This window comes from Rhipicephalus sanguineus, chromosome 9 (genome assembly GCF_013339695.2).
Source record: "Rhipicephalus sanguineus isolate Rsan-2018 chromosome 9, BIME_Rsan_1.4, whole genome shotgun sequence".
Lineage (NCBI taxonomy): Eukaryota > Metazoa > Arthropoda > Arachnida > Ixodida > Ixodidae > Rhipicephalus > Rhipicephalus sanguineus.
Window position 1 is genome coordinate 86,000,500 of NC_051184.2, and position 72,089 is coordinate 86,072,588.

Here is a 72,089-nt window from a genome sequence, read left to right on the forward strand (position 1 = left end):
ATTTCTTATATAGAAATTGTCAAATAGTGTTATTTGTATTTTCGAATTCCTTAACCAACACTACCCAATAGTTTAGACAGTTACTAGGCCGTCACGTGCACGCTCTTTCTGTCGCGAGTGGTTCAGGTGGCGTGAAGTGCGGAGGTGGTCTCGGCGGTAAGCGAAAAATGGGAGGGGACACAATGCCAACTGCAAAGTGCTTGGGGCGCGAGTTCCACGATTGCCTGCCTGCAGATGACAGGATGACCGCGGAGGACATGGCAGAGGCAACGCTTCGTAGGAGAGCGTACGAAGAGAATAATCTCGGAGGCTTCGTGGGGACGGCACTTAACTGGTTTGACTTACACACATGTCCTCAAATCGTGGTCTAATGAAACCAACAGACAATGCAGCTAAGGAAGGTGTGATTGGCATTACTCGCATGTTTTACTTTTAGCATAGTAATTATGACATAAGTACAGCTGCTCAATTAGTGCCGTGTGTTGCGAGAGTGAGCAACTGGGCGTGTAGGTATTGCATGACTCGATATATAAGGCGCATAGAAGACACGGACGGAAAGGTACGTGATTGATCCGCTGTACCTCCAGTGGTATAGGGCATCGGACGCGTTATCCGACGGCTGTAGTTTCGGTTCCTACCTGCCGCAAGTTGATTTTTCATCCACTTTAATTCCTATTAATTTATGTCATAATTACTCTAAATCGTCCGCTAAACGTTCCTTAGCTTCTTTGTCGGTTGGTTTCATTACGCTGTATCTAACAGAGGAAACGAGCCCTTGACCAATCCCCCCTCTTCCGTTCAAAACCTGGTCAGTCGGCTTTGGTCAGAAGAATGCAAGGATGCACAATATCTTGGTCGCGTATGCAAACAGTGGTGGACGTATTCCCTGCTTCTGAAGTGTTGCCTCCTATGCATGAAACGCCGCATTCAACTTCGAAACTATCTGCGTACTTCTGTGCTCAGGGGAACAGTGGACTCTTGCTAAGGCATTGCGCAAGTCTGGTAAAATTTTCCTCGAATTTTTCTTCTTTCTCGCACCGCATTTGTAGACCCCCTTGGATGTCTCCGAGTGACCCTTTGCCATCGATTCACCGGCCAGATGGCGCGGATCTGCACCCGAGTGCCGGAGAGCAAGGCGCCACCAAGGGAGACGCGGTCGAGGCGTCGAAGGTGCGCTTGAAGTCATGTATATCTTTCTGAGTTAACGTACGAGAAGGCGTTCGCGTGTAGGCCTTCTTTTTTTTTTTCTTGAGGCGAAAACCTTAAGTGGCTGTGTTGGCGGTCCCGTCCCCGGGACGTTGCGGGGCCTGAACTTAGTAGCGTCTGCTGTAGTTCATATATAGCTAAAGTTGTATTGGTTGGCGCAGAGACTAAGACAAGGACCAAGGACCACAAGGCTCGTACAGTTGTGAGTGAGCGCTTGTCCTCATCTTGTGTTGCTTCTCCTTGGCTTTTCGCTAACCAATTCAACTTCAGCAAGACGTTATAAATTCTCGTAAGGTCCCAAGGTCTTTAGAAGCCGGCCTCTTGTTTCCGTTTCTCTTCTTTCCCCTCCTCTCTCCCTCAATAACGCTGCGCCATACTCCCTTACAGATTGTAGCAATATGCAGCTTTCTTATACAATATATATCCTCTATATGCCACCAGGGCCACGAGTGGCGCTGGCAGACATCTCATGGTTACACACACATAAATACCCAAGAAAGTGGACGAGGGAGGGAATGGCTGCCGCCGTAGCTTAGTGGCAGAGCATCGCTCACGCTGTGCGACAGTTGTGGGTTCCATCCTCAACGGAGGCAACTTGCTTTTTCGTCCATTTAACTTCTCCTACGCCTCAATAAGAAAACTACAAATAACGCCAGTTACGCATTCCTCGGCATTATTTTTTGTGGCCTTAATATGAGGAGGTCCCTCGTACAGCGTTCTTGAACATCTTCCCTTGTATTGCTAGCCCGGCTGTGTATCTTAAGTCATTCCTCTCTAAACTGAAACTTACCGATGTATTGCCAGTAATCGATCATTAAATTGGGTGGCTATTGGCTGGCCTCAATACTAGATTATGACTATGGGGCCATACAGTTTAAGTGCCGCAGGTTGGCCAGGTTGTTAATTAAAGATTCGAGAGAAGCGCTTAAAAAACGTGGGTAAAAGACAAGCGCTAGCTTCAAACCACGTTTTTCTCAGAACATACCTGAATGTATACTGACTCTAGTCACAAAGACCTCGCGCATCACGCGCACAATGACAGAACTAAAGAACGCTACACCATGAAGAGATATCCAAAGACACCACAGCGCAAATGGATCTTGTCCTGTCTACGTGTCTTTCTTTTAAGCCGAGGTCCTCATCAAACACGAAAATTTACCTTCGGCGTCGGCGTCCACACGAGTGTTGTAACAAGATCATCACGTGATAACGTTATCATACGTCATGATGACTTCACAGACCACCAGAAGTCGTGACATCATTACGACGTCATCGTGACGCCACTATGACGCCACACCACATGATATCGTAGCTTGGTCAAAGGTCGGCCGATCACAGAGGCAGTGCAAAACAAAGAGGCGCAGAAAGCTTGCAGTGCCCCTGATCTTCTAGGCAGTGCGAAACCACGTTAGGAGCAGGAAGCTTTCGGAGGGGGGCGAGTGAGGATTAATACATCGACTCAGAAGGAAACGAAGATGGCTTTCACCTTCGATTCTCCTAGGTGAATACATAAGGGAACCAGTGAGTTTTCTGCCTCCGTTTTTCACGCGCTTCTCATCTTTAACTGTGCACACAATTATATTCATTCTGGCGGGATCGGCGATGGTAGGCTTGAAACGTGAATCGCGACGAGTGTCGCCCACGGTAAACGGTGTATTCTGATTGACCATCAGATGTCGATGGCGGACCATCACACATCGGTGGCTGCGGAGGGGCACTCGACCGCCGTGAACCCGGCATTTCCTTCGGGTGCCACCTCGGGAGCAACTTCGGTCGAGCCCGGCACGGCGGCCGCCTCGGCAGCCCATGCCGAAGGAACGGAACAGCCAGCGCACGAAGAAGCGGGGTCCCCTAAGGCGGCTGCACCTGCCGGAGCGGTGGAGGTAAGCTCCAACATGGCTTCTAAAAATGGGGTAAGAGCAGGGCTTAAAGTCAGGGGGGGGGGGGGACATGGGGGCCCGGCCCCCTCTCTATTTTTTACGGAGGGGCCCGCCCCCCCCCTTCGGCAGGTCAGCTCTAGCTCTGCAGCACCCATTCGATAAGCGCTGGAGCTTTTTTTTTTACCAGTAGTAATTTGTATGGGGAAATGATAACTCCCCAATTTTCTGAATAATGATTTAATCGCGATTATTCGGTTGACGTGGTTTCAGGAAAACACAAAAAATACGTATTGTCGAAGAGATGAATGCAGTTCCCCGAGACACTGCACACCACAGGTTACCACCCGGTTCGAATAAGCTCCTTGGCACAGCATGCTGTTTCACGAAGCACCTGAGCGTGGAGCTACCTCATCGTGAATCAGTGAATGTTGAACCTCAGTAGGTTGCCAGTCAATTTTCATTCCTTTAGTTGTGCATTACGAGCCTGGTATAATGCCCAAGACATGCATGTGGCCTACTTTTTTATGCAAGTAGGTGTGAAAGAAATATAGCGTTGTCTTGCCTGGGGTTCTCAATGCAGTGAGTCAACTAATGTATGTTCTGCGTTGCAGCTAGAATTATCAGCTTTCAGCTTATATATTTAAGGTATGAGGCCAAGTGTCGGAAATTTTTTTTTTAAAAGCTATAAGCACTAGAGACTATTAGTCTACATTATAAAGCACACCTCTTTAGCACATATGAACATTATAAAGCAAGTACTATTTTTTGTTATTTTTCATAATTGAAAATTTTATTAAAAATGGACCTTACGCGAACACTCCTAACTAAAGTTCCTCTCAATAAAAAACCTAATTTTTTGTAGGGACATAAAAGAAGATTTGTTCAGTGCAATGAACCAAAACAAATGAGATCAGATGAATATTAAATACATAGTGAATAAATAACCAAGAAATTATGCACTAGCACTAGGGGCACTTTCGTATAACAGCTGTGTGCGTTTGGCCAGCGCTTCGTTAGCTGGGCGTGCGAATTTCAGTTCCTTGTGGGCGTGCGTGCGATGGGTGACAAGTGGTGTTGCGTTGTGGGCTGCACACGATTCCCCGTACCTTGACAGTCACGAAACACTCGCACTTGACGATTACCCCGCGTCTTTATATTAGAGTGTTTTAGCTAGCAGGGCCGGTTTACCGCACGGAAAGTGCGGTAATACAGTAGCGGTTCTGAAGAGTGCACACGCGTGAACATTATCGTGCGGAAACACTTTCCGTCACGTGTACGGGGTGCACCATGACCGGGCCTATCGGTATACGGTGAGCTTCGCGTCGTGCGAAAGGTGGTTCGTACTTGGCTGATATTAAATTCCTTCGGCCCTACCAACGCGATGTTGAACGCTGCTATTGCCAAACTTATGCACTCTTCCCATAGCAATATTAAGAAGCTTTAGTTGGCCCCCAAACTTCTCAGCAATAGCATTTTACCCGATCGCGGCCCCACAAACTTTATGAAACCGTTAAGCGCACGAAGACGGGAACAAGAAGGCGAAATGGCGTGCCTGTCCCGCCAGGGCGTAGTATGATAGCTGCGAAAGCGGCGAAGAGCAGACGCTCAGGGGAAATGTGGCTCCGTCACAATAGCCGCACCATATCTTGTCTTCTTGTTCCTGTCTTCGTGCGCTTAACGGTTTCATAATGTCAATGTACCAACTAGCTCGGGCCCAGCCTCTGACCCACAAACTTGAGCTGCCTGGACAAGTGCCGCCATCTGGCGGTAGAATGCGCAACCAGGCAAGCAAATAACTAAACAGGTATGTTCTACTTCATCGTAGGGGAATGGCGATTCTAGTTGGCCTCCGAATGCGTCCGAATCGCAGCTGTCATTTTCCGACAGCTCCGAGGAGCTTGTGCACGTAGCACGATCAGTCACAAATATGGTACGGCTATTGCGACAGGGTCATATTTCCCCTGAGCGGCTGCTCTTCGCCGCTTTCGCAGCTTTCATACTACGCCCTGTCGGGACCGGCATGCCTTGCACGATTTCCGATTTTTGCCGACTTATACGTCACGCGAAGACACTACTGCTCGGTTGGGTTTCGGTTTCCGTGTAGCGCTTTTTTGCTTATTTAAAATTATTGTCCAGTTTGTGGGGGTGCTATATCACCCCTGTAAAGGCGACTGCCGTAGCTTAGGCGCGGCCGCTGTGTTGTCACGCACGTGCTTGGCGTAAGCGGAGACGTTCGTCCAAGGTCAGGGATGCTCTGGCTGTAACCCGAGTTTAGCGCGGTGGCGCCGGCATCGCCGCCGCGGAGAATTTAGGCCGGCGCATAGAAACAGGAGTGAGTCTCTTATGGGGTGTGGCGGCGCGCGCGGATGGACGACGGCCACGGTGAGTTCCGGGGGGGACGGTACCGCGGCTCGCTTCCCTCGGGCCCTCGTGGTGAGTCGTGCATCTGCGGCGCCGCCTCAGCATTTGTATTGTATTATGTTGTCTTATGTATGTCTTATGTTATATTGTATTGTTTGTCTTATATTGGCTTGAGTGTGCGTGTTGTTTACCCAGTATTCATTTTTAGCGTGTTACGTGTTACTAATTCGGCCGGCGAGCTCGCCGTATATGTAAAGAAGTGATTAATAACTGTCCACGTTTGTCGCCCGACCGCGTGAACTGTGTCCGTGTGTTCCGAGAGCGGCGGCGGTTATATCGCTCAGACCCCACAAGTTTTCCGAGTATTTCTGCTATCGGACTCGTGACAGGAGCGTCTCAAGAACATAAAACCACCATAACTTTGAAAGGGTAAAAAAATCGCCGGAGTTGGCCTTTAAGCTCAATGACATGATGTGCCTGTCAGTCATCAAATTTGCTTTGTATGACACTGTCATTTCAATAATGGCAACATAAGCACATTTGATATTTTGAAGCAAGTTGGCATATCAAGCCTGGCCTCTGCACTGCAAAAGCTTGCCTCACAAATGATTGGCATCGCATCGCGAAAGCATCTCGTCACAGCACTGATGCTGCAGAGCGAGCTAGAAAAAAAATGGCGAGGTGCCGCTCGAGCAAAGGCAGACGAGAGCAAGGTCCAGGATGGAACTAGCTACAAATATCGAGGATTTTAGCGCTCCTGATCACCTTGTGTAAGCGCTGCACCTGTTTCAAATCTTTTTTGTTGATTTTCTCAGAACTTATATTTTTGGCACTTCTACGTACGTGAACGGTCATAACGTTTTTGCTAAAAAAGATTTTTCAGTGAAACATAGCGCACTTCCTTATCACATTAGTAGGTGTGCAATGAACTTTATTAAGCAAAATCGTGCCACAAGGTTTATTATAGCTGCCTATAGGCAGGAAATGGGATTTGCAAAGTTCGAGAGCGTCTTCACAAACACCCATTGCATTATTTGCAATAAAGAGTCTGACGTGTACCATTCTACAAGCTTCAAAAAAGCCCTCGAAATACAAAAGAAAACACGCGACCAGTGCATACGTATGTATGCACTTTAAAGCGCGAGACAGACGGTACGATTTTCCATGCGATGTGCCGGCCGACGCGGCGGTGGGGGAGAGGGAATGGTGGCTGTCCGATGCTATGAAAGGTCACCATTCCGGTTTCCCCACCGACGTCGCATCGCATGGAAAACCGTCTGTCTCGCCCTTAAGGCCGAGGCAGACGGTACAATTTTCCATCCGATGCGACGTCCGACGCGGTGGCGCGGCAGCCGGAATGGTGACCTTTCATCGCATCGGACCGCGACCATTCCGGCTGGCGCACCGCCGCGTCGGACGTCTCATCGGATGGAAAATTGTACCGTCTGCCTCGGCTCGGCCTTTACTCCGCTCGTACTGGACGGATTCTTAAAACTTTGGCGGTAGGCGATCCTCGAGGCAATATGCTCTTTTAATGAAGCCATTAGACCAGTGGTTCTCAAATGCGGGTCCACGAAGCCCATGCTTGAAAAAAAAGCGCGTTTTTTGAAGGCATTGGATGTTCCTTGGCCCCTTCTGAATTGTATAAGGTACACCGCATAATAGGCGTGCATTACGGCGGAGCTGAATTATCTTTCCCCTTCTCCATGAGAAGGCTGTAAAGCTTTTGTTGCAGTTTTCTACGACCTACGCATGCGAGCATACTTTTTCTAGGCTTGCGTATCTGAAGAGCAAACATAGCTAGAAACGGATTCAATTCGGCTGCAGACCGCACAACTTATTGACAAGCTGTTTAGATGGAATTGACGTGGCACTTTAGTTTGACCATTCTTTGCCAGGGAGGAATAAAATGCACCTATTGCAGACTGAATGTTGTGTTTATTTATGACCCCTCCCCCTTTCTTTTCTCACTGCAAGGGGCCCCTCATCATTTCTTTCGGTCCACAAGGGGTCCCCGAAACATCCATGGCTGAGAACCACTGCATCAGAGGATTAGTTGGAAAAATGTTGCAGGGCCCCTTTAAGAAATACTAGTGTATAAGATCGCACAATATTTATTTTAAAAACACCAATGGCTAAAAAAAGGAGGACGGATATATTTATAGTGTTACAATCTTTGCTCCTGTAATACTACGTGTAACTGCGCGCCTGTACCTGTAACACTGCGCGCAGCCACCGCGCGAGGCCTCGCGGCAGCGCCAATACGTGGCAAAACCCATGGCTGTCAGTTTAAGCGAAAGGTAATCGGTGAATACCTCTGGAAAAGTATGGGCTTTATCAAGGAAACCATGCTGCTTGTAGAAAAAAAAAAAGGTTATAATTGGCTGAAGTGCAATTCCTCTAAACCTACTTATCAGGAGCGAAATGTGCGCGCTTCCTGCTCTTCCTCCTCGCACGTCGAGGACAAGCGCTGGGAGAGACTGAGAGACGAGCAGACGAAGGCAGCGTAGCCAAGGAAAGAGCGAAACGGCCAAGGGACGCGTTTCGATTATGCAACGCGTGTAACTCCACTAGCGTTTGTTGTGGACTCGCGAACAACTGCGACTTCACAACTAAATTTCGACCTCTGGCTCGTTTAGGGGCCCTTTAAACCTTCACCTGGTCGCGTGGAAACGCAGCGGCGAGACTCCGAGCGAACGCAGCTCGGAGCCTCTCTGCAGCGGACCATGTTGCGTGACGTCAGGCCGGCCACTAACGCGCTCCGGCAGCTCAATTATTGCGACGCGATGGACGACCTTGGGAGTCATGCGAGTGTTAGAGATTTCGCTCTATAACTAGCGATACGCGAAGAAACCCGCTGGTTTTTGTTATGAGAAGACAAGTCCCCCGGTCTGGCGCTCGGTGTCGTGTCTACACTCATTTGCGAGAAAATGTACTCTCGTTTCCGCTCTCTTCTTTGACCCCCCTTCTCCTTTTCCCCAACGAAGCTGCGCCGTGCTTCCTTGTGGATTGAACAAGTAAGCGTATTTCCTTTCGTCGAACATCTACTACAATATATAGCGTGCACACTTTCAGAGGCCGCAATGCTGTCGCGCGACATTACCTGATGAGAAGTAATATTGTGGGTGCTCGGTAACGAATGCGCGTGATGAGGCGTATCTATCTATCTATCTATCTATCTATCTATCTATCTATCTATCTATCTATCTATCTATCTATCTATCTATCTATCTATCTATCTATCTATCTATCTATCTATCTATCTATCTATCTATCTATCTATCTATCTATCTATCTAGTCTGTCTGTCTGTCTGTCTGTCTGTCTGTCTGTCTGTCTGTCTGTCTGTCTGTCTGTCTGTCTGTCTGTCTGTCTGTCTGTCTGTCTATCTATCTATCTATCTATCTATCTATCTATCTATCTATCTATCTATCTATCTATCTATCTATCTATCTATCTATCTATCTATCTATCTATCTATCTATCTATCTATCTATCTATGCAGAAGCCCTGTCTGGACGGTTCAGTGGGCCACGTAATGGCAGCGCACTGCGCCCTCACGTCGCTCTCGGTTACGGCGAGCGTGGTGATCTTCGACTACGCCATGGGCGTCGACCACGAGCGTACTTCTTCGGCCACCCTCGCGCTGCTCTGCTATGGCGCCGGGGACCTCGTCGGCCGCATGTTCTACGAGTCCCTTCTCGGCACCGGCGAACACCGGAAGGTAGACTCTCTCGGCTGCGTGTTCTTGGGGCACTCGCAGAAAAGCGCCGAGGAGAAAGCATAACACGTCTGAGGAGACTATTTGCGTGAAACAACAGTAATGCCGAATTAGATGTAACGATTTTCGTAGCTCGCCCGAACCGGTTGGCCTCTAGCGGTCAGGACAATGGCGAGCCCGGCTGCGTATTTGTTAAGTTTACGACTGCTTGGCGGTTGTGTTGAGCTACGCAGCGGTCAGGGCTGGGCAAAGATACTTTGAAATTGTATCGCGATACGATACAAGATACTCAGGCAAGAAGTATTGGAGATACAGATACAAGATACTGCCGCAATAATTGTATCGGATACGATACTTTGCAATTGTATCTTAAGATACTTCGATACATTCTCTAATTTGTTATTATAGATCCATATAATGTATAGCAGCGAACGCCTATGCACGAAAATGTCTTCTTGAAAATTTGCTGTGTCCTATTTTGTTTCACTTTAATGAAATGTCTGTCAATATCTAAAAGTCTTGCCCTTCTTGCTCAAAGTACATCAGTTTCCTTCCAAAACAATTTATTGCGATTTGCTTTAGCTTCTTCACAGGACAACTCTTTATACAGTTCGCTGACAGCGATTCTTGCTTGTCATTTTTACAATTAATGGGAGTCGCTGCTCAGCTTGCCGACCAGCTAGCGGGTTGCCATATAATCACAATAACTTCTGTAAGAAGCCTTCGCACGATGGCGCAAATACCGGTGTGGACTTTTGCCTTGTCCGTAAAAGACAGTTTGCACAATACCGTATATCCGGACAGGTGTACAGCAGCAACAACGCTGGTAGCGACTTTTTTTTTTTGGGGGGGGGGGGGGGGGGGGGGACGCATAGTGTATGATAGGGGTTTGAGACCTTTCGCTAGCGGCCCCGCCCGTACACAAGACCATCTTCGTCCCATTTGCTTTTATTTTCTAGATAGGTATGTTCGTGAGCTACACAGACATGACTGGTCTCAAGCTTTCCTTTCGTGAGGAACATGTGGTCACCATGTGCTGAAACATAACCGTGGAACAAAAACTCTATATTTCAGAATCGGCGTCCAGATATCAGTCATTCTGTACATCGGTATCGATGTTTCTCGAATTCTGACTCCAAGTCCCCTTCAGAAATGACCTATATATGAGATATGGGAAAGGCTTCCTTTCGAATGGCAACGTCATTTTGTTCAAACTGTCTCCCACCATCTTCACTGTCCCGGCGCTTCGAACTAAATTTCGTGACTGTGGCCCGCTGGCTATAAGCTGAGTTTGATACCCCTGGGGTATACGTAGATGACGTAGAAGAGCAATGAATTTTCATATTCTACTTATCTGCTGGCGTAAATGATTCTTTGTTGATATCTCACTAACGTGCAATCTTTTAGCAATTTTTCTTCAACGAGAAAACATGTGCAACACAGAGACGTCTCAGACGTATTGTATAGTTGCACAAATCGTCGGAGGACACCGCCGTTATTCGCGCTATTGCCGCTTATAGATCCCATTAGATGGCGATTAGTAATACGAAAAATATTTAAGAAGGCCTAAAACAGGAAAACTAATATAAGTAAAATAAGTAAAATAGAGAGGTGGTTCTGTATCAAACATTCACATTGAATGAGTACAGAAACACAATACAGACGGCGCCCTTCATAGCAATGAGCATGAAGTATCGTCAACTTACCTATCAAGACAATAGAAAATTCAGTGCCTATGGAAAATTGCCTGAAACGGCTCGTTGGGACGCTCATGAGTAAAACGGAGCATTCAGTAAAACAACGTTTCACGAATCCCCTTCCTAACATCTTTAAGATGGCTCCTAATGATTTCTATTATTATAATGCAAATTCAGCTTCGCTATTTTCCTAAGCGATAAGTAGAATGCTTTGTACTGTAACTCAAGGGACTCCTACATAATTATATATTTGTTTTCAAAATCGCATTGGCAACGTGTAAATGGGTAAACAGTAGTAGAAATATAAAGCAGACAGAAGAATAAAGCAGAGATCTTATTTTGGGAATGCATTACAAAAGACATACTGCAGTTACCAGACCAGAAAAACAGTACAGAGACGTAGGTAATGTATTGGATGCAAAATGACAGCATTAAAGCACGTGTGCTAATCATCAAGTTATGATTTCATAAATTCTTTGAATAATTGTAGCAGGAAGTGAAAAATACGGTACGCCAAGATATTTTCTTTTAGGCAAACGCTTGATCTATTAGATCTAGCATCAGTACTATTGGTGCTATAGTTGTTTGCGTATCTTATTTACATATAAGTTAATTCATTGTATGTAAGTCAAGCTTTACATCCATGAGATCCTTCAAATCGCTGATATGCAAAATCCACGAGACACAAAGCGACCCCATTCTTGCACGCATCACATTTCGTTACGGAGGAAGACGCAAGAGAATCTTCAATAACGACACTGTAGCAACATCAGAATTTGCGCGATAGACGCTGCACGCAGTGGAGTACGCGGCGCAGGACAGTGGCTAAGAGCAAGTGTCACGGCACTGGCGCAACTAAAAAGAAAAGAAGTCGAAAAAACAAAAGAAGTCGACAAAAATTGGGGGACGCTTAAGCTTCGCCTTTAAGAGTTGAACGCGATAACGATATTCCGTTCCTAGTGTGCGGTTCGAACACTACGAGTGTTTAACAGAATGCGCGCACTAAGGTGTGTGCCTTATGTAATGGGTAGCATGCTTTAAACCAGGAGCAATTATGCGCGCGAAACTTTTTCGAAGTTGCGATGCACACACTACGTGGTCTTAAGGGAATACGCGCAGTAATGTGTCTGCCTTTTGTAATGGGTGGCTGTCTTTAAACCACGAAGTCTTTAGGATATTGACATGGTGTGACGCCCGATGTCAATGTACGCTTGTACCACGCAATATTACTGCGATATTACATCTCGTACTGTGACACCTGTATACAGGACGCGTATTTTTCTGTAGCGTGAAAGTTACTTTCAGTGCAGCTCCAAGCAGAGGCGTGGCTGTGTGGTATAACACCTGCTTGCCACGCAGACCACCTGCGCTCGATTCTCACTCGGACCCAACATTTTTATTATTTATTTTATTTGCAGCTTTTTCGATTTTTCGGTCACGGACAAGATGATGATTTTTCGCTCACAACCAACGGCCCCGACGCCGACGGCGGAATTTCTGCGATACGAGCTCTTTAACGCTATCGCGTTAAAACAAAAGTTACGTGGGCTGGGCGTAGACGTCCGCGTGCTTGTCTTCCTCATCTTCTGCCCTCACTGGAGGACTCTGACGGAAAAATAAAATTGCCTCACAGCCCTTAGACTTGTTCAGATGGTTTAGTGGCACCAGTGCCAGCTTGAGAAGCGGAGCTTGGCCAGTGATTATTGTTTCGCACGGTTGTGTTGCGATAGAAGTATCTTGTATCTTAAGATACACGATACATTATCGAATGTATCGGAAATACAGATACAGATACTCATCTTTCGAGACGTCTCGCGATACAGATACAAGATACCCATAGAGTATCTAAGATAGTATCTAAGATACATGTATCTTCGATACTGCCCAGCACTGGCAGCGGTGTGAAATATCTGCAGAGTCACGATCATTTCCAAAATGCGACTTTAGTAAAGTAAAGGCTCATTCACACCGGCGACTAGCAATGGTCGCGCGACCGTTTGCGACTGGAAGTCAAAAAGCGACTCAAAGCGACCGATGTTCACACCTGCGTGCGACTTATAACTGTCGCCATATAGAATTCACGTCTGCTCGTATACAGCTTGCATTGCCGTTGCCCCGTAAAATAGGCTGACGTCCTGTTTCTGCGCATCTGATTGGCTCAGAGGTTTGCGACTGTAGTCGCGCGACTGAAAAATCGAGCAGCGAGCGACTGAGCCAAAGCAGTCGCTTTGCGACCAAAACGGCCATTTGCGACCGTTTGCGACCAGTCGCTTTGCGACTAACTTAGTCGCGCGACCGTTGCTAGTCGCCGGTGTGAACGAGCCTTAATTCGCGCGCGTAATCAGCACGTGCAGGATGTGGAGGTACTTCGCAAGGTGCGATTTAGTGACCATAGAATGATAAGGTCTCGAATTCACCTAAACACTAGAAAGGAACGGAAGAAACGGGTACTCAAAAAAGGCAGAAGTTCAGGGGAAGATGGAAGTTTGAATACATCAAAAATTCTTGAACACGGGGTGACGCTGGGAACCAACGTTACGACAAGCTGCCTTGAAGAAGGTAAGACTGCCTGTCCAAACGTTGGCTCCAGCGGTACCCCGTGTTCAAGAAAGTTTCATGGTACTCAAGAAAACAATCAATTAGTTAGCGCCAATTGGGTAAGTATAATAAATCAGGATCTCGCTCCGGAACAGATACTCGGCTCTAACCGAGGAAGCCAACCTTAGCGTTCTCTCAGTGAACGATAGTATGACAAGTATTATTACGGAATGTGTGATAAATTCAGAGCTGTGGTTGTTGGACAGGACCCTGGCAAACTCTCCCAGGAGACGAGATACTTCAATAAGAACCTTCAAAGCATGAAAGCCTCGAACCCAACAGACAGAAAGAACTGACAGAGCTTGCGAAGTTAATCAACAAACATAAGTTAGCCGATAAGAACTTGGAAACGAACATGCTCTAAGGAAACCAACATACTCTAAAGAACGGATGAAGTCTCAAAGTGGTGAAGAAAAACGCTGGACACAGGCAAAAGCCAGATGTATGCACTAAGGGAATGGGCAATGTCACTACTAATATGGATAAGGTAGTTAAGGTAGCTGAAGAGTTCAGCTCTGCAGATCTGTACAGTGGCCGGGAAAAACAGGATGATAATGTGAGAAGTGAGCCTACAGAAATAGATATCCGATCAGTAACGACGTAAGCAAAGGAAGTAAAGAAAGCCTGGATGGGAATGCACAGTGGCAAGGCCACTGGTGAGCGTCGGGTAACCTAAGATCTGTTGAAGGACGGTGGAGAGATTGTGCTAGGAAAACTGGCCACCCTGTGTACTAAGTCTCTTGACTGTGAGCGTACCGGAATCTTTGAAGAATGTTAACATCATCTTAATCCATAGGAAAAGGGACTTGAAAAATTACAGGCCGATCAGCTTACTGTCTGTTGCGTGCAAGCTATTTTACAAGCTTAATCGCCAGCAGACTTCAGGCCACATTAGAATTCGATAAAGTAAAGTAAAGGACCAAGCAGGATTTCGTACAGGCTATTCGAAAATAGATTATATAAGATAAAATGAGACATTTTCACAGCCTAAACCTGGGAAGTATGGATGCTACGCAAATGAGTTCGCTTTCGACGTTCGAACACTGCTATCGGTGATGTTTCAAATATAATGTAATGAGTCTGAAGCTCCAAGTGTAGACGTCTGTTCCCCAGTGTTATCCTGCAAATTTACACATGCAAACCACAGCTTCTGTGGTTTCGCATTATGACCGTCTTAAACAGCAGTATGACGTATGTATGCGAGGCATATGTAAACATCCAAATCAGGATAGCCACTAGGGCCAGTGAAGGCGTTCTTTTAACGCAATTTAAACATTCCAAAGCATAGGGTGGCGTATGAGCTTGCACAAATCCTTGCACCCAATGTTGTTCCTACCTCTCACTTACGTGCAGGTAATGGCGCTGCAGGCATTCCTACAGGGTGGCGTCCTTTTTATCATGGCGGTTACCCACGAAGCCTTTCTGCTGGCACCGATCGGCTTCGGCCTCGGCGGGATCAGCAGCAGCCTGGACATGCTGCCGGTGCCGGTGCTGCAACGATACATCGAGCCGGATGCCGTGGAACGCCAGCTGGGAATAAGCAGGGCCGCTTCCGGTATTGGGTGCCTGCTCGGGCCGGTGTTAGTCAGTGAGTCAGTCTTCATATAGCATCTATTACGTATACGTTCCTAACGTTACGTTAATAAGAAACAGGAAGCCACCGGTGTGCACGAGAGAGCAAACAGGGCAAACTTATATTGTATACTTGACAACGTGAAAAAAAGTTAGTTTCGCCGCAAAGCTGAAGCAATGAATGCGATAGCAACAAAGTGGAATGTTATACGAAGTATAGGTAGCAGCTAATACTTTTGGGTCTGATCTCGCATGACTCTACAAAACTCTGGGATACGGGAATACGGCCGCTCCAGGGAGAGAAATGGTTTTCGTCTTGTCTGTCGTCTCAACGCGAAGTATGCGGTGAGAGCACAGTACGTACGAGGGTATACGAGCCGTCTGCTGATGCCTGTCGAGATAGAGCGTGCGACCGCACCCTTTTGATGAAAGGGCGCAGTTGCTGCTCGAGCGACGCAGACCCCCACCCCCCCCCCCCCACCCCTCCACGGGCAGCCCTTCATGCTCCTTCGCCCGACGAAAGGCGCGCATGGCGTTTCCTTTCTGCCCGAAAACCCATCGACGGCAGACCTCGCACGCGGGCCTACGTTATAGCATGTACCCGTGCGTCGTCGAAGATTGCCGGCTCGTTTCTTCTCTGCTTGAGCCGCGTTCGTCCCCAGCACTGGCGGGCTTTCACTCGCGCATTGAACATAAACTAGGCAGGGAGATGCTTCAATTTGGACTTGATATGGAACATGACGGCGACGACAAAAACCTTCCGAGCGTGTTCACGTAATTGCTTTCGCTATAATACATTATATGGGGTTTTACATACCAAAACTAAATATCATTATGAGCGACGCAGTAGTGGAGAGCTCCGGAAATTTCTACTATCTGGTGTTCTTTAACCTGCACTGACATCGCGCATACACGGGCCTCTACCATTCTTCCTTCACCGAAATGCGACCGCCGCGGCCGGGATCGAACCCGCGACCTTCGGGTCAGCAGCCGAGCACCGTAACCACTGATCCACCATGGCGGACTGCTTTCGCTAAAAAAAATGAAATTTCATATATTACATCGAAAAAGGTCATGCAAACATCAAGCCATATAATACATCAGCAGGACAATACCGATGCACACATCAGCAAAGCGACAATACCAGTGCCAAGGTAATGGAAATACATTCAAAGACGGGCGAGAGTTAAGCAGGGCGACTGAAACCAGGAAGTTCACCAGTTCACCGGTTCCTCATCGATTTCACTCGCGGAAGCCGGGGTTATAGGTCTTCGTCCTGGAATCTTTGCTTGTCACTGATAATGTGTTGCTTGACAGCACGCTATTGGGCTCGTAAATAGTTTTCGTTAAAAAGACGGTAAAAATGTTACGCATATTTCTGTGGAGTTGTAGCACCACTTGGCAAATGAGGCGTGGCATGATCCAGCACTCGCGACTGCTTACAGGAGGTAGTGCTCCTTCTTCGACGCGTTGCCAATCTATACTGTGGGAGGGACGCGCGCTGAATGATGAGAAATGTGCATAGGTCGGCAAAAAATGTAGAGTTCACTTAGACTCACTCATGGAATACATTTTGCCCTAAAGCTCACTCAGACTCAGGCTCACCAAAATTTTCCTTAACCGGACTCACTCTGACACAGACTCATTGAAATCTTTCTCAACCGGACTCACTCGGACTCAAACTCACCTAAATATTACTCACTCGGACTCACTGAGACTCAGACTCACGGCTCGAACTGAGTCTGAGAGGGTCGACTCACGAGTCCGTTAGCGTATGATTAGCTTTTTCGATCAGGATGTCAACGCACTTAAACGCCAATATCTCGCATAACCGGTGCTCTACGGTACGCATTTTGATCTCGTACGTTCACATATGAGTTATCAGTGATTACAATTCACTGACATTTTTATTGAAAGATATGGCTCACACGAGATATTTTATGAAGATTTTCTTTTGAAAAATTTTGTGGGGGGGTCGAGGCACGCCTATGATCAGTAAATATTGAGCTTGCCTATGAACGCTAGTGCGTTGAAGTATCTGTAAATAGAAGTATCAACGTGAGCCATCATAAGGCTGATAGTAAAGCTGAAGTTGAGTAGTTATAACAATAGGTCGGCAAAAAAATTTGGAGCTCACTCAGACTCACCCAAAAAATATATTTTATGCTCAGGGCTCCCTCGGAATCACTCACCAATATTTTCCTCAACCGGACTCACTCGGACTCAGCCTCACTAAAATTTGTCTCGACCAAACACACTCAGACTCAAACTCACCAGAATATTACTCACCCGGACTCACTCAGACTCAGACTCCCGGCTCAATCTGAGTCTGAGAAAGTCTGAGCGAGTCGACTCATCACCGACCTATGGCAATGGGTGACACGTACGCTTCTGGGTATAGCTCTGCGGTGTCATTCAATTACTTTAGCAAACTAGTTTCCTTTTGACGGTATGGGCCTGGCTCTGTAAACATATAGATAAGCTTTCTTTAGAGTGGTAGCTTTCATTAACTGCTTCGTCCCCACTGGACGAATGTTGTGCTGTCGACTAAACACCATTGGACACGGGGAAAGTGCCTTGGTAGACATATTGGCTCCCGCATGGCTTCGTAGAAAACTTCGGGTTGCTGCATCTTCAACGCTACGTTCTGCGATATTGGTGCATGTGCCGAATCTCTGACATACCCTCCAAAACGGATGCGGCAACATGACACAAGAATGACGGAATCGCAATAGGATATCCTTGTACCGCTTTTCGATTTGACAATGAGGTAGGTATCGGGATGGGAACTGACTGTGTCTACCTGATGCACTCGTGAGGTTCTGCAATTCGTAGATTGCATGGGAGTATTAAACAGGTCACCCAAAACGACTATACTGGACTTTGCGAATCGTCTTTGGTTTTGTCGTAATTCCTCTTTTTTGTTGATGAACATATCACATTCAACGTGTATTGCTATGATTCCTTCATATTTACCGGTGACAATAGCGTCAGCGTGCATTCTGCCGAAGACTTGGGGAATATCGTATGAGCAAGTCCACCATGCAAGCTTCTTCATAGTTGTGAGAAACCACGAGGACAGCGGGTTAAAGGACGCCGCCTATGTCAACTAGTTGTTCATAGGCGTTCATTCACGTCAGCGTTCTGACCGTCTCCTCGAGACGTATAAACAGCGTAAGTTAATCTCGTGTAAAACCTCATTCTACTGATACAACACAAGGCCGGTTTCGTGCCTTCTCCATTCACAAGCTGCACCGTCAACATGGCCCTTACGCTGTCCATGGCTTACAATAACCAGGACTATTACAAATGTTACGTATAAGCCCGTAAGGTACAGAAAAGCGCATGAAGAGAAAGAAATTTTCATGCACCCATTGGCAGCTCGGAGCCATAAAAATGTCGATGCAGGATTATCTGAACGCACTCGTTCTATTTCAAAGAAGGCTCTTCCAGGTCTGGGAATAGAACCCTGAGCCAACGCCTTTACGGTGCTGTCTCTGCCAAGGGAGCCAGCCGAGGATGCTAGCAGATCCCACGACGGAGGCAATTACTCGACAGCTCGAAGCCGGGATACCGCGCGTGGTTTCCATTGCAGCTTTCCGTTATACAAGTCCGCCGATTCCAATTTTCTTACAGTTAGCCAGAAAGAGCCTTCATGCAGGCGTTTCTAGCTGTGTAAAACTCCACGCACTTATTAGCTAGTGGTGTATTTCAAGCGAAGTCGTGATGAAAAATCCTTGAACAAGAACTTTCCGCTGGAGCCAACGTTCCACAAGTGGTCTTGTGTTGTCGTTGAAGCCAACGTTTCGACAAGCGGTATTGCATCCTTCAAGGCTTTCTAGAGGACAGGACCACTTGTCGAGACAATGGCTTTTGCGACAACACCTCTTCAAGGGTTTTTCATCTCTTCAAGCCTCTATCATCTGAACGCCTGCTTTGTTTGGATTTCCACCAAAGTAAGCCGTGCATTACAAGGGTGGTCCTTTTGAATCGACAGTGATATTTCGTGACGAAATGGATTCATACGTGGTCCTCTTCATCGTGTCCGGGCTCCTGTCGGTTATCGCCGGCGCACTCTGGCTTCCTGGGCTCAAGAGGGAGATGGACGAGGCCCACAGCAAAACTGCCGCCCCAGTCACCCCGGAGGCGACTGCAGGCGCTAAACCGGTAAGCGCTCATAGTCTTACTGGTTCTATTTTTGGGCACAGTTCGCCAAAAATAGAGCCTGCATAGAACGGCCACCTCACAAAGAAGTGTACTGGTTTGGGCTAGTTGGAAATAATTCATGGTAAGGTTAATTGCACACCACTTAAAGAACGAGCTGTGACTGTGTCTGTGCATTCTTGTCCCTGTTCTTTATGTGGTGCACAATTTAATCTGATCACACAAAGGTGATGAATGCGCGTGTGCCTGTGAGATACCACTGGCACATACAGCTAACGTAGCAGATGCGGATAACGTACCACCCAACGCACGAGCATCACCAAGAGCCCTATGGGGTTAAGCGGTAATGTGTTAAGTGGGAACGTGCTAAGCGGGAATCTTCTTCACAGAGCGAGTAACGACAGAAGCGCTATAGCGTAGCAGGCTTTACCATGTGCTGAAGAACGGATGGGGCCAACGCATCCAGCTGATAAACGCGGGTTGCTAGCGCTTCTGGCCTTTGCGATTGAGTCCGGCATTCGCTGCCAGATCTGAAAATCAGTGACGCAAGCAGCCGCAAAGATCTACATTGGCCTATATTAGTGCATTAAAGGGAAATCTGGCGCTAGTGTCTACGGGAGTTGCAACGCATGACACTTCAGCCAGCGTTGGAACGGCGGGCAGTACGTGAATTTGCCTAAGCTTCTTTCTTGCGGCACCATGTTACCTGCAGCCGCTTTGTCGCAAGACGAAGTTCCGCAAAATTTCAGCTGTCCCACTCTACTATCTTGACCCTCTTAGACTGACCAATCCAAATGAGCTCACGAGGTACACAACGAGCCATTCTTTTATCCGAAACTGAAGTCAATACACAATGAACAAAGCCACAAGTGCCTTCGGAGCCGCAAGCAGGAAGAATACACAAATACATGTACTGCCCACCATTCCCACTGTGGCTTCGCGGTCGCAGCGCCACAGTTCCCTCTCGTAAATATTGTAGAAAACGCTATGGCCAAAACAACTACAACTGCCAATAAATGCTTTTCTTCGCGTTTCGTGAAGCCACCTTACGTCTTCCACGCAGTGCGTAACCAAAATTTGCTATCTTTCCTGCCTGGTCAGTAACCCGTATCATAATTGTACATGTTTTACATCGCAAAACTAAGGTATGGTCATGAGGGACGCCGTTCTGGAGGGCTTCGGAAATTTTTGACCAACGGGGGTTTCTTTCACGTCCACCTAAATCTTGAGTAGACAGGCCACCAGCATTTCGCCTCTGTGAAATGCGGCCACAGCGGCCGGGATTCGATTGCGCGACCTTTGGACCAGCAGACTAGCACCATAACCCATAGACCACCGTGCCGGGTGTTCAGTAGAAAGAGAGGGAAGCAAATCGGGTGATCAGTAACCTTTAGACAAAACTCGGCGTCTGCTTCATATACAAATTTCACGAGTTTCTTGTACCGGTTTGAGTTGTCGTTCCATTTCATTTGCCTGCATCAGGAGAGTGGTGAGCCGGCAGCAGCCGCCGAACATTCGCCTCCCTTGCCTGGAGCCCTTCAACCTGCCGCAGGCGATGTTACCGGAGGACAGTCTGGCTCCCCGGAACATGCACAAGCCCCGGGTGCGGCGGCGGTGGCTACGGGAGTGGCCGCCTCGCCACCGGCTCCTGAAGGTGGCGGCGCCCCGCCACATGCTCCAGCTTAGGACGCGGCTGGACTCGCGTCTCAGCGCCTGCGGAATTTTTCTGTTTTTCTTTCTTTCATCGATACGCACACATACGTAGCCTACACGTGCGCCTGCGCAGTATGGGTTGTAAATATAAGATGCACGACTATAGACTGGATAATGTCACTCTCGCAGTCGCTTTGAGAGCAGGAATGCGAAATCTCGACATTTAATATCACCTTATCGCACGGCCAGCACAGCATGCGTAGGTTTAGCATCGTCACAGTATATAGCGAGCCAACATAGTTGGCAAGCATGAGATAAGGACAGGCCGTACGTAAACCATTTATAATTCCTTCATGCAGCGCACAACTGAGGGCGCACCGACGGGGGGGGGGGGGGTTAGTGCGTTGTAACCCCCCCCTGAGGCCGACCTAACCCCCCCCCTCCTTCGTAACTGCCCCAATGTCCTCGTCGCCGAGGGCCCAACGGACACCTTCAAGGGCCCTGTTGACGTTGTAATTTCAATTCAGGATGTGGCTTGAGGTCGATTTTTTCTGATTGACTACAGAAATGTGCTGTATTCACTCACCTGCCTACAAACTGAATGAGTGTAAATCGCATGGTTTGTGGCTCTGCGTTCAAATCTAGTGACGCAGCTTTGGACGAAAAAGATGTTTTCACGGGCTGTCAGTCGGGCCCCTTTTTTTTTCTTGCCCCTTTTAAATCCGAAGCATTTCTTAGCGAACCTCAGGCACTTTGGCCGTTTCTATCTATCTATCTATCTATCCATCTATCTAGCCGCCTACGTCTGGGCGCTCTCCTGGTCGTCTCCATAACTTGTAATATACCAAAATTGGCCTAGCAGGGGATCAGTGTATGACGAACACGATTCACTGGCCATGACATGAATAACCAAAATACCCGTCGTGTACGTCATGAAACCCTTTCTCTCAGTCACGTGTGGCACATACGCGTAAATCAGAGGTAATGTTATGCGGGTATGTGCCACAGGTGATACCGAGTCTCAGCCAACACAGTAACCGCGAACACACACATTGACACGCAAGGAAAGTGATAATAATAATAATTGTTGGCGTGTTACGTGCGAAAACCACGATATGATCTGAGAGACACCGTAGCGAATGGCCCCGGAAATTTGGACCATTGGGTATTTAACGTGTACCGAGATCGCACAGAACACTGGCATCTAGCATTTTACCTCTATCCAAATGCGACCGCAGCGGCCGGGATCGAACCCGCGACTTTCGGGTCACCAGCCGAGCACCATAACGGCTACACCACCGCGGCGAACGCAAGGAAAGTGAGGAAACTGAAGACAAAACACCCCTAGAAGATGCTCAAGTACCATCCACTCGTCCACATGGTCCGCAACGTGGACCCCGTGGATTACGCAAAAACTGGCGTCAATGCTTCCTACAATAAATCTGCTGAGAGAGCCAGGCCTCTCATCATTACCGGTGTCTTGAACATTGATTTATCAAGACCCGAAATGTCTGGTCCTTATACTGCGTGAAAGACGGATTGGATGTGGCGAGGGCATAAAAAGACCTCGCTGCCACGTCCACGACAAGAGGCATCATAGATCATTTCATCGTAAGAGGCATCCACGATTTCCACCAGCTCTACTATACATGGCACTTCACTACACTTAGACCCCTCGTAACCGCGATCATGAACGGATCCGGTTAACAAGTCCGGTCCAGCTGCTGGTGCTCACTGATCACGGTGATCATGACCTTCTTCGAGAACTGTCAAGAACCCCTTCTACACATACACACGGGTTCGAGAAACGTGCCTGCGTTGTCCGTCATAACGGACAAGTGTAAGCATTACAACGGTAACTGTGACTGAATCGTACGTGCAGTGCGCCTGCGCGTGCCATTCGGCTGTGTATATATCTAGGGAAACTATCTTCAACGAAGTTTAGTTGCGACTTACGCCTGTCCTGTAGGTCTGTGTTGCTTCTTTGTCCTGTTCGGATTCGCTCTATCCAGTATTGATAAATATAAGCACTGCATATCAGCTTACCGCGTCTGGTATTGGTAACACCCATGTGTCTCTTGCCATTGCTACACAACTGTAAACAACTGCTTATATAATAGATATGCGACTCTTCAACATTTGAGTGTGTGTATACCACTTCCATATTTCTCTAGCGTCATGTGAAAAATTACGCCACATTCACCATCTCGCGCATGCTTCGCATAACATCGATTCCCACGGTACGTGGGATCTGCCAATTTTTGATTACTGCCACACATTAGCGCACGCTGGGTTTCTCTCAGGGGGGGGGGGGGGTTGAAATTCTGAGAAGACCACAGGAATGTAACGACAAATGAAATATGTGCTACCAAATAATAATAATAATAATAATAATAATAATAATAATAATAATAATAATAATAATAATAATAATAATAATAATAATAATAACAATAATAATAATGATGATGATAATAATCATGATAATAATAATATGATAATAATAATAATATCAAGTGTGATGATGATGATGATGATGATGAGCTTTCAGCGTTTTGCAGCAAGATATTGAAAATATTTGAGAGGGCCAAGAAACCACTCAGTGAAGCAGTGCACGTAGAAAATAAACGGCAAATTGAATAAACCAACGCGTAATGTAGTTCCAAAATATGTCTGGCGAATACTTGTCTTTGTAAATTTTTCAGCTCCATGTAGTGATAAGGGTGCTGACGTGCTTGCCGGCTGGCGATCGCGAAATGCGGTTATCAAACAAATGATTACTATGGTAGCACAAACAAATCGGACGCAAGAAAGGCACACGAGGACACCCGGCGCCGTGTGCATTTCTTGTGTTCCATTTATTGTGTCTTGTGTCCGATAGCCACAGTAATCGGGAAATGTCATACAAACAAGCCCCATTGGCAACTTTAGCAGTTGAAAAATTCTGCAACTGCGAATTTTGTGCATAATGCGAGCAGAACATCCTATATTATACTCCCTTCGAGCCTGGCCAAACTACAAATATGAAAGTGCATCGTAAATATTGATTGTGAACTTTCTGGCATTGAATATAAACAGTATGCACAGGTCAGTGCAGCACACGTACAATACAATTCTCAGCTCACGGATAAACTGTTGTAGCCACACTTACCGATTTGCCATGTCCTTCGGGTGCACAAGTTCGGCGACTGAAGTACCCTCTGATAAGTGACTGATCGATTGACGCATCTGAAGGCGCTATGTTCCGAGTCATCGGTTCCTTTTTGGCCGTAATCGGGCATTCCGGTATTGTTGCTGCTTCTCTTGAACTGGAACACGGAATCTTTGTTGGGAAGTAGGTGAGGATCGTGTTCGACTGGCGCGTCAGCGAGATGTCTGTGGTGTGGTAGCTCACTGTCGACGCAGACTCGCGCAGCAGACACAGAAGCAAGTTCTAGCAAAGCGGACTTTTCCGTCCGATGTACAACATACAAAAAAGAAGTGGTAAAAAGAGAGAGAGCGAGAGTTGCCTACTGAGAAAAAAAAAGAAAGAAAACGTGGCACCCCAATATACCTTTCGCATTTTCCAAAGCCCCTTTTTCTTGTCCCACGGCCTTCAAAACATTTACTTATTCTGCCACGTCGTCTTACTCCTCCCGTCTTCGCAACGTATGGATTTCGCATAGCATTCGTGCTTGCTTGGGGTCCCTGCGTGTGTGCAGTACTACAGTGTACTAGAATAGGGGTAGTGAGCTCAGACACATGCGCCGCCTGAGGCACCTCATGTTGCCTCCGAGTGATGCCGCCACTAGCATTTCCTCTTGAAAGGTTATGCGGTTGCTACGCTAGGCGGGCATTGCGAGTTATTTTAACGGACTTTGTAATTATAAACAAGTGCTTGCTATCCATAGGGTCGGAATTCTGTCCACACGCATTCGCTTTTATCGTTAAAAAATACAAAGGAAACACGCTGCCGCTATGGTTTGCAGCGCTGGCTGGTGAGATGTCGGCTGCCTCGCCGAGTGATGACTTGTCAACAAATTAGCGCGATGTTTGCACCTGTTTACGCATAGCTCTATCAGGCATTTTCGAACGTCGCATGCGCCTTGAACGCATGCTCGACGCCTGCCAAGCGTTGGCCTAAGTCGACGGAACTCGCCAGTCCAGTTACGAAAGACGGTGTGCTTTTCGCAGAATAAAACCCTTCACATGCACGTGAAAGTGCACGTTGTCAGAAAGATAATTAAAGGCACACACAACATCCGTTTTATTTGTGAAAAATTACTACCTTGAAATTTCAAACAAGCGCAATTCCAGCTGTTAAAGTAAAAATGGATACATTGGAGCAAAACATTCTTGTGAGCGCGCATTGCTAAACGACTTTATTTTCAAATCTGATTTTTATTTTCTGCAATTGAAATTCTTTATGAACAGCATTGGCGTAAAGATTACGCATGAGACATCCACCAAACGCAAGAACACTTTAAGAACTGTTTAGATTCCAGAAATATTACATATATGTGTTCTAAAATGGTGTGGCAGTACATAACGTCAACTTTTCTTTCAACAACATTTACATAACAAGAACGTATCTGCTGCGAAGGTATATGTAATTTTTTTAGCAGACTTTCTGCTTCTTCCTGGCAACTCAAACAATAGTTCAAGAAATCTCCACCTGATCTACACCTTGGAGTGGGCATGAAATACATGCCAACTTTTTCCGACTTCGTCTAGCACTAGGAAGGCGTTGACGTGGAAAAAAAAGTTGAAGTAGTTCCGTACCTCATCTGAGCAGGCTGCGTTTTGTAGTTCTTCGCTACCGCAAAATGTATATGCGTCATTTGATGGCTACTGGTCGTTCAGGTCATTTTCGGTGGATGGCGCGTATGCTGCGGTTCGACCTTTGTTGCTGCTGGTCGTTTGGTCACCTTCTTTTGCCCCAGGGTTTGGGAGTCCTTTTGCTAAGGTACGCGGGGTGATTCGGAAGGATCTTCGGAACAGCGTCTGCCGACAGCGTTGGTCTACCACGAGGAATGCTATCTCTTTGCCATCAATTATATTAATCTAGTCCTTGATTACTTAATGCAGCTGAAAATGCATTTCGCACACTGCCCACGTTTCGTCAAGCTTCTTATAATCGCGGTACAGGTTCCTCATCGCTGTATTATTCTTTCTTAGTCTTGAGGGACGTTGAAAAAGACGCCTTCGGCGCGCCCTTCACACGGCTGTAACCAGTTTGGCACCCAGGCACGATACAGTGATTGTGTCGCTAGTAGGCATACTTGCTTAGCATACCTTAGCATGAACACGTCAGCTGAAAGCGAATACCGCGGTTGTTGTTGATCCAAACCACTGAACCTCTCAATAGCACCAAAAACCAATCGACTTGCCGCCTCGTCTAGCACGTGTGCCGCAAGAGAGCGGCAGCGGCAGAAGGATAGGAGCGCGAGAAACTTCAAGAGGAAACTGCTGCAGCGCCCTTAGCGGCGCCCAGTACCGACGACGTGAGCGGCTTCAGAGCGCCACCTGCGTAGCATGGGGCAGAGAGCACACTACCCCCTCCTAGTACACTGTAGCAGCACTGCGGCATGGCTGGCGACGCACACACTAGTTGCTCTAAGGCTTGCTCAGAAATGCAGGAACGACAGTGTATGTGCTTAAACTAATATCGCCATGTGCTCGAGCTGTACGCTGTACGACCTCCCGGGTTTGCGGTCGCTTTGACGAATGAGCCGCCTACTACGAGGTCGCCTTTCTTCTCGCCGCTGCAATGCACCTCCTCCGTCCGCTGTCAACAATGTTAAGAAAAAACGCACGACCACCCCGCTGGCGACGCCATTTGCCTGCACAAAACGCAAGCCCCGAAGAAAACAGAAACCACTTGTTTCGAAGCGCCGCCAACGGCCTCTTTGGAACGTTCGAGGCAAGGGAAGCCACAAGCAAGGTCGCTTATGAAGGACGCCTACGCTTCATGAATGATCACCGGTGGGCCCGTCGCATGTTCCGCTACCTGCACTTCGTGGGGCTCAGAACGCAGGGGTTAAACAGAGTCTACTTTCTCCGACGCAAGTACGGAATGTTAGACCGCTCAACACTCGAGAGCACGGAGCGCAAGTTTACCGCGGCAGTTCGGAAACGGATACGCGAAGAGGAGAGCGCACAATGGCAAATGTCGCTGCAGCAAAAGAGTACACTCCAGTTGTACCGAACATACAAAGAGGCCATTGCCCCGGAATCTTTGTACGATAACAGTGGTGGTAGTGGGCTACTGTTCGAGGCGCGCGCGGGAGCGCTTCGCACGCTGGCATATCGCAGCCGCTTCGACCCGAACATCGATTCAACTTTATGTAGAGCGTGGGGAGCAGAACAAGAGACAGTGGAGCACTTGGTACTGCAATGCCAAAATCTCTCACCCCGCCCGCCGGAGGCCACTACACTCCCTCAGGCACTGGCCCTGACGGACAGGAATGCAAACGCCGTTGCCACCACAAAGACAAGGCTTCAACAGTGGTGGAAGTGGTGCCAGAAGTGAACTCTTTCGTGCCTTCGTTCTTTTATTCTTTCTTTTTGTCGTTCCTTTTCTTTTCTTTTTTTTTTCTTCATACCTAGGCTAGAACACGCCATATGTGTCCACCCACTACAAAGGGAAAAGCCACAAATCATCATCATCATCATCATCATCATTGAGTGAGCATTGTCCCTACGTTTCGGAATCCATACGGTTCCTTCTTGAGAGTTCGAGGGAGCGAGACAAACGAACAAGGCTTCTTTTCTTGTTCGGCCGGCATGAAAGGGTGAGTCAGGAGGCGGCGGTGCTCGTCAGCAAAACGACAGAAGAGTGCTATAGGGCTTGACCGGTGGGAATGAGTTGAAGAGTAAAAGGGGGTGGGGAGCTCCTTTGGCGTGTGGATGTGTCGAGGTAAACTGTTAGATGAGATACAGGGAGAGGGGGATACTTGGAGTGCCGGACTGTGTGAGCTGTAAGCAGACATCTTTTTTTCGATTTTCTTAGGCTCTGCGCAGGGAAAAGTGAAGACGCTACGTGTAGGTTGCCTTCAGCGTGGTTCACGATTGGGTAGCTTGGATCTGCCAGCATTCATATTTCTGGTAATTGGTTTCAGCTGCGAGGACTACAGTTTCAAGAAAATTGATTCGGCGGTCTGCGTCATTGCAAAAATTGTGGACGTCTTTCCCGTCCTTCTTACAGGTTATCAGTTCCGCTGATGCAGCGGGCGTCGCAGCCAGTACAAGCAGATTTGTTGAGGATGCCTTGGATTCTCTCTTCCGGTGGCCAGTCTTTTGGAGAAGGCAGAGAACGCGCTACTGTGCTCGTAATGCTGAAAACATTTTCATGAACCGCCCGTCCCTATCGTCGGCTGCGGGCCACGCGCTCGGAGAGATGGGACTTTCGCAAGACCGTTTCTTTTTCCTTCTTTTTTCGGCACCCTATTACGCCGGTGGCTTTTCGAACATGTGGTTTCGCTTAGAAGTGGCGCACGCGGCGCCGTTAGCGGTTTCGAACTGGCTTCGGCCCGGGCTTTATCCCTACCGTTTCGGACTGCACGTGTGCATGGCGCAAACGGATGGGCCATTCGCGGTCTTACTGTCACGTGACTCAGCCTTCCGCGGAAACGGGCGATGGTTTCGCTGGCGCCACGGAAAGCGGATAGTGATGTACGTATTTATGTCGTGGTGTCGATCGGCGGAGACCTGTTGCTGGATTTCTCGGCTTGCGTCGTGATTTTATTCAGACAGCAAATGAATTGCTTTCTGAATAAAATATATTGGATAGCCGTTCTTGGCGAGTTTCCTGAATACATCGCGTTTTTCTTGTTTTACTTTCTTCAAGTTGTGTGCTGCAGTGCGTTCCGGCTCTTCGCATTAATATGTTTGCTACTGATGTATTGCGGATATTCGGGAGGTCTGAAGTGAACTGAAAATATCGACTTGTGTAGATGTGTTTGCACAGTTTTATTTTCAGGTTACGAGAAGATCCAAAAATGACAGGGAGTTTTCTGTTTCAAGGGTCAACTGAATACTCATTCGAAAAATTTAGTTGAGAGAATAATTGTGATTATGATCTCCTGACGCTCGAATGACATTCGTTGAGTCGTATCTAAGAAAGATTTTTGGCTGCGGTTGCAATGAATTAAGACCTTGCTCCTCGATGTGTTTCATTGTTATATTTGCTATTGCGACAGACGTGGGCACAGGGTTCCAAATATTGAAAGATTTATGAGAAAGTTTACATATTTAGCAACCTAATGCATTGTAATAAGGCAAGAAAAAGAATATTCGCACCATATGTATCTGGAGGGGTCCAAGTGCTTCAAGTGCTTTTCTTTCTCTCTCTTTTTTTTCGTTGTGGAAGATCGATAGTTACCTGGATTCGGTCCTGCCGATTTGAATCATGTTATGCCCAGTTTGCACGCAAAAAGTGGCGCTGATTGGTAAGACCTTAAATATAAAGGGCATTTTCGTCGAATGAGTGCCTTCATTCTCATTTCCAAGATCAAGAAGGGAGCCGACAGATGGATACACGGAGTGGGATAGGTTTCAAGCAGGAGAAAATGCCTCAGACAGGCTGGCCTAACGTTTCAATAGGAGGACCTATCTTTGTCAAAGGCGCCTTGTCATCCTTGGCGTGTTAGTTTTAAAGGGTTAGTGTTGACGTCATGTCTAGCGGTGGCGCTTGTCGCTGTTGGTAATTTCTGTCCGGAAAGAGAAAACTAGATAGAGAGTGTAGCCCTTGCCACATCATTTCAAGAACGCTTGCAACGGCGTTCCGGCCCCTCTTCTCAGAGGTAGGGGGAGCTGCAAAGAAGAAAAAGAAAAAAAGGAAGAAAAAGAAAAAAAACATTGCTGATCCCTCTGTCATAGCAATCGGTATAACACGAAAGTGAAACATGTCCTCACAGACGTAGTTGAGCGTTTGTTGTGCATTCTTTCGCCCCAAGCGCGAAGGAATGAATGCTACAGCATCAAATTGCAATGTTACGCGAAGAACGGCAAGCCGCTCGAAACTTGCAATGCGCTGCTCAAGCAGAAAGGACGCGCGGAACGAACATACACAGGATGAGCGCGAACTGTCACAGTTGTAACTTATTTCTGTGCGAGCAGCGCGCTCTTTTCGCAAAAGCGGCCGCTGCAGTGAGCGAGGTGGCCTTCGTGCTCCCAACGGAAACTTGCAAGCAGAGCGCAAGACGTACAAACCACCGAGATCACGAGATAAGCGCCCGCACGAGGGACCACACCCTGTCGAGACGCGCGCTAATCCGCGTGGGGGACGACTTTAAAAGCGCGCGCTTCTAGAATCACTGGAAAATTTCAGAGTACCGCAAAGGTAGGCTGCACGCGGGCAACATTGGGCGGCCGCGGCCACTTCCCTTCCAGGCAGTTCGGCCAATTCTATGGTTCGGCGCGTTGGTAGCGTGTGTTGAGAAGTGACCGATCTTTTCGCCTCGATGCCGTGTTACGCTCGGCGTAACTGCAATATGTGTGTGTGTTTCTTCAACGGGATATCAGAAGTGATTTCGAGACATCGACAGTTATGAATCGACTGCGCGGTAAGAGGTGTAACTAATGAAACGTGCGGCGAATGTTGCCATGTGCTCGCGAACTCTCTTCGTGGCTTCGTCGGTCTCTTTTCGTGTCAAGGCCGGGTGTGTTCGCAAAGTCGGGAACTGTAAACATAGGTGCATTAGCGTAATGACCGGTCGAGATACCATTTACTTGGACACTTGGCGAATATTGACTGTTTGCGCTAGCTTTGCAGTCGGTGTTCAGGTTCATAGCGCACTCGAGAACACTATCGAACATCGAGAACATTCAGCATTGCGTCCTTCTACTGATCGCTGACGCATATCTTACTTGCGCACCATGCTTGCTGTTCAGCTGGGTGTTGTGTGTAATTGAAGTGGTGTGTACGGTAAGTGGAAGTTGTACGTGAAGTATTTATGTCTCGGTTCGGAACACCAGCAGCCGAACGCACGGGCGAATCGGCGTGCGGTAGGTAAGGTGCATCTTATTTGACAAATACGTTGTCATTTCCAATCAGATATGTAGAAAATAGGCCATCAAAATTATTGACATCACTTCTTGTTTCATTTCCTTTTTTTGTCTCCTTATTATTCCCAACGTTGCAGTGCATTTGCAAATATTTTGCTGTGTTCCGACAAACAGGTATTTTTTTTTTGTTGGCGTTGCCAGCGCGTAAACAGCCGGGGTTCAATTTCTGCACTGCTTTTAATTTCAACTTTTTGTTTTTCTTGATGCACTCTTGTTCAAACTTCCTCTGCTTTACGTTATTTTGATCAGAAATAGCGCATCCCGAAAATTTTTAACCCGCATGCTACTGCAACACAGTATGTATATATAGACCTAGGGCTCGCATGAAATCGATTCCCTCAATGCGTGGAAGGATAATCCGATTTTTTTTTTTGCTGTGACCGTTTCTCACCCGCTAAACAGTATTGTAAGGGTACGCTCGGCGCAATGCAGCATTAGCAACATGTTTTTTTTTTAATAAAAAATACGCTTAATGACATTGCCTCATACGAAGTTTATTAACAGAATTCCATGCTTCACTTTTGCACAGCGGCAAATGATCATGCCACAATTGCCTTCAAGGTATACAGTAAACAGTTATTATTTTAATAACTCTTCGATTTCACCCTCGTGCGTGACACGCTTATAACTCGAAATGCATGCACAATCTGTTCAACAGATCGATATACTATAAACAGCCGAGCAAATAGAAATGTATGTAGTATGTAGTAAAAAATATCACTGAACATAGCGAACCGAAAAGGTGAAGTATCCTGTTGCATGACAGCTTTTCCAGCAAAGTTTGTGTAGTTCACTGCGGAAAGGAATGTTCTTCGAGGGGGGCGAAATCATTCCGCCGCCAACTATGCAGCCACGTATAGAACGACGCTTTTTGATGTTAATGTTTCCCACACGGAATGCAAAAATATACGAAATTCCCGGAGTAGCTCACCAGCAACGCTCGGTTGCTGGTCAGCTACTCCGGGAATCTCGCATATTTTTGCATTCCGTGTCGGAAACATTAACAGCTCACCAGCAACTTTCGGTTGCTGGTGCGCTATACTCTCTGGCATCTGCACGACGCCTTCAAAAAAGCGACGAAGTACTTCTAGGGACGGTGGTACTGCTGAATGTCCGGCCACGCTCTGCATTCAACGCACCTGCACCCAAAGCGCTTGGAAGGGATATGGCGGCAAGAGGTCACGTGATGCGAGTAAGCCAATCGCGTCCGCGGCGGCGCGCGGAAAACAGATGCGATACTCTGAAATTTTTCTAGTGACTCTACGCGCTTCGAGCCCTTCGCGCCATCTCGCTAGTGATAACGAAAACACGTTGTACCGCCGATCTCCGAGTACCGCCACCGGCGAATGGTGTACATAAATAGCTCGCCGTTAGCATAGCAGAGAACATGCCGTCTGTGGCGGAGTCGTTTTGCGCTGCGCGCTGGCGATCGAGACGTCATAAGTTCGACTACCGGTGACGGAACTTTTTCTTATTGTTTTTTCTTTGCCATATGTTAGTCCTTGTATTTTCTAACGTCATATTCGTGACGGAAATGCGTCAGTGGAGCCGTAGTGGACACCGGCATAAAACACTTTCGTGTTAAAAGGTAATAGGGGGGGGGGGTTCTACTATGGAAGCAACCTGGAAAGGCTGCAGAAGGGCGTCGCGTCTAGCACTCACAAAGTGCTGCATAAGATGGTGGGGCAAGCGGGCGGTGTACTTTTGAAGCCCACACGTGCTTAATGGGTGAAATCATTGGTGGACATACGCATCAAGTGTCATCGACGGCCTCAAAAGTTGGGCGGCAGTCCAGTAAGAAGGAGGAGGAAAAAAAGAAAAAAAAAACGCCGGCAGATCCCACGCAATGTGGGAATCGATGTAATGCGAAGCAGCCAGCAACGAGCTGCATATATTATAGTCTTGTTTTCATTGACGCAAACGAAGTAATTCATGTCGTGACATCTAGTTCACTATATATCGCAAGTTTGTCATGAATGCATGCATGTACAATCTGGTATATGCCATGCTAATGAAATGTACATTCTGGTATATATATATATATATATATATAAGATACGTGATATTCGACACGCACTCCTGTCATGCCATGCTGATTTTGGTATATATCCAGTTAAACCATGCCCTCCATGACATGCGCGTCATGGTTGTCATATTAGCTCCTGTTATTTATGTTTATCAGGCAGTCACGTCGCGCAATACCAATTTTAGTGTATATCAAGCTAGCGAAACAGTCGCCAGCGCTCCATGAGCGTAGCACGTAAGTCATGTTATACATGACATGCGTGTCATGATTTTCACATTAACTCCTGTTATTTACGGTCGTCACACAGTCACGTCGCGCAATACGAATGTTGGTGTATATAAATCTAGCAAAACGGCCGCCAGCACGCCAAGAGCGTGGCACGTAAGTCATGTTATACATGACATGCGTGTCATGATTTCCATATTAACTGCCGTTATTGATGTTCATCACACAGTCATGTCGCGCAATACCGATTTTGGTGTATATCAAGCTAGCGACACGGCCGCCAGCGCACCATGCGCGTGGCACGTAAGTCATGTTGTACATAACATGCGTGTCATGATTTTCATATTAACTACTGGTATTTATGTTCGCCACACAGTCATGTCGCGCAATACTATTTTTGGCGTATATCAAGATAGCGAAACGGCCGCCAGCGCTCCGTGAGCGTGGCGAGTAAGTCATGCTGTACATGACACGTGTGTCATGATTTTCACATTAACTCCTGTTATTTACGTTCGTCACACAGTCACGCCGCGCAATACGAATTTTGGTGTATATAAATCTAGCGAAACGCCCGCCAGCGCTCCAAGAGCCTGGCACGTAAGTCGTTATACATGACATGTGTGTCATGATTTTCACATTAACTCCTGTTATTTACGGTCGTCACACAGTCACGTCGCGCAATACCAATTTTGGTGTATATCAAGCTAGCGAAGCGTCCGCCAGCGCACCATGAGCGTGGCACGTAAGTCATGTTGTACATAACATGCGTGTCATGATTTTCATATTAAATCCTGTTATTTATGTTCGTCAGACAGTGATGTCGCGCAATACCATTTTTGGTGTATATCAAGCTAGCGAAACGTCCGCCAGCGCACCATGAGCGTGGCACGTAAGTCATGCTGTACATGGCACACGTGTCATGATTTTCATAATAACGCCTGTTATTTATGTTCGCCTTACACTCTTGCCAAGCCATACTAATTTTGGTATATATCAAATTAGCGAAACGGCCGCACGAGCACCAAGACTGTGGCATGTAAATCATGCTGTACATGACATGCATGTCATGATTTTCATGCTATGACCAGCCACTTATATTTGTCATGCAGTCATGTTATGCCTTACCAATTTTGGTATACACCCCATGAACGAAACGGCCAGGAGAGCACAAATTCGTAGGCGGCGAGATAGATAGATAGATAGATAGATAGATAGATAGATAGATAGATAGATAGATAGATAGATAGATAGATAGATAGATAGATAGATAGATAGATAGATAGATAGATAGATAGATAGATAGATAGATAGATAGATAGATAGATAGATAGATAGATAGATAGATAGATAGATAGATACGCTCAAAGTCGTAGAAGTTCGCTAAGAAATGCTTCGAATTTAAAAAGGGCAGGGGGGACCTGTCGGAATAAGGCGCGGATAACTTCTTGGGAGGCCGAAGACTGTTACCATGCGGGCCAGGAGCGGTCATAGAAGCGCGGAAAGGGGAAAGGGAACTATGGTCCGAAGGTTCTAGAACATCAAGGTTACTTAAGAGTAATATATGTATATATAATATGTACCCCCATGCATACACATTTATATATGTAAGATCGAAATATTTTTAAAAAGAGAACATTAAAAGGCTGAGCGTACCTTATGTCTCCTAATATTGCAGGAATCATGGTATGGCTTTTGAATGAAGGAAAGAAGTGTTAATTTCAAGGGCTCGTTTTCTTTGTTATACACAATATTAATGAGAACTAACAGACAATAATGCCAAGGAAAGTATAGGGGATGTTTTTAGTAATAAATGTAAGGTAAATGTGAAGAAAGAAAAGTGGACGAAAAGATAGTTTGCCGCGGGCAGGGACCAAACCTGCGACCTTCGAATAACGCGTCCGATGCTCTACCAACTGAGATACCGCGGCGGCCATCCCCCCGTCCACTTTATAGGGTATATATGTGCATTTAAACGAGGGAGCGTCAGTCAGCGCCGCCAGTAGCCATGACGGCGAGTGTGGAACACTCTTTTTCTGCCTGTTGGCGTCACGTAGCACGTGAACTTATTACGAGCTGGCAGCTGACCAATAATCCCTCGCATACTACCTGAAAGCATCAAGTCTGCCAGAACGAGGCCCTCGCTATGAATGAAGGAAAGAAGTGTTAATTTCAAGGGCTCGTTTTCTTTGTTATACACAATATTAATGAGAACTAACAGGCAATAATGCCAAGGAAAGTATAGGGGATGTTTTTAGTAGTAAATGTAAGGTAAATGTGAAGAAAGAAAAGTGGACGAAAAGATAGCTTGCCGTGGGCAGGGACCGAACCTGCGACCTTCGAATAACGCGTCCGATGCTCTACCAACTGAGCTACCGCTGCGGCCATCCCCCCGTCCACTTCTTTCCTTCATTCATAGCGAGGGCCTCGTTCTGGCAGACCTGATGCTTTCAGGTAGTATGCGAGGGATTATTGGTCAGCTGCCGGCTCGTAATAAGTTCACGTGCTACGTGACGCCAACAAGCAGGAAAGGAGTGTTCCACACTCGCCGTCATGGCTACTGGTGGCGCTGACTGACGCTCCCACGTTTAAATGTACATATATACCCTGTAAAGTGGACGGGGGGATGGCCGCCGCGGTAGCTCAGTTGGTAGAACATCGGACACGTTATTCGAAAGTCGCAGGTTCGGTCCCTGCCCGCAGCAAGCTATCTTTTCGTCCACTTTTCTTTCTTCACATTTACCTTACATTTACTACTAGAAACATCCCCTATACTTTCCTTGGCATTATTGTCTCTTAGTTCTCATTAATATTGGGTATGTCTTTTAGTGATTCCAAATCACCACATGCTAGATTTACTCCTGATGTGTGTAGGGATTGAAATTTGTGTATCAAATACGATTCCATGAATTTCCTCTCACGTGGTGACCGAAAATTTCTTTGCAGAATGTAAAGTTTCGCTTGATCGAAATTGTGGACTTGTTGGTTGAAGTGGCTATCCCACCTCATTCTCATTTTATGTTTTGTAGAACCCATCTATGATGAAAAAAGAATGTTTGTCGGCAGGAGAGCGTACATTATTGAGTATTTAAAGGAAAACAAAGGTGCTCTGTGACGGGCACAATTCGTGTTCACTATAATATCAAGGATTTAAGAAAAAGTAATGAGAATGCCATCGACATCGTAACAGGAAATGTTCATCACGCTTAAGCGAGTTTCGATTCCATAGCGAGTAAGGCACTGAATGTACATGAAAACGCTTGTTATTTCTATAAAATGAGTTTTATGACGTAGACTTTGAAAAAGTTGCACATTCGAGGCAAAACCAACATGTACTTCTTGCGCAACTTCGTCGTCGCGCGCGCCATTAAACCACGCCATGTGACACCGACAATTTAATGTTAGTTAGGCACTTGATATTCTAATCTTTAATTGCAATAGAAGCGTCCCAGTAACGAAATATAATTTGCGTGTGTGCAGGTGTGAACCTGTGTGAACCGGATAATAATGTTATAAACGGTAAACAACACTGCGAACTCCTGTTCTGGACATGTATGTAGCACTGCGTACACAGCTGGATTAGCTGCTATACGTAATACTTTTTGATGTCACATGCACTGTGCACCGACGTCTGTGGCTAAGTCACGCGCCGCATTATCATTGTACACCGTCCCGTTTTAGACTTTCCCCGAGAATAAGAACAATAGCTTGTTTCGAAGATTCCGAACTATCTCCTTGCTCTATTGCAGTAATCAGAGGGGGCAGGAAAAGAAGAGGGGTCAAACCGGCGACCCGCGAAAGCATCTTCTCTTTCGTCCAAAACTGCTTCACTGGAAGTGAACACAGAGTCACAGAACTTGCGGTTTTCGTTCTTTCTGTTTAGGAGTAGATGACTGAATACAGCACAATAAATGAAGGAAATTCGACCTGAAACCCTCTCTTGAATTGAAATGATAACGTTAACAAGGCCCCCTGAACGTGTACGTTGGATTCTGGGTGACAATGACCGTGAAGCAGTTAAGGGGGGGGGGGGGGTCAGGTCGGCCTCAGGGGGGGTTACAACCCCCCCCGTCGGTGCGCTACTGCTGCCACAGCGCACGGAGATATCCCGGAACATTCGAAACAAGGTATTGTTGGTGTACAATGGTAATGTGTTGCCTGACTTAGTCACAGGCTTCGGTGTGCAATGTATGTGATATGAAAATACATTACATGTAGCCGCTCATGCAGCTGTGTACGCAGTGTCACATATATCCTGTTCACATGAAGAAATGTAATGCACTTACCTGCATATATTTAAATAACACTTGGTTCACTGGGACGCTCCTAATGTGTTTGAGGTCTCGGATACCTAATACCATAAAATTGCCGCACGGCAAGATTTAATGGCATTAAAGGCGCGAGAGCAATAGTTGCGCAATAAACAGGTTATGTTCGTTTTGCCTTGAATGTGCATGTTTCTTCAAAATTGATGTCATAGAGCGCATTTTGTAGAGAAGTCACTAGCTTTGTCATGTGCATTCAATGGCTTTACTCGCTCTGGAAACAAAACACGCTGAATTATGCACATTTCCGGTGTTGCTGCTGGCGGCATTTTCGGCACTTCGTTTAAAATCCTTGATGTTATAGTGAACGTGAATTGTGTCCGTCAAGTAGCATCTTTGCTTTCTTTTTAAATAGTCAATAATATGCGATCTCTTTGCCAACATACATTCTTTTTGCATCACAGCTCTGCGAAACACAAACTGAGAACGAGGGCACTCATCCGACGGCCATCGTGAGTTGAGGGAGCTTATCTGGCTGTAAATGCATGCTATCAAGTCCCAAATCCTATAGCCACGTACCACCGCTTTATAATAAAGGTCTTAGCAATTAGCGCGGCTTTCAATGTGCGAACGAGGCACAATATGGTTCTATTTGGCAGGACCAAATCAAAGTAACTATCCACGAAAAAAAAAGCTTGAAGCACTTGCGACTTTCCAGGTACATGTAGTGTGAACCTTCCTTTTCCGAGCTTATTGCATCACATTAAATTTGCTAAATATGAAAACTTCCACACCAGTGTTTGACTATTTGAAATTCTGTGTCCATCTATGTCATCATGCAATATAACTATGGAACACATCGAGGAACAGGCTCTCAACTCATTCCAGCCGCAGCCGAAAATCTTCTCAGATACTCTCAACGACTGTTTTTTTATCTTAAAGAGATGCTAAGTCAGGAATTACCTCTCCCATCTAAATTCCATCGGATTAGAATTTCGTTCACCCTTGAAATAGAAGACTCCCTGCCGTTTTCGCTTGTTCTCGTAACCTGAAAATGATACTATGGAAACAGACAGTTTACTTCTAGCCATTTAAAAATCCACAATACGTCAGTCGTAAAGACATTTCGCAAGGGGCCGAAAAACACCACTGCACACAAATTAAAAGAAAAAAAAAGGAAAAAGACACGACATTCAGGACAATCGCCAACAACGGCTACTTAAAATCTTTTATTCAGAAAGCGATTCACTTTCACAAACACAGCCACGCAAGCTGAGAAATACAGCAACAGGCCCTCCCAATCAACACCACCGCAGAAATACGTCAAATACGAAACCATCGCTCGTAGCCTCAGAAAATATATAAGGCATCCGAGTAGCGTGCAAGTCTACGAACAGAATAGCGCGTTCTCTACCTGCTTCCAAAGACCGGCCGCCGAAAGAGACAATCCAAGGCATTGTCTAAAAATTTGCTTGCCCTGGCTGCAACGCCAGCTGCATAAGCGAAACCGAGAACCTCAAAGAAAGACGGAAACGACGTCCCCAATTTTGCAAGAGATCACAACCCCATAGCCGAATATTCCAAGACGTATACCACTGAGTCAGTCTTACTGAAACTGCAGTCCTCGCAATTGAAACCAATGACCGGAAATGAATCCTGGCATATCCAAAGGGCCCCAAACAACGCTAACCTCACTCAAGGCAACCTGCCTCTTGTGTAGACGTTGGGCCTTCGCTCCTCTCTGCGCAGTTCAAAAAAAAGAAAAAAAAGGAGACGTGGGCATACAGCCTCGCGCAGCCCGGCACTCGAAGCACCCTTTCATACCACCGCCGCCCGACGCACCCTTTCATACACACCGAACAAGAAAAGAAGTCATGCGTCTCCTTTCCTCAAACTTTGAAGAAGGAACCATATGGTTTCCCAAACGTGAGCACAATGCCCACCCAAACTTCCAAAGATAAGAAGGCGTCGACGACGTTCGCGCCGGCGCCACATGTTTTCCATTTTGAAGCAAGTTTCGAGCCGACGACACACATGTTTTCTATTTTCTTAGGAGCTTGTGTTTACTGCAGGCTCATCGTCTGGAATCACCTACCACGATTCGGACATCGCAGCGGCCGAAGAAACGCAAGACGACGCGGGGCATGCCACGGACCAGCTATGCCCCGCTGCATACATCAGGGAAACAATGAGCCACTGCTCCCTTAATGGCTGCAGCGGAGTGATCGTGCATTTTTCCTGAACGAGGAGCGTTAGTGCAGCGAGAAGAAAGGCGACCTCACACACGGCTCGTTCATCGAAGCGACCGCGATACCCCCCCCCCCCCCCACCAAAAGGAGGCTGCATAGCACGGCCACACGACGAAATTACTTTAAGCACGTTCATATTGGTTCCTGCATTTCTGAGCGAGCCTTGCTTTTAGTACGCTGGTTCAGTGCACGAGTGTCATTTTTTTTCTGTGAACGCACCGACGGTGCGGTATCTTCAAAGTTAGGAAAACCGTAGCGTGTGCGCCGTCAGCATCGCATGACCCCACCTACCCAGAGGGCTTTTTTGCACCGCCTCTGTGTGTGGGCGGAGCAAGAAGCCGTGGCACAATGAGTCAATGTTTTTGGGCACGTTTAGCAGGGAAAGGGAAGGATTTTGGGCAAGCGTGAAAGGTATTTCGGGCGTCACGTTTTCCTTTTTCAATAAACATCTCTCTCTTTACCATTTCTTCATTTTATAGCCGACGGAAGCGATAAAGTTTGGTGTGCACCAACACCTACGTTTAGTTCGCTTGCTGCAACTTCTTTTTGTGTCTGCTGCGCGAATCAGCGTCGACAATGACTACCTCGCTGAAGCGCCAGTCGAACACGCTCCTCACCAGTAGCGCACTGACGGGGGAGGGGGGGTTGTAACCCGCCCCCCTGAGACTGACCTGAACCCCCCCCTCCCCCGTAAATGCTTCACGTTCATTGTCACCGAGAATCCAACGTACACGTTCACGGGCCTTGTTCACGTTGTCATTTCAGTTCAAGAGGTGGTTTCAGGTCGAATTTTCCTCCTTTACTCTAGAAATATGTTCTATTCACTCATCTGCTCCTAAACTGAAAGAGCGCACACCGCATGTTCTGTGACCTCTGTGTTCGCTTCCAGTGAAGCAGTTTTGGACGAAAGAGAAGATGCTTTCACGGGTCGTCAGTTTGACCCCTCTTCTTTTCTTGGCTCCTCTGATTACTGCAATAGAGCAATGAGATATTTCGGAATCTTCGAAACAAGCTATTGTTCTTTTTCATTGATTTGATTCTCGGGGGAAGTCTAAAAGGGGCTGTGTACAATTATAATGCACCGCGTCACCTAGCCACAGACGTCCGTGCACACTGCATGTGACATCAAAAAGTATTACGTATAGCAGCCAGGGGCGTAGCCAGGGGGGGGGGGGGAGGGGTCCACAAGCTGCACACAACAGAATGTTCACACGTCCTTGACGATATAAGCGTTAGCGCACCTATACTGAGCCGACTCTTAGTGAGTGAGTGAAATATATATAACAATTCTCTGGAAAGACGAGGCAAGCCACGACCACGAACACAGGGAGGGAACGATCCGTTCGCGACACGCAGGTCTGGGTGCTGCTCTAGGAGGTCATAGACGAAATTTCCGGGCAGTCACAGTCATCATGATTACAAGATAAAGCCATGCGATCAGCCTCTTCATTTCCACCAATGTCCACGTGCGAAGCTATCCACTGGGCAGCTAGGGACATCCCGCGTGAGAGAATTTTGTCGGCTGATTCTACGATACTGCATAGAATAGGGCTGTCGGCCTCTTTTCCAGTGAATCTGCTAAGGGCACCACGAGAGTCTGTAAGGATGATGACTTTCGATGTAGGCATTCCTTCTTGCACGTACTTAAGGGCGACATCAATCGCTGCTAGTTTCGCAGTCACTGATTATGATGGGTGAGGTATCTTAAACACTCGTCTGATGTCTGTCGAAGGACAAAAGAAAGCTGCAGAAGCGCCGAGGACGTCGCTGCGTACAGATGCGTCCGTAAATACTTTAACGTAATCTCCAAATTCTTCAAATAAGTGCGACTGGGCTAATTGGAATAGTGCCGCAACAGGTTGGTCACACGTTTTGCGTATTTCTGGAATTGACAAGTGAATGGGGAATATGCATTTCCTGTTCCCTTTCGATGATCTCACAGAGGTGGTTTTGTCCGAATTGCCAGTAATGCCAGTAAACAAAGCCGCCATTTTCCCCATGCCAGAGAGCGGGCGCCGAATCAGCCTATTAACGAAACACATCGAGGAACAAGCTCTCAATTCATTGCAACCGCAGCCAAAAACCTTTCTCAGATACGTCTCAACGACTGTCATTCGAGCGTCAGGAGATCATAAGTCACAATTATTCTCTCATCTAAATTTTTCGAACGCATATTCAGTTCATCCTTGAAACAGAAGACTCCCTGTCGTTTCTGGATGTTCTAGTAACCTGAAAATAAAACTGTGCAAACGCATCTACACAAGTCGATATCTTCAGTTCACTTCAGAGCTCCTGAAAATCCCCAATACATCAGTAGTAAAGATATTAATGCGAAGAGCCGGAACGCGCTGCAGCACATAACTTCAAGAAAGTAAAACAAGAAAAACATGATATATTCAGTAAACTCCCCAAGAACGGCTACCCAAAATCTTTTATTCAGAAAGCAATTCACTTGCAAAAACACAACGACGAAAGCTAAGAAATCCAGCAACAGGCCTCCCCCAACCAACACCACGACAGAAATACATACATCACTCTCCGCTATCCGTGGCACCAGCGAAACCATCGCTTGTTTCCGCGAAACGCTGAGTCACGTGACAGTATGACCGCGAATGGCCGAATTGCCCGTCCGTTTGCACCATACACACGTGCAGTCCGAAACGGGAGGGATAAAACCTGGGCCGAAGCCAGTTCGAAACCGCAAACGGTGCCGCGTGCGCGACTTCTAAGCGAAACCACATACTCGAAAAGCCACCGGCGTAATATGGGGCCGAAAAAAAAAGAAAAAAAAACGGTCTTGTGAAAGTCCCACCCTTCCGAGCGCGTGGCCTGCAGCCGACGATAGGGACGCGCGTTTCGTAAAGAGAGTTTGAGAATTGGGGCACTAAGGAGCTTGGGGACCCAAGAAGCTTGCGAGCCGCCAGGGCGCATGCGCAGAACCCAAGCCACTCTTGGGCTCTTGCGCTCGCGTTGACCCGAGACGCAAAAATTGAAAACTAGCGTGGGGCCCCAAGGCGTCTTGGGTCACCAGCGAGAAGAGACAGACGCAGCGCGGGCTACGGCGCAGTATGGCCCGCGTCTCGCATGATTTTAAATTTCGTCACGCGCGGCGCTCCGTTCGCTTCACCCAGTGCAGCCTGCGTTGGCCCAATTCTCAAACTCTGCTGATATTCCGAACGCAAGAGCAGGCTGCCCAACGCAGCTTGGGGGCCCAGCGTCTTGGGTCCCCAATTCTCAAACTCTCTAATGTTTTCAGCATTACGAATACAATAGCGCGTTCTCTGCCTTCTCCAAAAGACTGGCCATCGGAAGAGCGACCCCAAGGCATCTTCAAGAAAACTGCTTGTACTGGGTGCGACGCCAACTGCATCAGTGGAACTGAGAACAAAAAGGACGGGAAAGGCGTCCACAATTTTACAAAGACGCAGACCGCCGCATCAATTTTCTTGAAACTGTAGTCCTCGCAGCTGAAACCAATTACCGGAAATTAATGCTGGTAGATCCAAGGGACCCCAATCGTGAACCACGCTCAAGGCAACCTACACGTAGTCTCTTCGCTTTTCCCTACGCAGAGCGAAAGAAAAAAAATGACCCCACCTCCCCGAAGGGAATCGTGATGAAATGCGAATGCATTTCTTGCGCCGAGAGTACACGCCGTAGTAATTTTAATGGCGTAAAGCTGGACAAATCGACGCGCTCAAGTGTCTTTTTGGGCGCCTCTTTCAACGAACGCTTCCTACGTGCGTTCGTAATCACCTCAGGGATGTTGCCACCGCCTTCAATGCAGCACAAACGCGTTTAGAACGCGCTGTTTTCAGGCTGTGCCAAGGCAGCACAAACGCGTTTCAAACGCACTGCACTGAGGCGGTGGCGTAGGGAGGAGAGAGAGTGAACGGCGAGAGAAGGAGCGGCGAAGCACTGCACCTGCCCTCTCCTACACTCTCTCCACACACGCGGGAGCTCGGATGCGAGCGCCCTCACACGCCAGAGCGCGCTCCTCCTCTCCACTCACCACCCGCTACTCCGCCCGCACCACCTGCTCCGGGTGCTAGGCGCGAGGATAAGCGCGCGCGCCCGCAGCTGTTGCTATGGGAGAGGGAGTGAGAGCGGAGAGGCGCGCGGACAACGCCGGATACCTCACATAGCCCGACTAAGAAATGCATTCGCATTTAAAAGAAAAAAAGATGTCTGCGTGCAGCCTCACACAGTCCGGCACTCCAAGTATCCCCCACACGCCAAGAGCTCACCACCCCCTTTTACTCTTCGACTCATTCCTTACCGGTCAAGCCCAAGCACTCCTCTGTTCTTTTCCTGACGAGCACCGCCGCCGCCTGACTCACCATTTCATACCCGCCGAACAACAAAAGAAGCCGTCTTCGTTTGTGTCCCTCCCTCGAACTCTCAAGAAGGAATCGTATGGATTGCGAAACGTAGGGACAATGCTCACTCAAAGTTCCAAAGATAAGAGCCCACGAAACACGATACCTCTATAAAACGTCTTATAGAGGTTTTAAACGTTTTAAAGATGTTTTATAGAGGTTTTGTGTTTCATGGGAGGGCGTCGGCGGCGCTTCGAAACAAGTGCGCTTTTTCATCCAGCGGCCGTGCAGGTGCTTTCTGTTTTCTTTGGGGCTTGCAGGCAAATGGTGTCTCCAGCGGGGTGGTCGTGCATTTTTTTCTTAACTTTGTTGACAGCGGACGGACGAGGTGCATTGGAGCGGCGAGAAGAAAGGCGACCTCGTACGCGGGTCGTTCGTCAAAGCGACCGCAAACCCCCGAAGCCGTACAGAATGCGCACATGACGATATTAGTTTAAGCACATACACTGTGGTTCCTGCATTTCTGAGCAAGCCTTGGAGCAACTAGTGTGTGCGTTGTCAGCCATGTCGCAGTACTGCAGGCACGCAGGGACCCCAAGCAAGCACGAATGCTATGCGAAATCCATACGTTGCGAAGATGGGAAAGACGACGTGGTAGAATGAGTAAACGTTTTGAAGGGCGCGTGACAAGAAAAAAGGGCTTCGGAAAGTGCGCAGGGTATATTGGGGTGCCACGTTTTCTTTCTTTTTTATTTTCAGTAGACAACTCTCGCTCTCTCTCTTTTCGCCACTTCTTTTTTGCATGTCGTACATCGGACGGAAGCTACGACGTGCGCCCATATTGGCCGCGAGATCGAGCGGAGTCGCCGCCTGGCGGCTTCTGGCTGAACCGCGCCTAGTGTGGATTACTCCATGCGTTGTCTGCTAGCCACGTTGTGTTTGCATGTGCGCGTACGTCATGCAGATCCTCAAAAGGGGGTTTATTCCGTTGCGTTAGTGCAACTTTAAGCGCTCGTACGTATGCCTAACACTATGTAAGGAAGCGCTTGGCCTTGATCGGCTGTATATGTACTGTAATAAGATCGGTGAGTGCACTTGTCGAGGGTGCTATGTGTGGTCGTCGTACCCTCCGTTCACGAGAGTCATGTCAGTGTAGGTGCCGCTCTGTGGTTCAAGCGCTTTGCAAACTGCACTTGGCGTTGTCCTAAAGATGAGAAGTATTAAATCTCATGTGAATATAGCCTTTTAGCGGCTCGGTGGTAAATGTGGCATCGGAGACTACCATCATCATCACGAGCAAGCATCACGGCTCGCCGGCTGCGTGTTCGGCTCGTGACGCTCGCGCTACGAGTGAACTCGGGTGTGCTTTTGTTCCATGCTGATGTGGAATAAAGTGCCACAGATGTTTCGTTAATTGAGTGGCGTGCTTCATAACAGTGGCGACGAAGACAACGAGGACTTCCACGAGTCCTGGACCCGCAGAGCCATGAGCGTGGGACGGCCACCAGTGTTTGAGGGAACGTGGTCAACGTTCCGAGTTCGCCTCGAAGCATACTTCGAAGCGCAAGACATCACGGACGCGACGAAGCGACGAGCGGTGTTAGTGGCCTCGCTACCGGACAGCGCGATTCGAGTGATCCAGGGACGTTGCCATCCGAGGCAAATCAACGCACTCAACTACGACGACGCCGTAAAGCACCTCGAAGAGTACTACGCCCCGGAAGTCAACGAAATAGCGGCAAGTTATGCTTTCTTCACGCGATCACAGCAAGAAGGAGAGAGTGTACAGGAATTTATTGCAGAAATAAGGCGGCTAGCAGAAAAGTGCAATTTCGGATCGTCTCTCGAACGCATGCTGCGAGACCGAATCGTGTGTGGAGTCTCGGATGAAGATGTGAGACGACATCTGCTGACTTTGAGGAAGCTGACGCTTACGGAAGCAGAGGATTTCGTTATCTCAGCCCAGAACGCTGCCGCTAATGCTAGAACCATGCAATCTGCGGATCAGAGTACCATCCACTTCACGCGGCCGCAGAACCGGCCAAGAAAAGGGCAACCGAAGGCCGAAAGCATGACATCTTGCCAGAGGTGTGGTAGTGAAGCTCACTCGAACGAGCAGTGCTATCACGTCCGTACGATATGCCGCCGGTGCGGTAAACGAGGGCATCTCGCTCGAATGTGCCCAGGACAAACTCAGTGGAAGCCCCGTGGTGCTTACGCCCTGTCGGCAGCATCTGATGACAGCTCGGGAGATGAGAAGAAACTTTACACACTAGTGGCTCATAAAACGACTGATGGCCGCATGGTTAAGCCAATTTAAAAAAAAATCACTTGGGATGGTGTGCCTGTTAATATGTTGATCGATACGGGGTCCCCCGTGAGTGTTATCTCAATGAGCCTGTTCAAGCAGAATCAAAGCAGATGGCCGCCTCCAAGCAACACCACTCTTAGACTGTCGTGTTTTTTGGGAGAGCTTCCAGTGGTTGGAGAACTGCACATGAAAGCAACCTGTGAGGGACACGACATACAGAGTACCCTGGTTATCGTCGATACTCCTGGACCAGCGCTGTGCGGAAGGGACACGATCAAGGCGTTTAACAACTGTGGAGTGGCCATGATGATTCCAAATTTCGTCGCAAACCTCAACACGCGCAAGGAAGACCGCACAAGCCAGCAACTTCAGACCTTGCTCAAGGAGTTCGAAGATGTGTTTTCGCCAGGTTTAGGACTATACAAAGGTCCACCTGTGAAGCTGATCTTGAGAGAAAACGCCACGCCCCGCTTTTGCAAAGCACGTACGGTGCCATATGCTTTGACGACCAAAGTGTCCGATGCTTTGGACCGATTAGTGGCAGACGGCGTTATATCACCGGTTATGGCAGCAGAATGGGCGACGCCGGTGGTTCCAGTAGTTAAAACTGATGGGTCCATTCGACTGTGTGGCGATTTTCGGCTGACAGTGAACGTGGCCACCGTGACTGAGCAGTACCCATTACCTCGTGTGGACGACATCTTCGCAAGACTGAATGGCGGTGAAGTATTTAGTACACTGGATTTGACTCAAGCGTACAACCAGCTGCCCCTGGATAACGAGGCCAAGAAGCTGACTGTCATAAACACTCACAAGGGCCTATTTTGTTTCAATAGGCTTCCTTTTGGAATTAGCTCAGCTCCGGCCATCTTCCAGAGGCATATGGATTCCCTGTTCAAGGATCTTCCGGGTGTACAAGCCTATCTGGATGACATCATAGTGGCCGAAAAGCGCAATGACACTTCATTGCTAAAGCAAGTCCTGCAGCGCTTACGTGACTATGGGCTCAGACTAAACATTAAGAAATGCAAATTCAGACAAGAAGAAGTCACCTTTCTTGGACATCGAGTCGATGCTAATGGGCTCAAACCGAAGGACGACAACATTGAAGCAGTTCTCCAAGCACCGGTCCCCAAGTCGGTGAGCGAACTGAAATCTTTCTTGGGCTTAATCAACTATTACGCCAAATTTTTGCCGAACCTTTCCACAGTACTGGCCCCATTATACAATCTGCTAACTAAGGGGGCTACGTGGAAATGGCAACAGGTACATGAGGAAGCGGTTCGAAAGGTTAAGCAGGCCATACAAGCGTCAAAGTTTTTGACACACTTTGACCCTAACAAACCTTTGAAGTTGGAATGCGATGCTTCACCTGTAGGAGTGGGGGCAGTACTTTCCCATCGCATCAATGGCACAGACTATCCGATAGGATTTCGCTCCAGAACTCTGTCCAAAGCAGAACGAAACTACTCCCAGCTAGAAAAGGAAGCGTTGGCCCTTGTATTCGGCGTGACTCGATTTAAGGACTACTTATATGGCAATCACTTTGTTTTGGTGACCGACCATAAACCCCTGACGGGTTTGTTTAACCCAGGAAAAGCCATTCCTCCCATGGCTGCGGCGAGGATTCAGAGGTGGGCACTTCTCTTGGACAATTACCATTACACATTGCAGTATCGCAGGGGAACAGAAAACTCGAATGCTGATGCCTTAAGTCGCCTGCCATTACCAAACAAACTACACGATACCAGCACAGAAGATCCGCCAGAGTATGTCCTGTACTCGGAATGCTTGGAGAAAAAGGCGATTAGTGTCAGAGACGTGGCACATTTTACAGAAACGGATCCTTTGCTGCAGCAAGTGAAGTTTTGGATCAAGAAAGGCTGGCCGAAATTTTTTTCTGAAGAACAGACCCGCTTCCGGCCATACTTCAGTAAGAAGGCTGAACTCACGTACTACCAAGACTTAGTCTACTGGGGACACCGCATCGTGCTTCCCACCGCTCTAAACCGACGTATCTTGGACTTGCTCCATGAAACGCACCCAGGCATGGCGACCATGAAGAACATTGCAAGATCCCTGTTTTGGTTTCCGGGGCTAGACGGTGAGATCGAGCGATTGGTGCGGGAGTGTCCTGCTTGCGTACAGGCTGCAGCGATGCCTCCAGCGCAAACACCTGTACCATGGCCCACGACGGGAGAGAAATGGAGCCGGCTGCACGCTGACTATGCTGGTCCTATTGAAGGACACATGATACTGGTAGTCGTGGATTCCGAAACGAAGTGGATAGAAGCAGTCCCAACGAAATCTGCAACAGCAGAAGTGACAGTGGAGGCTCTCAGGGCGATGTTTGCAAGGTTCGGTCTACCTCGTACTCTTGTGACGGATAACGGACCTCAGTTCACGGGCTTCCACTTCCGCAATTTCCTGGCTCAGAACCAAGTAAAACACTTGACTACAGCGCCCTATCATCCACAATCAAATGGTTTAGCGGAGCGGGCCGTAAGAACGTTGAAGGAAGGCTTGAAGAAAAACTATGAAATTCCGCTGCAAACTCGAATATCTAGACTTCTGTTCCGTTATCGCCGTACGCCAGTGAAGGAGGGCAAGTCACCAGCGGAGCTCTTGCTGGGATATCAAATAAGAACAAAACTCGACTGCATTATGCCGACCACCGAGGCCGTGAAAGCAAAGCCGTGCAATGAACGTGAACAGCGATGGCAGGCTGGACAGCGTGTTTGGACTCGAACTTTTCAGCCACGCAAAAAGTGGATACCAGGTATCGTGCGTGACCAGCAGGGAAAGCGCATGGTCACAGTGGACACGACTCAGGGAACGGAACGGCGGCATTTTGACCAAGTGCGACGGCGGGACGTTTCGGTCGACGAATCGTGCGACACCGACACGCTATCGCCCCGTCAAGAGCTTTCGGGCGAAAGCGCAAGCGATTCGCTGACTCCGGCAACTCAACCTTTGCGGCGCTCAACGCGACAGCGCCGTCCTCCAGATCGTTTGAACTTTTAAGAAGGGAAGAAGCTGTGGCATCGGAGACTACCATCATCATCACGAGCAAGCATCACGGCTCGCCGGCTGCGTGTTCGGCTCGTGACGCTCGCGCTACGAGTGAACTCGGGTGTGCTTTTGTTCCATGCTGATGTGGAATAAAGTGCCACAGATGTTTCGTTAATTGAGTGGCGTGCTTCATAACAGTAAAAAAAAAGGCTCGCATGTACTTGCGCGTTGTGGTTAGGTGTATAAGTTCGGGACTGTTGTTTATACGTTACGCGACGAGCTTTAGTTGCGTGCTGTCCTGGTCTCACTAGAGAAATATTTCTGTCAAGTCAGGTCTGACATTTCGGTACTTAAATTGCCCCCTAAACAGAACAGAAAATGAAATGACACAGAAATCGCAAAACTGAGTTGCCTTGCGCTGTTTTCACTTGTGGCGAAATTTATACAAAAACACCCGTGCACTTAGATTAAGGTGCGCCTTTAGGAGCACTGATGGTCAAATTTATTCAAAACGGCGTACTTCGCACTTATGTCGTAGTAATTTCACGCGAAGCCACATCTTTTTTTTTCTTTACATTAACTTGAGCGTTTGTGTTGCGTTGTTTAGATTGACAGAAGGCAGCGGACATTATTCGTATGAAAGAAACGTACTTTGGTCCCGTGAAATAACCGGGCCTTTGTTCCATTACTGTCGTGCAAGTAATCAATCGAAGAGATTTCCGTGCTGTACAGTTACCTTTGTGTACTGTTACTAGAATAAAGCAAGCGTGCGCGTGTTAAACGTCTCCGTAGCGCTAAAGCGCTGTCAGCCACGTAGCTTTCCTCAGTAAACCTATAAACTGTCCTACATTTCCTGGAGAACTGAATAAGAAATGTGAATGAATATTTGAGCATGCAGTGCACAAAGTGCTATTTCAACTCATCATGCAGGAATACGGGCTTTCTTTTTGTTGAGGGGCAGCCAGATGAACAAAAAGTAAATAGCTAATTCAGTCGCGCTATACAGAAGCGCGTAGTAGGTGAAACACAAGCTAAACATGTACAAATAAAACAACAAGAAAACGTAATCCATTGCGAAAACGCCGACTATCGCCGAAGGCGAGTTGACACAATGCGCTTCTGTCACAAAATAGTAGCGTTTGGCGCGCTTCGTGCATTAATTCGGGAACGAAGAGCGCACATATTACCAGAAAGCTGCAGTGAACGCATTTTGTTTGCCGGAAATCGGGCCAAATCGCTCACAACGAAGCGCTGTTGTGCACGTTTGTATACGCGCCGACAACCGTCTATCCACACTGGCGCGGCGACGGTGCTGCCACCTGTAGCCCGATCTCGCGGCGAATACTCGTTCAGTTCGCTTGCTAGAACTTGCTTCTGTGTCTGCTGCGCGAGTCTGCGTCGACAGTGAGCTACCACATCACAGGCATTTCGCGGAAGCGCCAGTCGAACACGATCCTCACCTACTCCCCGAAAAAGATTCCGTGTTCACATTCAAGAGACGCAGCAACAACACCGGAGTGCCCGATTACGGCGAAAAAGGAACCGATGACTCAGCACATATCGCCTTCAGATACGTAAATCGATCAGTCATTTATCAGAGGGTACTTCAGTCGCCGAACCTGTGCACCCGAATGACATGGCAAATCGGTAAGCGCGGCTACAATGCAGTTTATCCGTGAGCTGAGGATTGTACAGTCGGCCATATTTTTAACGATCGTGCGCGAGCGCCGACTTTTTTGTGCGTCAGCGCCGTACGACGGAGCCAAGTTGCAAACAGGGCGAGAGTAAGCGCCCCTCTTTCAAGGGAAAAAAAGCCGCACCTCCCCGAAGGGGATTGTGAGGAAATGCGAATGCATTTGGGTGCACCCGATGAGTGTGCGATTAATTAATGAAGAGAGACGAGAGTGTGCACGTAGAGGCGTAATGCTCGAGTTGCATTGTGTTACACTTCGTCCTAGTGGTATCGTTGCCGCGAGAGATTCGACTTCACTGACTTCCATCGCTATCATGACACCAAAGCGCGCGCTCCCTGCATGATATATATAGGTCCGAGCGCGGAGAGGAGGAGCGCCCGAGCTCTGTCTCCGCCGAGCGAGCTCCGCGATGCGAGCGCCCTCACCGGGTACACTCCTCCTCTCCCTTACCCTCCGCTGCTCCGCGATGCGAGCGCCATCGCACGCCCGCGCGCTCCTCCTCTCCCTTACCCTCCGCCGCTCACCACCGGCTCCGGTTGCTAGGCGCGGCGCAGCTGTTGCTAGGGGCGAGGAGGAGCGCGAGCGGAGAGATAACACCTGTGCGCACGCCGGCCAGGGACGCAGGACAACCCCCGACATGCATTCGCATTTTAAAAAAAAGCGTTTGCGTCGCCAGATAACAAATGAACGATCCAAATTTGTCAGCTTATCTTATGCGCTGCCGTGGTCTGTTGTTTCTTCTGTTCGTCCTCGTTCTTTCGCGCGTTTTATTCATTCAATGCGGATTTCTCTCGGTCGCTCCCTGATCTTCGGAATATAAGATACGAGCAAGACGCGCTGCCTGTTCGTCTGAAGTGAGTTAATGCAGCGTGACGTTCTCACGAAGGAACAACCAGGCAGACGATGGGCCCAGCTGAGCACGCTTCGTGGGTTTGCAACTTGGCTCCGTCGTACGGCGCTGACGCACAAAAAGTCGGCGCTCGCGCACGATAGTTAAAGATTTGGCCGGCTGTACTGTACGTGTGCTGCACTGAGCTGTGCATACTGTTTATATGCCACAAAGTTCATAATCAATATTTACGATGCACTTTCAGATTTGTAGTTTGGTGAGGCTCGAAGGAAGTATAATATAGGATGTTCTGCTCGCATTATGCACAAAATTATCAGTTTCAGAGTTTTTCAACTGCTAAAGTTGCCAATGGGGCTTGTTTGTATGACACTTCTTTATTACGGTGGTTATCGGACACAAGAAACAATAAATGAAACACAAGAAGGGCAAACGGCGCCGGGCATCCTCGTGTGCCTTCATTGCGTCCCATTTGTTTGCGCTACCATAGTAATCATTTTTTTAACCAGCATTGTGCGACCGCCAGCCGGCCCGCACGTCAGCTGGTTTATTCAATTTGCCGTTTACTTTCTAGGTGCACTGCTTCGCTGAACGGTTTCTTGGCCCTCTCAAGTTTTTTCAAGATCTTGCTAGAAAACGCTGAAAGGTCATCATCATCATAACATTTGATATTGTTATTATTATTATTATTATTATTATGATTTGGTACCACATATTTTATTTGTAGTTGAGTATTATGCAATGTGCCTGCCCCCCCCCCCCCATCCCGCATTCCTGTTCTCTTCTCAGAATTTCCCCCCCCCCCCCCCCTTGAGAGAAATCCTGTGTGCGCTAATGTCACTGACAGCACGCTTTTTTTGATAATCGATATCTGGTTGGGTACTTTCTTTTGATACAGATGTGTGATTTTATTTATTTTTTCATTCATATCCTAATTCGTATCACGCGCTCATCTGCATAAAGATATTAATGTATTCACGTAGTATGTGTTTGGGTCTTTTCGTCTTATTGGGCACTTTTGTTTAGTGCCATGAGATATTTTTGTTTGCATCGCTGTTTGTGTCACAACTTCCTTAACATTTCTTAGTCTTCTTGTAATACAAGAATCGTGCAATTGTGCTTCACGCGAACATTTTTTCTGTAATTTCGCACCTATAAGGCTAAGGCACTTGAAAAGTATTCATAATAAATTATTTCCAGTCGTTCGTTTTACTTTACGGGCAGTGCCCCGCTGAGCATGGCTACCACTTACTATGCAATTTCTGGTCTTTAGGTGCCGCGTTAACGATCAGAGACGCGCATGGTTTTCGCTGCTGACCTATTTTCTTTTCCTGTATACCAGATCGCTTCTTGTGCTTTCACTGAACGCCAGAGGCCGGCACGCGAACGCGGCCAGTGTATTTTTCAAATTGGGGACTACAGTGTCCCACACAGGGTGACCCCGAGCTCCAACGCTCGGGCACGCTCATTCGGAAGTAAAAGGTTACTTCATTCTTAAGCCGCGATCGCCTGCATGGCCTCTATGTCCTGTTCGTTCAATAAACAGGTCTAAGCAGGCTGTCGCCTGCTTAGATCTTCTGATTACAGCCTGCTTAGAACTTCTTGATGAACGCTCTCACAACACGAACGCGAACTCTGCGTGCACCTGTGCTCTTCAGGTGTGTGTCGCGTGGCCACGCGATGACTACACAGGGTGGCATACAAAATTAGTACGTGGAGCTTTGGTGCGAGTGTGGCTTCGAGCTGCAAGCACGACAATTCAGCCTGCGTGTGAATTATAATTTCGCTCTACGACGTAGAGAAGGATGTCACTCTAGACGTAGCGCGTATAGATTTATTGAAGAGATAGCGTTAAAGAGCTCGTGTCGCAGGAAGTCTGTTGTCGGCGTCGGCGGCGTTGTCCGTGAAGGAAAAAATTCATCCAGCTCTGCTTCGTGGACACTGATGAAGCAGCGAAGCTGGTCGCGTTCCCTTCGTCAGGCTAACGCATTTCTGTTTTGCGAGTCTTTCAGATATGGTGTATCACTGCTCTTTATTAAACATTCTTAAGCTTTGAGGTGGTAGTATAGTTTTACTGCATCGTGACCATACCACTCTTATACACAGCTTTACAAAGACGCCTTCGCTTAAGATGCTCCGATATGTTGTATCACTGCTCGGATCCTTATTACTCGCTTTGTTAAGCTTTGGGGTGGCAGTATAGCCATCACCTTCCGCAAAGAATCACGTGACAGTGGTGGGACTGTGGTAACGAGCACGCCATTTGTTGGGCTAATTCTTATCCACTTACTTTTTAGTGGAAGTCGTGCGTAGTGGCATTTACCCAATTTCTGTGGTACGTACACGTCTATGATTATGACAGTTTCCTGATAGGCCGCTCAAATTTGTGGTACATACCCGTTTGTTTGGGCTAACTGTTGCCTTCATTTGTAGTGGACCAGTGGAGAGTACTGGGATTTACCAAATGTATGTGGTGCATGCCCGTTTCTGATGCCCACAAGCGTTACTACGGATCCCGGACATTAAAGGCTCGAACAAGAACAGCTTCGCTGCTAAAAATCGCGATTGATGCAACGAATAAAAATCGGGGGTCCGAGCCGGAATCTAGCCGAAGAATTGTGTGTGGCACTGGGGTGTTCTACCACATAACCACGCCTGTGCTTCGAACTGCTTCGCGCAGAAACCCTATACAGGCGCCATGTTGGGCGAGGATGCAAGTAAAGGGATGCAATGTGGCGTTACAGAAGCGAAGAATCGGACGAGGTGTCGCACCGTGCGAATTGCGCAACGAGTGTGTGGTTAAAGACCCAAAGTTCTCAGCCATAAATCATCTCACTCACAGCATCCACAAAATGTTTAGCTGCGTTGGTGCACGCATCGCCAACGGTGTTTATTTCCCTGCGGCCATGAATGAATGAAGAAATGAATAACACTTATTAACAGAAAGGGGTTTGTGGTGCGGGGCCAGCTTGGTCCGCAAGCCACAACTAGCAGTGCTGGCTGCCCTCAGTCCATGAAGCCACAGGCAGTTCCCGCCCTGCGTGCCCTGTCGATCAAACTGATGTGATCATCAAGGCTATCGCTGGCCAGCAACACCTCCCACCGCTCCCCACTTGCTTGGTCAATGGGGGCAGGCCAGGGATGGCCCCGCAGGTGCATGTAGTACTAGTGTGGGTTTCTCAGAGCACCATGGGCAGCCCGCAGGGCATTCTGTTAGGTGAATTTTATTGAGAAAATGTAAGTTTGGATAGGTTCCGGTCTGGATTAAGCACCATCTGGCAGCTTACTCCTTTGTCAGCTTCTTGTGGGGGAGGGAGTGGATACGTCCGAGTATTTTGCAGTAATTTAGGATGGCCGCATACGAGTCCCTTGCAGTAATTTAGGATGGCCGCATACTCGCACGGGACCGGGATAGGCTCTTCGGAGGCACGGATGAGGTGACGAACCACTGAGAAGTGAAGCACGACGAACGGATAAGGCGGCGATGCTAATGGCACCCGATTTAGGAGTCGCGTTCGACTCCTAAATGCGAAGCTTAGGCGCACCACAAGTTTTCGTTGGTTTTATCCCTCCAAATGCCTCTCTACCTGCTTAAACTGCACATCTTGAAAAATATGCAGTCCCGCAAGATATCACAATCACGAAATGTTTTCGGCTCGGCTGAATTGCGGTTGCCCCCTCGATGCCCGAGACTCACCGTCCTTACAGTCGCGAGGTGAACATTTCCACAACTTGAAAGGTCTCAGTTTATTCTTTCGACTATATTCCAAACATGAGGGTTCCATCCAATAAATGGAGGAATGTGTTTACTAGTTTCCGGTGGCCCATGTCCAAGAGCCGTCCGAGACGTCTTAACGCGATATCGTTAAAGGGCTCATTTCGCAGAAATTCCAGCGTCGATGTTTACGGAGCCGAAGCTGGTAGTACAAAATATCTTGCGACAATTCGAATTACGCTCGACACTCTGATGCATGGCAGCTCTATAATGCCTAAGAATTCGGACTTTCATTTAACGCCGAAAAGGAATACTAAGCAAAACTCGCGGGAAGCCATGTTTGATTCCTCCCAGCTGAACTTCAGCCACATTCACACAAACACACACATGCGCATGGAAAAGCCGCTCACAACTGCACGCAGTCACCAACGCACATAAACACGCTTAACATATTTGCACTGATGGAAGATTCGTGAACATGGGGTGTCGCTGCAGCGAGCGTTTCGACAGACGGTTTCGAAGGCTTCAGCGTTGAAGAAGACAAGTCCGCTTGTCGAAACGTTGGTCCAGCGACAGTCCGTGTTCAATAATTTTTCGTATCGTCAAACGTCCATCTTCCCCTGAACTTCTCCCTTTTTAGATATGTATACTGGCACACGATAACACTCGCGCTTAAATACACACACAAACGCAGGTGCACATTTACGCAAACACATTTCTGTGCATTCAACACGTTCACGTATGCGTCCACACGCAAAGGTGCTAAGAAAATTCCGAGAGACTGAGCTGTTGCGAGCTGGTCATGCCAACAGTTGCGGAACGCAGAATGGCGTGCGTGTTATACGCTCCGAAATTGTTATCGTTTATACTAAAATATGTGGACAAGCTTGCAGTTTTCAAGAGTAGCGGTATACATTTCCAGAGTAGCAGTACATAATGAAGAGTAGCGGCACATGCGACTGCCGCGACCGGCATCGAAACCGCGACGTTCGGGTCAGCAGGCGAGCACCGTAACCATTGTGCCACATTTAAAGCGTCCGTACCCGTGGCTGCGGCGTGAGGTGCAAAGCTACTGATTTCCAAACCTAGGTGGGAGAACTACGCCACGCTTTGATAACAGGTTCGGAACTTCGCACGACTTATGCAGAAACCCCTGCTCTGGTGGAAATAGTGGAAAACTTATTTTCGTTTTAGACCCCATTTGCTGCTGCAGTGCCGTTGGCCCGGTCAATCAGTCTTCACTGGTATTCTAGGCAGGCCGGGCGGCTTGGGGCTTAACGAGCGCGGCGTCAAGTACAACTACGCGTGTTCGATTCTATGGACTAGGTGGCCGATTTTCATGAGATTTAAATGGAAACCCGCCCGCGTACAGTGCTCACGCAATTAAAAGCAACATTGAAAATCTGGGCACAGCGCGTGGTATACGCAACGTCTCGAGACAACTACGCCATGCCGGCACGGGTCTTGTCACTAAAGGTGATGTTGACTCGGCTGTGGGTGTACGAGCCAATGATGTGACACGTACCAAAGACGGTAGATACGAGAGTACGGCCTCAGTTTACTCTAAATAATCCTAATAATTGTTGGAGTTTTACGTCCCACTACAACGATATGATCATGAGAGACACAGTAGTGGAGGGCTCCGGAAATTTGAACCAGCTTGGGTTGTTTACAGTGGATATAAATGCAATCACACGGACCCCTAGCGTTTCGGCTTCATCAAATGCCACCGCCGCGGCCATACTGTTCTAAAGTGACGCGCGCTTCTGGTATGCTTCATTTCGGTGCACGTTAAAAGATCGAATTGATAAGGAGAACACCACTAACGGGGCGAATCATAACAATATTGTGATTTTGCCACGCGAAAATTGACTACACATTCAAATGTCAACTACTCTAACTCATTACTCTTCAAACCTACGCACGAGGCATATCATCATAGTAACAAATAGTCGGCGTGAACTTAATGACAAATGAAAGAGAAATGTGTCAGCATAGCGCGGATGGTAGGGCACCGGCGCTATCTATCTATCTATCTATCTATCTATCTATCTATCTATCTATCTATCTATCTATCTATCTATCTATCTATCTATCTATCTATCTATCTATCTATCTATCTATCTATCTATCTATCTATCTATCTATCTATCTATCTATCTATCTATCTATCTATCTATCTATCTATCTATCTATCTATCTATCTATCTATCTATCTATCTATCTATCTATCTATCTATCTATCTATCTATCTAGCCGCCTAGGTCTGGGCGCTCCCCTGGTCGTCTCCATAAATTGTAATATTCCAAAATTGGTATAGCAAGGGATCAGTGTATGACGAACACGATTCACTGGTCATAACATGAATAACACGAAATACCTGGCGCGTACGATTTATGAGGCGGCTGGGCGATGGCCTCATCGTGACCGATGACGACGTCAGACTGATTGAGAGCTGCTTTGTAGACGTAGACTACCTGTGCCACATAAGCCCAGGTAGTCTACGAATGCGATAAGCGCCATCCGCTGAAACTGGTATATATGTAGCACTAACCAGGCCTACGAGCCTCGCGCCCTCGCAAAGGGTACCAGCCTCGACGGACATCGTGATGGGTGACATCAGCTTCGGTCATGTCGCCGGCTCTACCGACAGATAATTTGTCGACGAAATGACCCGGCTGGCAAACAGGCCTCCAGACACTGTCTTGGACTGGGTTACCGCCTTCATGCGGTGCCACAACCATAAAAATCACCTCACACTTGCCGCTCTGAACGTACAGTCCGTGCACGCGCACGCGCACGACCTCGAAAAAATGCAAAAGAGTTCCTAAAACCTGGAGCGATGAGCCGACTGAAATCACGGGATTCCAATGTGTCGTCCACAGCAAGCGGCTTCATTGCAGGTGCGTGGGCGTGGCCAAATATACGAACATGACGATGCGTAACTTCAACGTAGGCCGCATCACACTTCGCCGGTCGCCATGCGGACACCGGACACATACCAACAAGCAGCAGAATTGGTGGAGTCGGCGTTCACAATATCGATCACAATAAAGACATTGCGCTCGCTGCCATATATACTTGAGCCGCGGAGCGCAAAAGGAGTCGGTCCAGCGGTTCTTATCTACGTAACTCATCGATTACCTAAAGAACGGGGTCAACGCTTTCTACAATAACTCCGCCGAGAGGACCATGCCCCTCATAATTGACGGTGACTTCAACATTTTTTTATGAAAACACAACATGAAAGACGTTTTCGATGTGAACAGGACATCACAAGACCTCGTTCCCGCGTCCAGGACAGGAGGCATCATTGATCATTTCTTCGTAAGAGGCATCCGCGATTCCCAACAGCTGTACTATATCTCCTACCTCATTGCACATGACCGATGTGCACAGGACATCACAAGACCTCGGTCCCGCGTCCAGGACAGGAGGCATCATTGATCATTCCTTCGTAAGAGGCATCCGCGATTCCCAACAGCTGTACTATATCACCTACCTCATTGCACATGACCGATGTGGACAGGACATCACAAGACCTCGTTCCCGCGTCCAGGACAGGAGGCATCATTGATCATTTCTTCGTAAGAGGCATCCGCGATTCTCAAGAGCTGTACTATATTTCCTACCTCATTGCACATGACCGATATGGACAGGACATCACAAGACCTCGCTCCCGCGTCCAGGACAGGAGGCATCATTGATCATTTCTTCGTAAGAGGCATCCGCGATTCCCAACAGCTGTACTATACCTCCTACCTCATTGCACATGACCGATGTGGACAGGACATCACAAGACCTCGTTCCCGCGTCCAGGACAGGAGGCATCATTGATCATTTCTTCGTAAGAGGCATCCGCGATTCCCAACAGCTGTACTCTATCTCCTACCTCGTTGCACATGACCGATGTGGACAGGACATCACAAGACCTCGTTCCCGCGTCCAGGACAGGAGGCATCATTGATCATTTCTTCGTAAGAGACATCCGCGATTCCCAACAGCTGTACTATACCTCCTACCTCATTGTACATGACCGATGTGGACAGGACATAACAAGACCTCGTTCCCGCGTCCAGGACAGGAGGCATCATTGATCATTTCTTCGTAAGAGGCATCCGCGATTCCCAACAGCTGTACTATATCTCCTACCTCATTGCACATGACCGATGTGGACAGGACACCACAAGACCTTGTTCCCACGTCCAGGACAGGAGGCATCATTGATCATTTCTTCGTAAGAGGCATACGCGATTCCCAACAGCTGTACTATACCTCCTACCTCATTGCACATGACCCCTCGTTGTCGCGATCACGAACGTATCCGACAACAAGTCCTGTCCAGCAGCTGGTGCTCCCTGATCACGGTGATGATGACCTTGTTCGAGAGCTGTCAAGAACAGCTTCCACACATGCACATGGGTTCGTGAAACGAGCGTGCGTTCACCGTCATAACGGACCATTATAAGCACTATAAATCAGTTTACCACTTCTGGTGTTGGTAGTGCCCATGTTACTGTTGGCTTCGTTAGCAACTATAAACAGCTGGTTATATAATACATATGTGACTCATCATCATATGTGTGTGCGTATAAGATTTGTGCGTATCTTTAACGTCATTTCTTAACGTTTCCCTCAATAAAAAAACTACGCCACAGTCACCTTCCCGCCGCATGCTTCGTATATCGATTCCTATGGTACGTGGGACCTGCGGAATTTTTTATTTACTTACAAACGTTCTTCCGCCACCACCTCCCACTCCGCCCAGCCTTCATACGTGCATATACAGGGTCCACCACATTTAAGGCAAACGCCTCGCTAGTATTCAAGCCGGTAAAACTAGACTGCTTGTTCTAATTTACGAGTGAATGTTAATATTATCCGGGGTTTAACGTCCCAAAACCACGATCTGATTATAAGAGACGCCGTAGTGGAGGGCTCCGGAAATTTAGACCACCTGGGGTTCTTTAACGTGTACCTAAATCTAAGTACACAGGCCTGAAACATTCTCGCCTCCATCGAAAATGCAGCCGCCGCGGCCGGGATTCGATCCCGCGATCTTCGGGTCAGCAGCCGAGTGCCATAACCACTAGACCACCGTGGCGGGGCGAGTGAATGTTCGTTATATGACGTGTAATCAAGTTGCCGAGAAACACAATAATAATTTTTCGAATTATGCACTAAACGTCAGTTTCTATGTTGTCTTGAATATTAATGAGGTATTCACCTCAGATCTGGACGACGCTGTACACATGAATACTTCTTCAGATAGGCTCAACAGACATTTTGTCTATAAGGTGACGCTCCGTAGCCGAGGTAATAATAAGAGAAATCGAAAGCATCACGTATAGGCATATATTGCTATCCAAGGTTACTCATACGAGATAAACAATCGTTATTGTCAACAAATCGAATAGAAACAAGGCGCCCTTGCTGATGCATCTCCAAGTACTACATTGTGCCTCCCGCCAATGGCGCATCAGCAAGGAGACAGGGGTGGGACGCTACAGTTGAAGGCAGCAGCGTAGCTGGCCGAGGTCCTGGTGGCGAACAGCAGCGACAACTGGCGATCAGGGCTGCTGCCACAGTACGCCAGAGCGAAGCGTAGGAAGAAGAGCTGCGTGAGCGGCGGGAACGAGGACGCCCCTGGCTGATTATTCTTCCACGCCAGCAGCGCCACCTCGGTCGCCCACCTGCGCCACCATGCGGTAATAAAGGTAGTACGCTCTATAAGCACACGTCAAGGTGTGCTGGCGTTATGTTTTGCGGCGGAGTTGTAAATTCCACACCTCATTCATATTGCGGCGTCCGTCTGCATACAAAAAACGCCTAGTGCGCCCGCGAGAGCAGTGGTGCATTTTAAAAAATTACACCTAGTGCGCCCGCGAGAGCAGTGGTGCATTTTAAAAAAATTTGAAGCATTAAAGTTGAACCCCTGATGCCCTCTATGGTGTGGCGGAAAAAACATGCTATATAGCGGGAAAAAAACCCATCGGTACCCGTTTCGTACATATTTCGTCACGCCAGTCGTGTCTGTAGGCGCTGCATTGGCGCGGTCGTGCGTGAGAAGTAGGGGTCGACCACGCATTGTGAGAATGCCCGAGGAGCAGCGCGCTTATTGGCCATGAGATCGACCTATAGGTGGCAGCACCGTCGCCGCGTTAGTGTGGAGAGGCGGTCGGAGGCGCGTATACAAGTGCACACAACGGCGCTTCGTTATGAGCGGTTTGAACCGACTGTCAGCGAATAAAATGCGTTGATTGCAGCTTACTGGAAATATATACGCTCTTCATTGTTGAATCAATGCACGAAGATAATACAACTTTACTATTACTAGTGAGGGAAGCGCAATCTGCCGATGAAAGGGATGGTCGCCCTGGATGACAGTCTGCGCTTATGCACTATATGACGTCTTTCGTTGTTTTCTCTCTGCGTGTTTACCTTGTGTTCTGTGTACTACGCACTTCAGTAGCACGACTGAACTACTTAAGTGTTTACTTCTTGTTCTTGTATACCAGCCGATATTCTTGTGCAATAAGTTCAATTGCACTGTTCAAGCGAATACGCATATATACGCAGGTAAGAGTTCAGCACACAGCTTTCATCGACTGATTACGTGCACGACAGTGATGGAACAAAGGTCCGGTTATATTATGGAACAAGTGTCTTTTTTTTTCAAACTAATAATGTCCGCTGCCTCCATCAATTATAACAACTCCACACAAACACTCAAGATAATATAAAAAAGATGAGGTTTTGCGCGAAATTATACAACATAAATGTAAGGCACGCCGTCGGTATTATTTTGAACATCTGGGCCCTTCAAAGCGTGCCTAAACTAAGCACACGGGTGGTTCTTCATAAGTTTCGCCCCAAGTTAAAATTGCACGCCGCAACTCCGTTTTATCAGTGCTGTGTCATTCCGTTGTCTGTTCTCTTTCTTTTCTTTTAGAGACAGTTTGAGTACCGAAGTCTCAGACTTCACTTGATAGAAATATTTCGCTGTAGCGGGACCACGACCGTACAATAAAAGGACATCTGAAGCAAAACTAAAGCTCATCATGAACTGGAGTGCCGCAGTTATACACCTAACAACAACGCGAAAGTGCATGAGCCTCGTTTTTGTTTACCAACGAGTCGCTGAAACGCTGCATTCACACACTATTTAATGTTCCTCATGTTTGGAACTATGCCAAGCGCACTTTAGGGTGCGCTTGGCATAGTTCCAAACATGAGGAACATGAGGTTCAAGCTTTCTGGTGCTTGAACCAGAAAGCGGCACCATCACTGAGATGATTCTGGCGAACGAAGGGTACGAGACCAATACACAGTCCTCTCGAAAGTCGCATTCACTGATCTTATTACAATGCGCATGCAGCCCAGCAAGCTCATTTGCTTCTGTACACCATGTTAGGTATACGTATGAGCAGTTAAACTCGCGCTAACATAACAGAACAAACCGCCCTTTGAGACCGTGCAGGACGTACGCGCACATGCAAACACGACGTGGCCATCAGACGACGCAGGGAGCAATCCACACTAGGCGCGCTTCAGCCAGTACCCGCCAGGCAGCGACTCCGCTCGATCTGGCGGCCAATAGAGGCCAGACTCTAGAGTTTCACAAGACGCGTAGCGCCACCAGTCGGAGCGAGAAGGAAGGAATTGAGTAGTGCGAAGTCCGACCCCTTCGCAAAGTTTACTGTGAAACCAGTTGCAACTAGCTAGTGCGAAAGAGTGATTTAGCTTAATATTGCGAGTGTTTAGCGCATCTAACCCTCAGAAAGAGAGCTATGGATTTCTCTCCGCTAGTCGCACCACCACCGAACCAAGATGAATTTCGTGTTGAATGACTTACTAGAACAGAACGGTGGCGAAACCAAAAACAAACACGTCCGCTCCGAGCCCAAAATAAACGCCTCTGTCGACGCTACTGTTGCGTTGTGAAGTGCCACGGACGTAAAGGACTGAATAACAACGTTCAATTTTACCGATTTTCGTAGCGGTCGTAACAAGCAGAAAGGCGAGAGCGTTGGATACGGGCCGTTAAACGTGTTGGCCAAGCGAATTACTCGCATCCTCCACAGCCAGTCGGATAAAGAATTGTAATAATGTGGCTCTGCTGCTACTGTTTTGCGTAGCCCTGGCGGAGAACCATGGTAACCTTGACGATGAAGCTCGGCAGAGTCGCTAACTGCGGTGCGCGCCGTGTAACACGGAGTGAGCAGCTAGAGGCAGACTCAATACAAGCGCGATAAACTTCGCGCACAATGTTACTGCCCATAATCTGAATTGGCCGTCACCACACAGCATCGCACACGTGCGTTTGGAGCCTCGGTGTTCTGGTTCTAACTAGCAAAAGCTAATACGTGTGTCATACGAGTAAATCGGGAATGTTGGTCGTCACCATCTTCAGGTTTGTTTTGCCTTCGGTTGTACCCCGCGAAAGCGGGCAAACACGTTTCCCCATTTGCAGTATATAGTATAAACGGAAGACAGCAGTCAACAGATGTCACAAACCAGCGCTTCAATAAAGCGCGCGCGCGGCCACTTTCAAACGGCAGCGAGATAGCACGGCGCGAGCCGCTCGCCCAAGAAGCGCGAACAACGAAAAACTAAGTGTTAAAAGACGCCGGCGCGGCGCTCCCCCTCACCCATTCGAGCCAGACGCAGACCACTAGATGAAACGCCCGGCAAAGCCTGGAATCATCTCGAGGGAAAGCATGACGCGACGCCGAGTGACGCCGCCGTGATTAGATTTATCGAGAAACATCTCGCTCTTTCCCTAGCTTTGGCTGTGCTGCACGCCGAAGAACACTCCCGACGCTTCTAGAACCCGGGGGAGAGGAAATAAAAGCGTGCACCGGAGTCAGGGAGTCAGTCGGTCCGGAGATGGTGAAGTTATGCTGAGTGTGACCCCATCAGCCAAAGAAAACGTGTTTATGATGTTGTGCGGTCAGTCGATCATCGATATGGAATAATCGGATGACGCTGTGTGAGCCGTGACAAGTTACGTCGACGGAAGGAACACCGATGATCCGCGTTGGAGTAAGCGTCAGTGTTTCCTGGAAGAGAAGCATTCAAGTACCGTCCAAGAATTGTGGACTGGATACGCTGTTGAATATTCAGGACCTTAACTGTTCTTGAATAGTTGTAATGCATGAGATTGCATTTGTAGCGCGTGATCGGTTTGTTTAGTTCCCGTTGTGTTAACACCACCTGAGTTATATTGTGAAGTTGTAATTGATACCAGCCGAGTGTGCATGAGTTTGTGATGTTTGTATTGCCCTAACTGAGAATATATTTCGTTTGTGTTATCGACTCTCGGCTCTGACTCGGTCTTTGGACGACAACCGGCGTTCGCTGGCGCACTAAAAGGACCAACTCTAAATTGTCCGCGCTTTCGTGGTGCGTTTCGGGGGGCCGATACGTCCGCCCTTGGAATCCGCCAGGCGATTGCCATCCCCATTAACGGGATCAGTGACAACAGAACATTCGAGGGTGCGTAATAAAACACTCCAATGCACAGGAAGCGAGAGCTGAAGGGAGAATGTAACTGAAATGGTGAAAATCGCCGGGGCCATTCGTACCTGATAAAGCGAGCTTTGTACCACTGATCGTAAGATACATAGCTAACTAAATTGATTGTGTGCGTACTTCGTCGCTTGGACGTTATGTATACAGACAAATTTAACGCCTTTAGGCGTTAAACAGCGGACGTCAAGGGGCTTGCCTCGAACTCGATGTCGTGCGACGCTCGCTTGTACTTGCAAGTCGCAGCGCGCCGAAATAACTGAAACTTATTTTGCATTGTACTCTCAGCTTGCTTTGATGAGCTTCCTACTTTTCTGAAGCTTGGATTGGTGGAAGAAGCTTTCCAGGCCCTTGATTTTAAGGGAACAGTGCCTTGACACAAATAAAAGAGCGGAGAGGTATATTGTGGCCTATGCACATTCACTTGCGGACAGCACCCCTTACGCTACCCAGTAGCGCCAGGGCTGCGATGAGGGTGCTAGTGGCGGTTTTTTTCGCTGCGCCGCCTTGGCAGAGTCTGACGTCTATGAAGAACGCTGATGAGAGCAGAGGCGGAGTGCGACAGTGGGTACCGAAGAAGACCCGAGGTTGGTGAACGATTTGTTCAACGAAAGCGATTAGCGAGAGAAGCGCCTCTTCTTTGGCGAGACATTAGAGATTTTTAGCAAGTTACGGAAATACGAAACGCAAATACGGTACGGGACTACGGTAGCGCTCCTCCTCTATCGCTCGTTGTGCTTTTGCCGCTCCTAATTCCAGTAAAGGCACCCCAACACCACAAAGGCCTTTTCATAAATTACTGTCGGGTGTCACGCCTTATTGTTGCCTCAGCCTACGCACTGTTAACGATGCACCTGTCGATCGGGGGCCGCACTTTAAGCACAATGGGCTGGAGAGAAGGAGTCTAGCGTAGTCCTGTACCGTATTTGCGTACCGTATTTCCGTAACTTGCTAAAAAAACCTCTAATAGCGTTTTTTAGTCTGTCCGGTATTTCGGTAACCAAAATGCGTAGCGTAGTACCGGATAGCGTGTGCCGCAGCTGCCGTCACGTCAAGTGGCGCCAGCTATGGAGGATAAAAACAACTAACGAACACGTAATCATATGTCCTCCGAGATTTCGGGTGCGCCCATCGCCACTCGCTAAGCCTACATGATCGATTATTTGAGTATGTTTCTCGAAAACGGTGCCGAATCAACACAAATACTTTGCTGTACAAGCTGAAGGACATAAATTAATGCAAATAAAATCATCATTTCGGAGATAACGAGCTACAGAGCGCACGACGGCCTCTTGATAGATTCGAGGTGGACGGCAACAGATATCGGCGGCGCAGCCATGTTTCCCGGGCGCGCGCATGCGCAGTTCACACCCGTTATTCCGGTAAACGCACAGCATTTAGCGTACAGCGGTGTGCCGGACAGACTAAAAATCCCTAATACCCAAGGGAACGCCCGGAGCCCGTGAGCGCGATGCGCTGCGGAAACAATTAAGTGGCGTTTTAAACAATAACACACAATGTTGAAGTTAAGTTCCCCTGTCTGCCGGAGAAAACGCATTATGATAAGAATGTGGTGTCTTTCTTTACAGCTCGGCTGGTCACCGACCTTCACAGATATCAGTTCATTTTCCATCAACGCATTTTGAGGAAGGAGGTGGCAAAGGGCGCTAAAGAGCCTAACGGGGCCCCCACCGCCTCTACAGTAGTAAAAGACCACTTGAAAGGCTCGAAGTCTTAAAACTACGCTGACACGCAACCATCATGCCTGCTTCACATTACCCTGAACAACATCAGACTGAAGTGTCCATCCCCACCTCGTTGTCGTTGCCCATATACTCACCATATGTTGAGCGCTGATTTTCTCCACTTTTGCCAATTAAGTACCCGTTCTTCCGCGAATGCATCGATTTAAGAAGTGTATTTGTATAGTGTATCGACCTCCTTCCAAGGTCATAATAGTTATTACGTTGACTTGTTCATTACGTGTAGCAATTGCCATAGAACATCCGTGAAAAAAGGAATAAACCGACCTGACTTGACCCGATATTGTCTTTGTAGAACGCACTGTGAAAATATTACTGTATAAAGAGGTTTATTAGCGGCGACGATACTCGACGATACAGCGACAGTCAAGGCGGGGCCGACTCTCAGCGCGAGCTGCGTTCTCTTCGAGCCGAAGAGGGCGACCCACTAGAAGGTGCTCGAGAGGACGACCCATTACGAAGTTCGAACGCTTCGCTACAATTACCCCCGGGTAGGAAAAGGGAGCCACCTGGCGACCTAGCAACTAGTCACTATGAGGGGGTCGTGGTAGGGCTTCAGGCGCTCCACGTTGACAATGTCGCGCCCTCGACGGCGCATGTCCGAAGACGGTTCTATGGGTTCGATGAGGTAGTTGACCGGGGATGTGCATTTGACGACACGGTATGGGCCTTCGTATTTGGGCAGTAGTTTGGAAGAAAGGCCAGTTGCAGTGGTAGGGACAGAGAGCCAAACGAGCGCTCCAGGGAGGAACGTGGGCGCAGAAGTGGTGTTGTCACCGCGAATGCTCTTCTGCCGCTCTTGGTTATACGTAGTGAAGGTCTTGGAGAGCTCACGACACTCCTCAGCAAGTCTGGCTGTGGCAGAAATAGGCGCACATTCAGAGCGATCCGGCTTGTATGGAAGTATCGTGTCCATGGTGTGCGACGGGTGCCTTCCGTACAGTAAGAAGAAGGGTGAAAAACCAGTAGTGCTCTGAGGGGCGGTGTTATAGGCGTAGGTGACGAAGGGAAGAATGGCATCCCAATTGGTGTGATCGGCGGCGACGTACATCGAGAGCATGTCGCCGAGCGTGCGGTTAAAGCGTTCGGTTAGGCCATTCGTCTGCGGGTGGTAAGCAGTAGTTTTGCGGTGAACAGCATGGCACTCTTTGAGAATGGCTTCCACGACTTCCGACAAGAAGACACGGCCTCGATCGCTGAGAAGCTCTTGGGGTGGTCCGTGACGCAGTATGAATCGGTCTAGTAGGAAGGAGGCAACATCGCGCGCTGTAGCCGCTGGGAGGGCGGCGGTTTCGGCGTATCGCGTTAGATGGTCAACAGCGACGATGGCCCAGCGGTTACCAGCCGAAGTCAGAGGAAGTGGTCCGTACAAATCGATGCCCACGCGCCCAAACGGACGGTTAGGGCACGGTAATGGTTGTAGACCTGGTGGCGACACGTGCGTTGCAGGTTTTCGGCGTTGGCAATCGAGGCAGGAGCGAACGAACTTCTGCACGTAGCGGTACATCCCTCGCCAGAAGTATCGTTGTCGAATGCGGTGGTAAGTTTTCGATACCCCAGAGTGCGCGCATTGCGGGTCAGAGTGGAAGGCCTCGCATATTTCAGAACGCAGAGTGCGGGGTATCACTAGTAGCCACTGGCGGCCGTCGGCGTCGTAATTGCGTCGGTGCAGTAGGTCGTCGCGAATGGCGAAATGGTGGGCTTGGCGACGCAACGCGCGAGTGGATGGTGTTGCGGACGGATCAGTGAGCAAGTCGATCAGCGAGGTGATCCATTTATCCTTGCGCTGTTCGGTAGCGATGGTGTGAACGTCGATTGAAGCAACAGCTATGTGAGATACTGAGCAAGGGGCATTGTCGTCAGGCAAGAGAGAGCGCGAGAGGGCGTCGGCGTCAGCATGCTGGCGTCCGTTGCGGTACAGCACTCGGATGTCGTAGTCTTGCAGGCGAAGCGCCCAGCGGGCGAGACGGCCTGAGGGATCCTTCAGTGACGACAGCCAGCATAGTGCATGATGGTCGGTGACGACATCAAATGGGTGGCCATACAAATAAGGTCGAAACTTTGTAAGGGCCCAGATGATCGCCAGGCACTCTTTTTCCGTGACCGTGTAATTGGTCTCGGCTCTGGTAAGCGTACGGCTTGCGTATGCCACGACATATTCGGGGAACCCTGGCTTGCGCTGCGCAAGGACAGCGCCGAGGCCTACACCGCTGGCATCCGTGTGTACCTCCGTTGGGGCCGTAGGATCGTAGTGGCGTAGTATGGGAGGAGACGTCAACAAACGACGGAGCTTTGCGAACGCGTCGTCACACTCGGACGACCACGACTTTAGGGGTCCGTTACCTCCAAGAAGCTTCGTCAGCGGTGATATGATGGTGGCAAAGTTTCGTATGAAGCGTCGAAAGTACGAACACAGTCCTACGAAACTGCGCAGTTCTTTGACGGACGTAGGTTTGGGAAATTCGGCCACGGCCCGAAGCTTGGTCGGATCGGGAAGAATTCCGTCCTTGGACACGACGTAGCCGAGGATGGTCAGCTGCCGTGCTGCAAATCGGCACTTCTTCAGATTCAGTTGGAGGCCTGCGTTGCGCAAACGCGTCAAAACATGCCGCAGACGTTGGAGATGCGTGGAGAAGTCCGGAGCGAAAACCACGACGTCGTCCAGGTAACACAAGCACGTGTGCCATTTCAAGTTGCGCAGAACGGTGTCCATCATGCGCTCGAAGGTCGCGGGCGCATTACACAGACCAAACGGCATGACGTTGAACTCGTACAAGCCGTCGGGCGTGACAAAGGCTGTCTTCGGTCGAGCGTCATCCGCCATGGGCACTTGCCAGTACCCCGAGCGCAGATCAAGAGATGAAAAGAATTCGGCTCCTTGCAGGCTGTCAATCGCGTCGTCGATTCGCGGCAGCGGATAAACATGCTTGCGAGTGATCTTGTTGAGCCGTCGGTAGTCCACACAGAACCGCACGGAACCGTCCTTCTTCGCAACGAGAACAACGGGAGACGCCCATGGGCTGTCCGAGGGCCGAATAACGTCGCGTCGAAGCATATCGTCGACTTGCTCATTAATGACCTGACGTTCTGCGGGAGACACGCGATATGGACGTTGCCGCAGTGGTGGTTGGGCGCCAGTGTCGATGCGATGCGTAACAACGGAAGTGCGGCCAAGAGAAGTTTGCCCGATATCGAAAGAAGAACGAAATTCGTCCAGCAGGCACAGAAGTTGGGAACGCTGGACCGATGTGAGGTTTTCAGCAATGGAGGACTTAAACACATCAGCAGGTGACGAATCGGACGTGGAAACAGCACTGAGCGTACGGGAACTGGGACAGTTCGTGTCGTCGGGTGCGTCCATAACTTGTGCGTCTTGGAGGGGTTCCACTCTGCCGAGACATTCCCCTCGCACCAACGTAACAATGAACGGGGATGGGTTGGTCACAAAAATATCCGTGTCGCCCTGAGTGATTTCCACGGTCGCAAATGGCACCAGCAAGCCTTTCCTAGTGAAAACGCGGTCACATGGAGAAAGGAGGGCAACGGCGTCGCAGAGACCGGTGCAATAGACTGACACAGCCGTTGACGAATTTGCAGGAACTGTGATGTCGTCTTTGACGAATACCTTGGTCGCAGCCGATGAACTGTCTGCCGGCGTCAAATCTGAGAATGGTGAGAGCTCTATTTCGGCTGGTGCGCAATGAATGACGGCGTCGTGGCGGGCGAGAAAATCCCAGCCCAGGATGACATCGTGAGAGCATGAAGAAATTATAATGAATTCGACGGCGTACAGAGCGTCCTTAATGATGACGCGGGCGGTGCATACCGCCGTCGGGTGAATGCTTTGGGCGCTGGCTGTACGGAGGGAGAGCCCGGAAAGTGGCGTCGTCACTTTTCGTAGCAGGCGGCTTAGTTTAGCGTCCATAACGGATACGGCGGCTCCAGTATCGATAAGGGCAGAGGCGCGAACACCATCCACAAAAACGTCTATCACGTTCGATGGGCTTCGCTGAGGGCTTTCGCAGTTCGACAGCGTCGCAGCCCTTGCCTCGTGGACTGCGACGACTAGTTTTCCTGATCGCGTGGGACCGGACGTGGCCGCATCGGTGACAGCGAGCGGCGTCGTGGTGACTGTGAACGGCGGGTAGATGCAGCTGGGCGAGACGTCGGCGACGGAGGCGCAGGTGGGTCGTAATATGGGCGGTTCGACTGTCTGGTGGCAGGCGACACGTCTCTAGGCGGCTGCACGCGATTGCAATAGCGCGCCACGTGGCCGGCGTAACCACATGCGAAGCATATGGGGCGATTGTCAGGTGTGCGCCATCGGTTCGCTGGGGCAGGGCCCGCCCATGGTACAGGACGGGATTGACGGGGCGGCAACTGATAGGACTGCATGGTGGGCTGCAGTCGTGGCCTGTGCGTGACGTCAGCGTAGGTTACCGGTACATCCGCTTCGAAAGAGTGATGTTGAGCGGAGGCTTCGGCGTAAATGTGTGGGGCAGCCGTAGCGATTGGTGGGGGCGTTCTTGCGACAACTTGGGCGTAGCTCAAAGGTGCAGGAGCCGGATGGTGCTGGTGGTACTCGGGCATGACCTCCGCGATTTCCTGCTCGATTGCTCGACGGAGGGGAGGCAGAAGGGTGGGCGACGGCTGTTGAGCGTACCGAGGGCGAGCAAAGTCGAGCAGAGAGAACTGGCGCGCGATTTCCTCGCGCACGAATGTCTTCATCTCTGCGAGCAACGCGGAGTGGTCGGGTACGGTCGACAAGCCAGCGAGCTCGGCGTCGCGTGATGGAGAGCGACGGGTCATCGATCGCTGCCGGCGCAGCTCCTCATAGCTTTGGCAGAGCGTTATGACCTCTGCCACTGTGCTGGGGTTCTTGGCGAGCAGCATGGTGAAGGCGTCGTCGTCGATGCCTTTCATGATGTGCCTGATCTTGTCACACTCGGACATGGTGGCGTCGGCTTTCTTACAGAAATCGAGGACGTCTTCAATGTAACTGGTGAAGGATTCGCCGGCCTGCTGAGCGCGTTCACGTAAGCGCTGTTCGGCCTGCAGCTTACGAACGGCAGGGCGGCCAAACACGTTGATAATGGCGGTCTTGAAGTCGGACCACGTCGTAAAATCGGATGCGTGGTTGTTGTACCACAGGCCCGCCACACCCGCGACGTAGAAAACCAGGTTAGTCAATTTTCCTGCCTCGTCCCATTTATTGGGGACACTCACGCGCTCGTAAA

At 48.5% G+C, this 72,089-nt stretch overlaps 1 protein-coding gene across 1 annotated transcript; it reads left to right on the forward strand.

Annotated features, from left to right (window-relative positions):
* The first annotated feature begins 27,616 nt into the window (after positions 1 to 27,616).
* LOC119405704 (uncharacterized protein K02A2.6-like) lies at positions 27,617 to 54,910 on the forward strand. Its single transcript, XM_037672543.1, has 5 exons — positions 27,617 to 27,624; positions 45,417 to 45,717; positions 46,510 to 47,430; positions 48,148 to 48,732; positions 54,812 to 54,910. The coding sequence occupies exons 1-5, from the start codon at positions 27,617 to 27,619 to the stop codon at positions 54,908 to 54,910; spliced, it is 1,914 nt and encodes a 637-aa protein (XP_037528471.1).
* Positions 54,911 to 72,089: the final 17,179 nt, after the last annotated feature.

Bases quoted from the DNA above. Each gene is read 5' to 3' on its own strand.
- LOC119405704 (XM_037672543.1), top strand. The intron at 47,431-48,147 runs GTGAGCGAACTG...CCTTTGCTGCAG, and splicing joins AAGCACCGGTCCCCAAGTCG to CAAGTGAAGTTTTGGATCAA. The intron at 48,733-54,811 runs GTAAAACACTTG...GTGCGGGGCCAG, and splicing joins ATTTCCTGGCTCAGAACCAA to CTTGGTCCGCAAGCCACAAC.